The sequence below is a fragment of the Pinus tabuliformis genome, chromosome X (assembly GCF_031772625.1).
Source record: "Pinus tabuliformis cultivar Carrire ecotype Pingquan chromosome X, CPIR1, whole genome shotgun sequence".
In the NCBI taxonomy this organism is placed as follows: domain Eukaryota; kingdom Viridiplantae; phylum Streptophyta; class Pinopsida; order Pinales; family Pinaceae; genus Pinus; species Pinus tabuliformis.
In genome coordinates this window covers 857,677,723-857,749,811 of record NC_142308.1, presented here as the reverse complement: position 1 = coordinate 857,749,811, position 72,089 = coordinate 857,677,723, and the positions used below count along the sequence as shown (strand labels likewise).

General features: G+C 40.1%; 2 pseudogenes; both read right to left on the bottom strand.

Annotated features, from left to right (window-relative positions):
- Nucleotides 1–24,726: 24,726 nt before the first annotated feature.
- LOC149142417 (SUPPRESSOR OF ABI3-5-like) lies at nt 24,727–26,383 on the bottom strand (annotated as a pseudogene).
- Nucleotides 26,384–26,649: 266 nt separating this feature from the next.
- LOC149142416 (uncharacterized) lies at nt 26,650–69,921 on the bottom strand (annotated as a pseudogene).
- Between the last annotated feature and the right edge of the window lie 2,168 nt (nt 69,922–72,089).

The window sequence follows — 72,089 nt, the reverse complement described above, 5'->3', positions numbered from 1 at the left end:
GGCCATATGGGGCGCACCAACATCTCCCCAAGAGGAGAAGGGACTAGGATTTCCACCAAGGGGAATTCCTTGGTTGGTGTGGTCCATTTTCTCAACCTAAAGATCAACGCAGGAAGAAGGTGTGATAGTTCCGTTTAAAATAAATTTTAACGACGCTTTAGACACAACTTGCTTTTTCAATTTTAAAGAGTCGAGAAAAAGCTAAAGATGACTCTAGTCTCCTTCGATGTTTTAACGAGCCCGAAGTGACAAATGCTCGGATGGACTTTTTCCGTTATAGAGTCTGAAAAAGGCCAAAAGGAACTGCTCTGGAGTTCTAGGTAGAGGGTGTGCCAAACTTTTCGCAAAACCGCAGAATACTTTTTAAGGTACAGGCGGTCAATCTTCCTGAATGCTGTGTTCAGTGCATTGAGATCAGTAGGGCGGCCGACATGGCTTCCTAAGGATAAAGGTTTTATGCCTATAGGGGTCTCCCAATATACTCGATGGTACGTGGGAGCACAATCCGTACTGGCGCTATCGTCCCTCAGGAGGAATCACCCACCATCAGCGAGATCGATAGTCACCAGGCTTTACAACGCCAGAACACGTCTCTAGCCTAGACCTCTATGTTGTGCGTTAAGTTACAAAGCATTGTTAAGTTCATTCAATTTATTTTAGGTTGATCTTTTTAGAAGTTTGCCTTTTTGGATCACCACGAGATGTATGATACAATTCCTAAATGCAGTCTAAAGATGATAAGCAAGCTTTTATATCTTTTCAACAATGAAAATCCTAACTACAAAGGGAAAAGAAAGACACCATCTTTTCTCAAAGAGCAATCAGCACACTCAGAATGGAAGAAAGGTGTGGCCGATCCATTAATCAACACACTGAAAGATGGGGTGGAGATACAAGCCATAATCCATGTGATGAACTGATGAGGGAAGCCCAAATGAATGAGGAGCATTTTGATGTATAACCAACTAACCCTATCGAAGGCTTTGGCCAGATCAATTTTTAAGATGATGGCTTTTTGCTGCTTTGTCCAAATGGAGTGGAAGGCCTCCTGTGCAACCCCAATGGCTTCATGTATCTGACGGTTCTCCAAGAAAGCGAATTGTTGAGGGGCAATGTGGCGAGACAGAATGGGGCGCATGCGATTTGCAATGATTAATTAAGTATTAATGATATACCTTAATAACATTATTATAATTCAAATTGCCTTTGTTATAACTAACTAAATGGGTTAATATAACCCATTTTAAGACAATTACTTAAGTTTATAATTTATAATAATAAAAATATTACCACTATTATATAATGATAATAATTTTAATAATATTTAATATTATTATATCCACATTTTAAAGTTAAAAAGTTAAAAAAAGTTTTTATAACTTATAATTATTAAATGACATTAAAAATTATTAATGTTTTGACCAATCTAATTGTTTCTGTTCAATTATGACCTGGGTCCAATTGAGTCCAATATAGCCATTTTCTCCAGTCAAACCTAACCGTTGGAAGATCTGCCTTGATCTGACTTTTTCAACTTGCCCTGATGATGAACCACACTCGTTGATTCGAAACACGTCGACAAAGATTTTATGATGTGAATTTTTCTGAAAATATTTCTAAACTCAGATGTTTTTATTTTTTATTTTTAACTTTAAAAATGGTTTTTTTCCTTAAATTATATATTTTTTTATTTTTTTTATTTTTTATTATTTACATTTTCCATTTTTACAAGTTAATTATGATATATATTTTTTACATTTTTGTGGTTTTAGTTTGTTTTTTAATTTTATTTTTATATATTTTATGAAATTTAATTTATTTTTTGTGATGAACCGTCCATTTTCCACCCTTGGCCGGTTGGGCCTCAGGGTGGTCGAGGAATTTTTTTTTTAAGTTTTTAATTTTTTTTAATGTTGTATTTTATTTTTATAATTTTTTTTTTTTTTTTTTATTTTTATTTTAGTATTTTTTTTTTTTTTTTTTTTTATCTTTTTTATTTTACATGGTATGGTTAGTTTTTTTTACATTTTATGGTTTTTTTTTAATGTCATTACTATATATTTTTTATGTTTTATTACTTGTTATTATTTTTTATTTTTATTTTTCAATATTTGAATTTTTGTTTTCTTTTGTATTTTTGTGTTTTTTTTATTGTTTTTTCAATACTTGAATGAATCTTTATATATATATATATATATATATATATATATATAAGGCCTGTGTTGATGCTTTTCTAACAACCCGATCCCATTATGTGCAATTTGATAGTTGATTTTAAATTTTTCGTTATAATGAATCGAGTCTGCCCCACAATGTGTTAATCTTTCTAACAACCCGATCCCATTATGTGCAATTTGATAGTTGATTTTAAATTTTTTGTTATAATGAATCGAGTCTGCCCCACAATGTGTTAATTTCATTATATATATATATATATATATATAGGGTCCGTGTCGATGCTTGTCTAATAACCCGATCCCATTATGTGCAATTTGATAGTTGATTTTAAATTTTTCATTATAATGAATCAAGTCTGCCCCACAATGTGTTAATTTCATGGTTGGCCTTTAAGTTTTTATTACAATGGGTTGAGCTCACCTACAATGCGTGTCAATTTGATAGTTGATTTTTATTTTTTTTTCCATGTATCAAGTTGTCTTAGGCTAAGATTTCAAAATCGCTATACATTTATCATTTTAAAACAAAATTACTCTTGGTATAACAACTCTTTCATTCAATCCCGGATGCGGGTGATTAATGGCGTTGGTACAACGTGGCTCATCCGAGCGGGCAAGTGGCGTGGCCACATGGCCACCCACGTTGCAACCAAGATGCCCACCGCCATAATTTATGGCGTTTTAATGTTGTCTGAAAGCCGAAAAACATTAATGATGGGTGAGGGTCGAGGCTACCTAATTCTGATCCTTAAGATGGAGAATGTGGATCGCCTTCCCCCTGTTCTGCCTCCTCTGGCCTGTAACTGCCTCCCCGCTGCTGCAGAGCCGAGCTCTCGAATGACCATGGGGAGAAGGTGCCAGATCCTCTGTTGCATTGAGATGATCGAAGGTGCCCACTTCTCGCACAACCTGCTTTGCTGCTACAGAGTTGCTGCTTCAGCCCTGAATTCCACCTCTGGTAATCGAATTCCTCACTCTCCTGCCTCCACAAGCCATTCCATCCCTTCTCCTACTCCTCCAAGCACCCGGCATACCGATATTCACCAAGCAAATATGCCCCGTTTGAGGCACAGAATGAGAAGTCGAAGGGGTAGCAGCAGAGGCAGAGCAACTCGCCCTCCCTCGCTGTCCCCATCTGACTCGACTCCTGCAGATTCCTCCTCGCCCTCGACTGCTGCTCACTGCACGGGTTGGTATCCCAACACCCGCAGTGGCAAAGGGCATGCCCAGAAGACTGGCTTTAGGCGTGATGCGGAAGCCCAGCACCCCCCTGATGACTCTGTGCCAATGATGAATCCCTGTCATTCAACCCAGTTCCAGTTTAGATGCACTTTGGAGCGCCCTTGTATTATCACCACCATTTCTGTCGCCTTCAGAGAGGAGCCACAGAGCACTGTCGTCCCGGCTTGCATCATTCAGGACAGGACTGGCACTAGCAGACAGAACACTCATGGTAGCAGCTCGAGGACTCGCAGATCTCCTGGTGACACTCTGAACCAGACACTTTGAACCGGACATCCAACACTCCAGACGGTAATGTGAAGATGGAAGCCACGACGAGCACTCCAGGTGGCAAGACGTAGACGGAAGCCATGACAAGCGGACAACAGCAAGACGTCGAAGATATGTATGCCTACGGGTGTCTCATCGTGGAGGAACCTCTGCCACCTGCTGACACCTAGCAGGCCACAGTTTTTTATTCAGGTTTTTAGACACCCGGTCACCATCTTAGGGGTCTTTTTTGTAGTTTTTGTTGTAATTGTTGTTATTTGGGGTCAATTTTGTTTTTGTTCTGCTCAAAAAACTCTTATACATGGGAATTACAGGCTGGTTCCCCTGCGTGGGCAGCTCACACCATGATTTTTGGACTGGTTTCCCCTTGAGGGCAGTCTCTTTTTCAGTTACTGTTTGTTAATACTTGGTAAACTCTGAGACAGGTTCTGCAGAGGCCGGTGCCTCCATGTATCATTATTTTTTGTCTCTTTAATAGATTTAGTCTTATTTAGAAAAAAAAAAATAATAACTCTTTCATTCAGGTGTTCATTTTTTAAGTTTTTTTAGTCATAAAAAATTTTCATAATGTCATGCTTGAAATATTTTGAAAATTTAAGATTGTTTTCTAGTCATGATCTTTGGTTTTAATTCCATGATTGAAAAATTGTCAAGATTTTAATGTTTTTCTAAGTCGTGATATTTTATCTTTAATATTATGGTTGAAAACAATTATAAATATTTTTTCTTAGCACCTGGAATTTTAAGGTTTTTCAAAGAAGTGATATTTTAAATTTAATGTCATGCTTAAAAATTGTTGGAATTTTAAGGCTTTTCAAAGACTTTATATTTTATCGTTAATGTCATGCTTGTAGAAATTTTGAATAATTTAACACATATTCATAGAGATTATCCTAATCATACAATTATAAGCGGAACATGTATAATACATAATCTCCTCTACATTGATCATCAATTTACAGAAGCAGAAACATTCACAGGCACACATAGAAGCATCAATCAAACTCATTAATACAGTATGTATCCCGGGAAAAGCATCTTGCTAAAAACCCCACACTATCTGTATATTATATTGATTGAATCATGTAACATTACAAAGTACAATGCTTATCACAAGCAATCCAGTACCAGCTCCACCTGTTACACACAATACAGCTAAGATCTGATCTCCAAATCTATTCCACTGCTTGCCTGCCTCTCCAGCTCAATACCTGCTCAAGAACTAATGAGAATGGCTTCCCAAACTCGTATTTCACCTCAAAATAATCACTCACACTTTGTTGGACGTGAGCAAAGGCTACAATACTGGGCAAATACATGAGCAAACTCATTGGCATACTCAATCCCTTGATTGTGCAAGATCTGGTGCACAACTATAGTCACAACTGATAGCAATCTGATTCTCTACCACCTGTCCCTGCTGAACTGAACATGCATTGACATGCAACTGAGTTAACTGATGTATTCTACAGTTGTATTATGAGTTAATAACTTTTGAATTAATTAATAACTAATTCACCCAACTCATCTCTAGTCTATTGATCAGTTAGACTAAATACAACCAGTTTAACAAAGCTAAACTGAACACAACTCCATCAACTGCACCTCCAGTCCACTAAACTCAACTCACTTGAGTTCTAACTGAAGTCCTGCATGCAAATATTAGTCATCCCATAGGTAACCACATATTTCCCTCTGGGATCTGCATGTACCACATCCGTAGCTCATCCTAAAGTGCTCCAAGAGAATAAGATCAAGTTTATAGTCCAAATATTATTATGAGACAATAATATTTGACTTTTCTATTTTTGACAGCTAGTCTAAAAATAGACTTTGATCACTCACACTGTGATCACTCACACTTTCATCAAAAATAGAAGTCCATCTATTTTTCCCAACTTGACCAATCATCCATAAACATCAACCTGCAATCCATAGACATGATCCATATGTCTAAAAATAGACATAGTCTAAAAATAGACTTGCGCCAAAAATAGCCTGCGGGCCCACTTACTGAAGGTGACTCTTTTCACTAAGCTCCATCATCTTGTTGCACTCTCAACAAGCATTTCTTGTTGCACACTTTTCAACACTCCCTCTCAACAAGAAAGGCTTCCTCTCAAACCCGATCCTGTAACTCTGGAATGTTCTCCATGCAACACATCTGGCCGGTCCACTTGCTCTGTCATCAAAGTCTCTGACTGTTATTGCCTCTGTCGACTGAAACTCTGCATCTCTGTGCTCTTCAGTATCTGACTGCTCTAGCCTCTGTCACTTTGATCTCTGACTGCATCCGTGCTACTGCTGGTTCTATCTCCCAGCATTGCATCCGTACTGCACCTCCCAACTGACCTCCCTGTTGGGATAGAAACACCCTCTGATGTTGAAGCTCTACCTGCTGCTGACAAGTGCTCCCTCTCTGACATCTACGCTACTGCAACATCTCCATGCATCTCGCGCCATTGCACACCTCTTTGTGTCACTTAGCACTGTGAAAAACACTTGTGCCTCTCGCATTGCTACAGCTTGCTAGCTATGCACTGTCCTGGGATTCCCTGCACTGTCGCTCTCTCTGCCGCTCCATCCACATCTGTCTCTACCCAATCAATCAGTTCCTGCTACTACACATTGGGGCTCCCGTAGCAAGGTCTCATCCAAGAGGTTGGGTACCTCAAGGATCCTGCCCCTCCTCCTTGGGACAATCAATCCACATCACCCCACCTCCTACCTGGAGATATGCCTGCATGCAATCCCTCAGCCCACCTGGCTTGAAGTTTCCCCCTACTTGAGGTCTCTGGATGAGTAGATGTCTCTACTCTATCTCCTCTCAGGTTCCCCTGTTGTGGCTCCTCCACAACCTCCTGAAGCTGCTGCACCAATCGTGGCTCCTCTACAATTGTCTGAGACTTCTTCTGGCTCTGCATGTTGAGAGGTAATATACGCTCCCTCTCAACCACCAAGTCTCCATCAGTTTCCTCGCTGCTCAAGGCTTTGCATGCATCTTGAACCTCAAGAGCATACAGGTTCTTGACCCGTGAACCAATCTGCTTCACCTATCTAGTGATGATGTGTCTAAGGAAAACCTTTCCCTTACTGAAGACTACATCATAGCCTCTGTCTTCCAGCATCGCGATCGACACCAAGTTTCTCTTCAGTCCTGGTACATACTTGACATCGGTCAAGGTAAGGCGAGCTCCATGCTCCCTCTGAAAAATAACCGTGCCTACACCTGAGACACTATACTTCTCATCATTACCCATCCCTACGAGTATCTGGAGATCTTTCTCCTCCAAAGTATTGAACAAACTTTTGTCACCGGTCATGTGGAAAGAAGCTCCACTGTCAAGAAACCAACCACTTCCCACCATGGATGAAACCATGCATGCGAAGAGTGTGAAGTCCAACTCAAATTGTGAAGCAAGTGAGGCTGCCTCACCTTCAAATCCTTCCTCGGATCCCTTCTTGGACTTCTTCTTTGGGCAATTAGTAGCATAATGACCCAACTCATGACAACGAAAGCATCTCACCTTTGCCTTGTCAACCTTCTTCCCATCATTGGAAGAACTGGATTCAGAAAGAGAAACCTTCCCCTTCCCCTTCTTCGCCTTACTCGCTAAGGCACAGTTCTCCTCATCCTGCATGGATGAAGAACTGTCTCTGGTGCACCTTTTAATCTCCTCCTGCATCAAATCCGACCATAGTCGTTCCCAATTTGGCAGTTTCTCCCTTCCATTCACCAAGTCCTGGTAGCTATGCCAACTCTTAGGAAGGTCAAGGAGTGCTAGACTCACCATCCTCATCCGACAGTCACCCCCACACTTCCCAGTTCATCCCGGCATTGGGTGAACTTCGTGAGATACCTGGGCATACTGTCTCCATTCTCACACTGAATGTTTCTGAGTTTTATTTCTTGCTTTGGAATTAAATTCGAATTCCACCAGCACAAAACTCAACCGCTTCTGATCTAGAATTCGTGAGAACAAAGTATTTCTTGTACAGAGATCGACTGTATGGGCATTCACCGGATATCTCACCTTCCAAAAGAAGGATGAATCCAGAGGCTACCTGGCCCGATTACAGACTCTGCCTGAAGAAATAAAATGTAAACACTTCCTGAATAATAGATCTGATGATCAATACAACACTGATATCATGTAGAACTTCTTCTACAAATCAGCTCGCTCCGATACCATGTAGAAATTTTGAATAATTTAACACATATTCACAGAGATTATCCTGATCATACAATTATAAGCGGAACATGTATAATACATAATCTCCTCTACGTTGATCATCAATTTACAGAAGCAGAAACATTCACAGGCACACATAGAAGCATTAATCAAACTCATTAACACAGTATGTATCCCGGGAAAGCATCTCGCTAAAAACCCCACACTATCTGTATATTATATTGATTGAATCATGTAACATTACAAAGTACAATGTGTTGAGATTGCAACAAGATGATGGAGCTTAGTGAAAAGAGTCGCCTTCACTAAGTGGGCCCGCAGGCTATTTTTGGCGCAAGACTATTTTTAGACTATGTCTATTTTTAGACATATGGATCATGTCTATTGATTGCAGGTTGTTGTTTATGGATGATTGATCAAGTTGGGAAAAAATAGATGGACTTCTATTTTTGATGAAAGTGTGAGTGATCAAAGTCTAATTTTAGATTGGCTGTCAAAAATAGAAAAGTCAAATATTATTATCTCACAATAATATTTGGACTATAAACTTAATCTTATTCTCTTGGATCACTTCAGTTTGAGCTACAGAGGTGGCACATGCAGCTGTCAGAAGGAAATACACTTTTCTTATGAGTCAGTTGAGTTTTTGCATGCATGACTTCAGTTATAACTCAATCAGTTGAGTTTAGTGGAGTTGATTGTGGAGTTGATGGAGTTATGTTCAGTTTAGCTTTGTTAAACTGGTTGTATTTAGTCTAACTGGAAAATAGACTAGAGATGAGTTGGGTGAATTAGTTATTAATTAATTCACAAGTTATTAACTCATAATACAACTAATGAATACATCAGTTAACTCAGTTGCATGTCAGTGCATGTTCAGTTCAACAGGGACAGGTGGTAGAGAATCAGATTGCTATCAGTTGTGACTATAGTTGTGCACCAGATCTTGCACAATCAATGGATTGAGTATGCCAATGAGTTTGCTCATGTATTTTCCCACATTATAGCTTGTGCTCATGTCCAACAAAGTGTGAGTGACTATTTTGCAGGTGAAAAACGAGTTTGGTGAGCCATTCTCATCAGTTCTTGAGCAGGTATTGAGCAGTGGAGGCAGGCAAGCAGTGGAAGAGATTTGGAGATCAGATCTGAGCTGTATTGTGTGTAACAGAGGTGGAGATACTTGTGAGAAGTATTATGTTGTGTAATGTTACATGACTCAATCATTAATATATAGATAGTTGGGGTTTTTAGCGAGATGCTTTCCCCGGGATACATACTGTGTTAATGTGTGAATGCTCTTGATGTTTTATTGTTATTGATGCTGCTATATTGATGATCAACGTAGAGGAGCTTATGTATTGTGTATGTTTTCCGCAATAGTACATGATCAGGATAATCTCCATTGAATATGTGTTAAATTATTCAAAATTTCTACATGGTATCAGAGCTGTTGATCATCAGATCTACTATTCAGGAAGTGTTTACATTCTATTTCTCTAGGCAGAGCCTGTAATCGGGCCAGGTAGCCTCTGGATTCATCCTTTCTTTTGGAAGGTGAAATATCCAGTAAAAGCCCATACAGTCAATCTCTGTACGAGAAATATTTGTTCTCACGAATTCTAGATCGGAAGCAGTTGAGTTGGTTGCTGGTGGAATTCGAATTTGCAGCAGTGTTTTCTTGGTGACAACGCAGCAATGTCTTTCAACGGATTGCGATTGGAGTATGCTCTTGAGGGCAACTCAAACTATATTGCATGGAAGGACAGGATGGAGGCAGTATTGGATGATAACGGGCTGAAGGAGTTCATAGATACGGATATCCCAAAGCCTACTGATGCTGCTGAGGCAGAAGTTCGGCAAAAAAAGACCGCAAAATGTCGAAGGATTCTGTTGGAGGGCGTGAAGGATCACATTGTGTCCAGCCTCCATGGAAAGGCTACTCCATATTTGATGTGGAAATCATTAACAGAATTATTCCAAAGCAAGAGCGATCAGAGGAAGCTGGCGCTCAAAGATAAACTCAGAAACATCAAATGCGAGAAGGGTGACAATATTCCCAAGTATCTCACGAAGTTCACTCAGTGTCGAGATGAGCTGGGAAGTGTGGGGGTTACTGTCGATGATGGGGACTTGGTGAGCTTGGCTCTCCTTGGTCTTCCGAAGAGTTGGCATTCCTATCAGGACTCTGTCAATGGTCGGGAGAAGTTGCCAGGATGGGAAAGACTATGGTCAGATCTTGTGCAGGAGGAGATCAGGCGGAGTACCAGGGACAGATCTTCGTCAAAGGGAGCTGATGAAGAGAATTGTGCTTTGGCTGCCAAAGCAAAGAAAGGGAAGAGCAAGAAAGCTTCTCAGTCTGGTGCGAAAGGCAAGAAGCAGGATATGTCCAAGGTGAAGTGTTTTCACTGTCACCAGCACGGACACTATGCCACAAATTGTCTGCAAAAGAAGAAGAACAAGCAAGTTGCTGGATCTGTAGGGGGAGAGGCCTTAGCTTCTCAGTTTGAGCTTGACTTTTCATTGATCACATGCTTGGTTTCAAGTGTGATGGGATCAGTGTGGTTCTTGGACAGTGGTGCGTCTTTTCACATGACGGGAGATAGAGATTTGTTCTCTGATCTGGAGGAAAAAGATCTTGGAGTGCACATCGAGATGGGCGATGATGGTAGATACAGTGCGACCGGTATCGGTACCATTTCCTTTGAGAGGGAGTCTGGTAAACCCTTTGTATTGAAGGAAGTCATGCATGTTCCAGGATTGAAGAAGAATCTCATCTCAGTGGCGATGTTAGAAGACAAGGGGTATGATGTTGTTTTCAGCGAGGGAAAGGCCTTCCTGCGCAGCAAGACAACTGGTGAGACCCGGAAGATAGGGGTTCGAGTGAGGAACCTTTATCAGTTGCATGTAGATGGATCTGCAGCAATGGCAGGCAAGGCAGAAGGATTGGCGAGCCGGGATGATGGCGAGTTGTGGCACAGGAGATTAGGTCACCTTCACCATGGAGTCTTGAAGATACTGCCGCAGATCACTACAGGGCTTCCTAAAGGCACACTTGCGCAGTCAGATCAGTGCAAGGGGTGTACTTTGGGGAAGTTTGTGAAAGCCACCTTTCACGAGAAGGATATTCGCGCCACGACGATCCTTGAGAGAATTCACACAGATGTGTGTGGACCTTTCTCAGTTGCTTCGACAGCAAAACACAGGTATTATGTGATTTTTATTGATGATTTCTCTCGTAAGTGCTGGATCTTCTTCATGCAGAAGAAGAGCGAGACATATTCAAAGTTCTTTGAATTCAAAGCACTGGTCGAGAAGGAGTCGGGGAAGAAGGTGAAGGCTCTTATGAGTGATAATGGTGGTGAATACATCTCGGACGAGTTCAAGGATTTCTGCAAGTCAGAAGGGATTCGTAGAGAGCTCATAGCTCCCCATAACCCACAGCAGAACGGGGTAGCTGAGCGGAAGAACAGAACGATTGTGGGTGATGCACGGGCAATGTTGCATGATCAGGGCCTACCCCTTCACTTGTGGGCAGAAGCATGCAATACAGCAGTTTATGTGCAGAACCGTTGTCCTCATAGGATACTTGGCATGAGTACACCTGAGGAGACTTATTCTGGTAAGAAGCCTGATCTTTCTCATTTGAGGATTTTTGGTGCTAACGTTTACATGCATGTGACGAAGGATGCCAGGAAGAAGTTGGAGCCGACCACAGAGGTTGGGATATTTGTGGGGTACACTGATACGCCCCACAACTATCGTGTGTATTTGCCAGACAGTGGTAAAACTGTTGTGCGACGGGATATAAAATTTCAGGAGGAGAAAGCCATGAAGTGTTCGCTTGAGAGGGAGCTACACTTGCATGCATATGAGGAGCTATTAGTTCCTAAGGATGAGCTTTAGGACATGGATCAGCCACAGGACGAGGTTCATGGAGTGGAAGAGACCACTCATGCAGCGCCAACCATCAGAGGGCGAAAGCGCTTGACAGAAGCTGAGCGACTGGCTCAAGATGTAGAGAAAGTTGTAGGACCACCTACAGCCCAACGTAGGCAGAGACAGTCACCTGATCGGTACACTGGATACATGGCTCTTATGAGCAAGTGTGTTGTGACTGAGCCATCCTCTTTCGAGGAAGCTGTGGAGGATCCCGCATGGGTAGACGCCATGGTGGAAGAGTATGATTCTATTGTCAGAAACAGTGCATGGGAGATTGTTCCTAGACCAGAAGGGAAATCAGTGGTGGGTTCGAGATGGATCTACAAAGTTAAGCAGGCAGCTGACGGGAGTGTGGAGAAGTACAAGGCAAGATTTGTTGCCCAAGGCTTTTCACAGATTGAGGGGATCGATTATGAGGAGACCTTTGCACCTGTCACAAGGTATTCTTCCATACGGATGATTCTTGCTCTCTCAGCGCAGATGGGATGGCACATTCATCAGATGAATGTGAAGACTGCGTTCCTCAACGGAGTCATTGAGGAGGAGGTGTACATTGAGCAACCCGAAGGCTTTGAAGTCTTCAGCAGCGAGTCGCATGTGTGCAGGCTCAAGAGAGCGCTGTATGGGTTGAAGCAAGCACCACGTGCTTGGTACACACGGATAGACAGCTATTTCACAGGACTTGGATTCTCCAAGAGCGAGGCGGATCCGAACCTATACCAGATTGTGGTGGAGGGTAAGTTGCTTATCATTGTGATGAGCCGTTGATACTGTCATGCAAGAAGGATCTTGCTACAGAGTTTGAGATGAAGGATTTGGGCCTCCTTCACTATTTCTTGCGATTGGAAATATGGCAGCGCAGTGGTGGACTGTTTGTTTCTCAGGGCAAGTATGCTCGGGAGATACTGGAGAAGTTCAACATGCATGGCTGCAAGCCTGTTGATACTCCTCTTCCTGGAGGTTGGAGGAAGGAGGATGCCACTTCGGGAGAAGAAGTGGATGCCACTGTTTATCAACAGTTGGTGGGGTCGTTGATGTATTTGGTCAATACACGGCCTGATATATGCTATGCAGTTAACCAACTTTCACAAGCTATGGTTAAGCCTACCAAGCTCTTCTGGAAGGCGGCAAGCATGTATTGCACTACTTGAGAGGCACATCGGGATATGGTTTGTGGTACAGACAGGAGGATGAGGTGAAGCTATGTGGCTTCACGGATGCAGATTGGGCAGGGAGCCCAACAGACAGAAAGAGCACATTAGGAGGGGTCTTCAGTATTGGATCGACAGTAGTTTCTTGGTACAGTAGGAAGCAGAGATCCGTGGCACTCAGTTCAGCGAAGGCCGAGTATATGGCAGCAAGTTTGGCTGCATGCGAGGCTATATGGATGAGGAAGATCCTAGTTGGTTTGTTCGGTTCTCATTTGGATCCTACTATGATTTACTGTGATAACCAAAGTTGCATTAAACTCTCGGTTAATCCTGTATTTCATGATAGATCTAAACATATTGACATCACGTACCATCATATCAGAGATTGTGTGCAGCGGAGGATCATGTTACTTTCGTACATTCCAACGGAGGATCAGGACGCTGATATTCTGACGAAGGCTCTCACCAGGAGCAAATTCGAGTACCACCGAGGCAGGATAGGGGTCGCTGATAATCCATATCTTGTCGAGAGGGAGTGTTGAGATTGCAACAAGATGATGGAGCTTAGTGAAAAGAGTTGCCTTCACTAAGTGGGCCCGCAGGCTATTTTTGGCGCAAGTCTATTTTTAGACATATGGATCATGTCTATTGATTGCAGGTTGTTGTTTATGGATGATTGATCAAGTTGGGAAAAAATAGATGGACTTCTATTTTTGATGAAAGTGTGAGTGATCACTGTGTGAGTGATCAAAGTCTAATTTTAGACTGGCTGTCAAAAATAGAAGAGTCAAATATTATTATCTCACAATAATATTTGGACTATAAACTTAATCTTATTCTCTTGGAGCACTTCAGTTTGAGCTACAGAGGTGGCACATGCAGCTATCAGAAGGAAATACGCTTTTCTTATGAGTCAGTTGAGTTGTTGCATGCATGACTTCAGTTAGAACTCAATCAGTTGAGTTTGGTGGAGTTGATTGTGGAGTTGATGGAGTTGTGTTCAGTTTAGCTTTGTTAAACTGGTTGTATTTAGTCTAACTGGCAAATAGACTAGAGATGAGTTGGGTGAATTAGTTATTAATTAATTCACAAGTTATTAACTCATAATACAACTAATGAATACATTAGTTAACTCAGTTGCATGTCAGTGCATGTTCAGTTCAACAGGGACAGGTGGTAGAGAATCAGATTGCTATCAGTTGTGACTATAGTTGTGCACCAGATCTTGCACAATCAAGGGATTGAGTATGCCAATGAGTTTGCTCACGTATTTGCCCACATTATAGCTTGTTCTCACGTCCAACAAAGTGTGAGTGACTATTTTGCAGGTGAAAAACAAGTTTGGTGAGCCATTCTCATCAGTTCTTGAGCAGGTATTGAGCAGTGGAGGCAGGCAAGCAGTGGAAGAGATTTGGAGATCAGATCTGAGTTGTATTGTGTGTAACAGAGGTGGAGATACTTGTGAGAAGTATTATGATGTGTAATGTTACATGACTCAATCTTTAATATATAGATAGTTGGGGTTTTTAGCGAGATGCTTTCCCCGGGATACATACTGTGTTAATGTGTGAATGCTCTTGATGTTTTATTGTTATTGATGCTGCTATATTGATGATCAATGTAGAGGAGCTTATGTATTGTGTATGTTTTCCACAATAGTACATGATCAGGATAATCTCCATTGAATATGTGTTAAATTATTCAAAATTTCTACACAATGCTTATTACAAGCAATCCAGTACAAGCTCCACCTGTTACACACAATACAGCTAAGATCTGATCTCCAAATCTATTCCACTGCTTGCCTACCTCTCCAGCTCAAAACCTGCTCAAGAACTGATGAGAATGGCTTCCCAAACTCGTATTTCACCTCAAAATAATCACTCACACTTTTTTGGACGTGAGAAAAGGCTACAATACTGGGAAAATACGTGAGCAAACTCATTGGCATACTCAATCCCTTGATTGTGCAAGATCTGGTGCACAACTATAGTCACAACTGATAGCAATCTAATATTCTACCACCTGTCCCTACTGAACTGAACATGCACTGACATGCAACTGAGTTAACTGATGTATTCTATAGTTTTATTATGAGTTAATAACTTGTGAATTAATTAATAAGTAATTCACCCAACTCATCTCTAGTCTATTGATCAGTTAGACTAAATACAACCAGTTTAACAAAGCTAAACTGAACACAACTCCATCAACTGCACCTCCAGTCCACTAAACTCAACTCACTTGAGTTCTAACTGAAGTCCTGCATGCAAATATTAGTCATCCCATAGGTAACCACGTATTTCCCTCTGGGATCTGCATGTACCACATCTGTAGCTCATCCTGAAGTGCTCCAAGAGAATAAGATCAAGTTTATAGTCCAAATATTATTATGAGACAATAATATTTGACTTTTCTATTTTTGACAGCCAGTCTAAAAATAGACTTTGATCACTCACACTTTCATCAAAAATAGAAGTCCATCTATTTTTCCCAACTTGACCAATCATCCATAAACAGCAACCTGCAATCCATAGACATGATCCATATGTCTAAAAATAGACTTGCGCCAAAAATAGCCTGCGGGCCCACTTAGTGAAGGCGACTCTTTTCACTAAGCTCCATCATCTTGTTGCACTCTCAACAAGCATTTCTTGTTGCACACTTTTCAACAATGCTTGAAAATCATTGGAAATTTTATTTTTTTAGAGTCACCATATTTTATTTTTAACGTCATTATTAAAAAATGTTGAAAATTTACCTTGAAAAAAAAAAGACGTTATTCTGGCATCAACACTTTTCGATTTTAAGGTGTTTTTTGCACTAAACAAAATGGATTTTATTGTTTTTTACTGTTATTTTTCAAAAATATTGAAAATTTTCTCTGAAAAAGATGGTGATGCAGAATCAACACTTTTTTATTTTTGGGTTGTTTTTTCATGCTTTTTTGGGATTTTTGGGCTCGAGTACCTGTTTTGAGGTAATAATTCCCGTTTGACCGATAACTATGTTGGTGTTCACTTGGAGATTCAGGGCTTAGTTCTGACGTCCTACAAAAATTCCCCATTATTAACATTTTTAGTTTATTTCAATAAAGACAAACTATAATGCCTCACTTTAACAGACTCAACATTGTCACAAAAAAAACCTATTAACCTTGAAGAAGGTTCTTCATTTGAATCCTTTATTTATGGGATGTCTTAGAAAGTGGAGTGCAACTCTAGTCACTACCACCCTTACCAAACTTTGTTCTTAAAGTATTTCCAAATAATGCTACAAAACTTCCAAAACTGAACCCTATAAAAGTATCTTCAAGAACTTGAAGATGATTCAGAATGATTAGATGTTGATCATTTCGAAAATTTAGTTGTTCCAATACTTCCTAAAACTTGGTAGCTCCATCATCCACATTTACAACATTGGGTAGTGATAGAGATGGTGCACTTATTTCAGCAACACTTGCACTACCTATGCTACTGTTAGTTACGCTAGGGTTCATAGATGTAGTAATATGGTTAGGGGGATTTTGCTTCCACTCCTTGCTAGGTCCAATTGTTATATAGGAAAGATAAAAATTGTCAACGAAAAAATGGCACACCCAAGCAATGTGCTTGTTATTATTTAAAACTCCCTTTGTAAATACTAAATCAATTAATGTACAAGTACCTTACACCCTAATAAAAAATGTCAACAAGTTTTATATCTAAGTTAACACTAATGGGAAAAATTAATGCCCCCTCTAACAAATCATAAATGCTCGCTATAGGACATAATGCAAAGGATTGAAAGAGAATGTGCAGTAGATTTTTGATCCAAGAGGATTCTCTAGTTGCTCCAAGATCAAAGGTTTTAGTTGTTCTCGAAAAGAATGCTAAGCGGTAGAATTCGTCATTCTGAATCTGACCATATTTTTGATTTCTCATTTGGTCTCCGGATGAAGGAGAAATTTTCCATCAAAGTTTAGGTGTCGAAGGGACCTTGCTGGCCATGTGGCGATTCCACAACTCGACGCGTGGAAACAGTTCATCTCCGGTGCATATCTCCAAGTTAAATAATGAGATTATGGGTTTTGCTTCATCATAGAAGTCATGGGTGCATTAATGTTCATGGCACATCTGAATTTGGTATCAAACATTATATTAAAAACCATGTATGAAGGTGGATGCATATATGTTTATGGTTAGGAACTATGGAACAAATCTTAAGCACAATTGTATCAACCTAAGGTCTAAACCATGGAATAAATCAGATATATATATAGTTTTCAAACTATATGGTTTACAATGTATGGTGGCGCATTAATTGTTGGCGGAGTCATTACATATGCAAAGTTTAAACTATGTTATTAAACAATGGTTAGCGGAGTGTTGTTAGGCTAATGCCACATGTTAGCACCACGAGGGTTGCCATCAAACAATCGGAGCATTGTTGTAGGACCAATTAGCAAACATTTGTGGTTAGTTCACAAGTGGCGCACATGTGACAAATAAGGTTGGACCGCTTGCGGTTGGTTTTCCATGAGGTGGCGTAAACAACATATATGATAATGATATGGAAAGTTAACACTTAATCACCAGGGAGAAGGTATCCAACACCAATCACATGCCATAAGGAAGCCACTTGTTCATCCACGGAGATTGCATATGGTATAGACCACCAGGTTAATAAATGGTCAAATAATTTGGTTAAAAAAAATTCCAAAGTTTGTATGAAGTTGTTACGCCACCGAAGTTTTTGGGATATGTTAAACATTGTAATAAAGTCAAATGCGCCATGTATTAACCATATGTTCCAAAATTAGGTTTAAAGGATATGCACTAAACCTAGTGCGCTTGGTGTATTAATATTATTGCACCATGTATTATGTCAGTTCACCAACCAAACAAAATACCAACTTCAATCCATCTTTAGCCCGGGAGGTTCGACCTTGGAACATGCCCAAGGCTTATAAAAGGGTTAGACACTACACTAGTGCCAGAGGAGATGAAATGAAGCTTCAGGATCAAAGTTTTATTCTATGCCTATAGATTCTCTTTTTAGTGTATCTTGGCCATCCTTGAGCCAAATTAAGAACAAAGACAGGCGTTGGAAAGTTGAGACAGAAGGCTTTCTTTCTACATTAACCAGTAATGCATGTGTGCATAGATCAGTTAGTGAAATATCATGTAAATAAATTCTTTGGGTCATTTCCTAATAAAACGGATGCCCACTTGGAAGCAGACCCGTAGACATAGCCCAAGAGGGACGAACTCCGTCAATAGTTTGTTGTGTTTTCTCTTTTCTTTCTACTCTTATATTATTTTATGATGTCAAATTTATGTTTATGGCATATTAATGATTGGTTTCCCTCTTTCATTCACACTTATGCAACCTTAGATAATGTTCATAAAGTTGCACAAATAATCAATCCTGTAAAATTTCATATCATATTTTGGTATCAGAGTGAGTTGATCATGTTTAAGCATGATATTTTCCAATGTGAATGTTGACTAGATCCAAGTCACGATGCGGAGAAGGGAAACTTGAAGAGGCCAATCCAGAGATTGGAAAGATGAAAGTCAGTTGATAGATGGCAGGTTCAAATGAAGGAGAAGCTCTTGAGACAAAGCGAGAGGAGAAATTTCAGCAGATGTTCCTTAATATGCAAAGAAGGATTACAAAAATTTATAAAGACAAGAATACTAGAGATGCAACATCGTCTTCAAAAAGTAAGAAGGAGAAAAAGGTTAAGGAGAAAGTTGATAGTGACGAATCTCCTCCTTCTCCATCTTCATATTCTAAAGGCACGAAAAAGGACAAGAAGAAAATTGATGGCAATGAACTTCCTTCACCTCCATCTTCATCTTCTTCTTCTTCTGATAATTAAAGTTTAGATTCTGAATCAAAGAAGAAATGTAAGAAATATCCTTTTTTGAAGCTTGATGTTAAATTTGAATTACCCATATATGATGGTGAATTGAATCCTGAAAAGTTAGATAACTAGATTAAACAACTTGAAGTTTATTGTAGAATTCAGAATATCGTTGATGATTCTGTGAAAATTCAGTTAGCTACACTTAGAATGGGGGGAACAACTTTGATTTGGTGGGAAATTAAAACTTAGTTAGATTTAAAGCATAAAGGTAAAGTTATCTCTTCATGGTCTTAGTTTATTAGAGCTCTTAGAAAGTAGTTCTATGCTTTAGGATATATGCAATAGGTTGTAATAGATTGGTAGCATTTGAGGCAGGGTAAATGACAGAGTGTGCAAGAGTTTACACAGGAATTCAGGAAAAAGGCATTAGCACTTGATGTTCCATTAAACACACGGGAAACTTTGTTAAAGTATATCAAAAGTTTGCATTCTTATTTGAAACATACATTGTTGATGTTTAATCCAACTGACTTTGATGAAGTATGTGCGCAAGCCATTCATATTGAATCAAGCGACAGACTGTTTCAGTGGAAACCATTCAAGAAGTCAGAACACCAAGACTCCAAAGAAGGAAAAGGAAAGGGTAAGTTGAAAGGAAAGAAATCACCGACAGCAAAGAAAGAAGGGCAAAGACCTACACGTACTCATTGTCAAAGGGTCAAACATGATGAGTCCAAGTGTTGGAAGCTTCATCCATAACTTAAGCCAAAGAAGTTCCTTAAGGAGAAGGGTGAAATGAAAGTGAATTTTGCAGTCCAACAAGATTTGGGATCTAACTCTGGTAACAAACATAAGATTACCGCAATGAGTCTAACATGTATACTTTCTGAAGCTAGTTCTACTTCTACTTAATCTGCATCATCTTCAAAAACTAATGATGTGATTGATGAAAAGAAGAGGGTTGAAATTTTTCACATAACGATTATTTCCAAGCACACTAAGATAAATAGATTATTTGACAGTAGATCACAAGAAAACTTAATAACTAAGGAACTAGTAATGAAATTGGAATTGGAAACTAAAAATCATCCAAAACCATAACCTTTAGGATGGTTGAAGGAAAACACTCAAATGCATGTCACAAAACAGTGTTGTTTAAGGTTTGCAATTACAGCTAATTTTGTTGATGAAGTTGAGTTAGATGTGATTCCTCTAGATATATGTGGAGTTGTGTTGGGTGGTCTGTATCTTTATTACATACATGCTATTTTTCATAGAAGGGAGAACAAGTATCATCTTTTTAAATAAGGAATTGAATACATTGTTAGGGCACATAGAAGTAAGACAGAATTGGATTTAGTCAATGCCGGTCATTTGAAAAGGTTAATAAATTCAAGTAAAAGGAATTTTCTCATGATTGTTAAAAAAAAACTAAAGACAAGTATGATGATTTTCAAGTGTGTGATTCTTAGTTTAAGGAAAAATTGGTTGAAATGGTAGATTATTATGAAGAATTGTTTAAAGAACCAAAAAGTCTCCTTCCAAAATGAGAAATACAACATGGGAATCAATTACTATCTGTTGCATCTCTTCTGAGTATTGGCATGAATCATATATAAGTCGTTAAACTGGCTTTAAGAAATGGTTATCATCGGATGTATATTGCAGAGAATGATGTTTGGAAAACTACATTTGAGACTAGACAGGGGCTTGATGAATGGTTGGTTATGTCATTTGATTTATGCGATGCTAGAACATCTTTAATGAGAATGATGAATGATGTGTTTCATTATTTTCTTGATAAGTTTGTCATAGTCGATCTAGATGATATTCTTACTTTTAGTTAAAGTTGGAAAGTTAGAAGTTTCATGGATATAGATCAGTATTGGAGGACGTTTGTTTTTCATTTCTCTTTTATTGCGTCACCACTTCATGATTTAATAAGTTCTAAAGTTTTTTTTCTAGTGGGGAGGAAAACAACAAAAAACAATTGATACTTTAAAGCATAAAATTGTGACAGCTCTAATTTTAGCATTACCAGACCTTCAACAACCATTTGAAATAGAAATTGATGCTAGTGGATATGCAATGGGTTATTGAAAAAGGAAAGCCTATTTGTTTTCATTCAGAAACATTTTCTAAAGAAGTTGATAACTATCCAATATATGACAAAGAATTGTCTGCATTAGTAGAAAGTGTTAAGAAATGGAAACATTATTTAATGGGTAAAGAAACAGTGATTCATACAGATCATCAACCACTTCAATACCTTCAATATCAAACTAAGTTGCAACAATCTTGACATTATATATGGATGGGTTTTTTTGCAGCAGTTCCACTTAGTAATCAAATATGAGAAGGGTACCACCAACAAAGTAGCTGATATGATGTCAAGATTTTATTTGAATGTTTTAGTTATTCTGCAAAATAGTTCTTTAGCGTATGTAAGTTATAGTGAACAATATACTACAGCTATTATATTCAAAGATAATTGTGAATCGCTAACTCATGATGCACATGTGGAAGAAGTAAATTACCATGTTCATAACAGTTTATTTAACCATCTTGGCAAGTTGTGCATACCGTAGGGAGAAAGAATGAATGTGATCAGGGGAACACTTTCTTCTTATGTTTTAGGGCATGTTGGTATAGGCAAGATACTAACACAGCTAGAGGTTTTCTTATTTGTCGCAAATGAATGAAACAGTTCACAGGTTCAAAATGCGCCATGATAAGCATCGGAAGGGTCATCACTTTGAGGTTGGTGATCAAGTATGGCTTTACATCAACAAGGTAAGGATGAAAGGTGAAGGTAAGAGGAAGGTTTGCATTTCAATGCATAGATATTTCAAGTATCGTCAAGTGAGACCCAAAGGCATGAATCCATACAAAGTAAGGTGGATGGAGATCGAAAGGGTGAGGTAGTTGTACCCTCACCTCATGTTTTCTTAAAACAAAACTGTTGGTCGTCCAAAAGCTTCTAGTGGAGAGGAATGATCTAACAGGATTCTCTAGTTTCTCAAAGATCAAAGGTTTCATTTTTTTCCCGAAAAGAACGCCAAGCAATAGAGCCTGTTATTCTGAATCCGACAGTATTTTCGGTATCTCATTTTGTCACCAGATGAAGGAGAAATTTTCTGTCAAATTTTAGGTGTCGAAGGGGCCTTTCTATCCATGTGGTGATTCCGCAGCTCGACACATGAAAACGGTTCATCTCCGGTGCATATCTCCAGGTTGAATATTGAGATTATGAGTTTGGTTCATAATAGAAGTCATGGGTGCATTAATTTTCATGGCACATTTGAATTTGGTATCAAACCTTATTTAAAAACCATATATGAAGGTGGACGCATTTATGTTTATGGTTAGGAACTATGGAACAAACCTTAAGTGCAAATGTATCAACCTAAGGTATAAACCATAGAATAAATCGCATATATATATATATATATATATATATATATATATATATATATATATATAGTTTTCAAGCTATATCATTTACAATGTATGGTGGCTCATTAATTGTTGGCGGAGTCATATTACATATGCAAAGTTTAAACTATGTTAGTAAACAATGGTTAGCGGAGTGTTGTTAGGTTGATGCCACATGTTAGTGCAATGAGGGTTTCCATCGAACTGTCAGAGGATCATTGCAGGACCAGTCAACAAACAGTTGTGGTTAGTTCACAGGTGGTGGACATGTGACAGAAAAGGTTGGACCATCGGGGGTTGGTTTGCCACAAGGCGAAGTTAACAGCATATATGAAAATGATATGGCACATCAACACTTAACCGTTGGGGAGAAAGTATCGAGGACCGATCACATGCCACGGGGAAGCCACTCGTTCATCCATGGAGATTGAATATGATATAGATCGCCAAATTAATTAATGGTCGAAGACTTTGGTTAAACAAAATTCCAAAGTTCGTATGAATTTTTTACACCACTTAAGTTTTTGGGATATGTTAAACATTGTAATAAAGCCAAATGCACCAAATGTTCCATGTATTAACCATATGTGCCAAAGTTAGGTTTAAAGGATATGCACTAAACCTAGTGCGCTTGGTGTATTAATATTATTGCACCATGTATTATGTCAGTTCACCAAACCAAAAAAAATACCAACTTCAAGCCATATTTAGCCCAGGAAGTTTGACCTTGGAACCTGCCCAAGGCTTATAAAAGGGTTAGCCATTACACTAGTTCTAGAGGAGATGAAATGAAGCTTCGGGGTCATAGTTTTATTCTATGCCTGTAGATGCTCTTTTGAGTATATCTTGGCCATCCTTGAGCCAAATTGAGAATGGAGATAGGCACTGGAAAGCTGAGACAGAAGGATTTCTTTCTATAGTAACTAGTAGTTCCTGCATGCACAAATAATTTGGTGAAATCTCATGTAAAGAAACTCTTTGGATCATTTCCTAATAAAACGAATGCCCACTTGGAAGCGGACCCGGAGACATAGTCTAGGAGGGACGACCTTCATCAACAATATGTTGTGCTTGCTTATTTTATTTCTATTGTTATGTTATTTTTTGCTCTCATGTTTATGTTTATGGCATATTAATGATCAGTTTCCCTCTTTCATTCACACTTATGCAGCCTTAGTTAATGTTTATAAAGTTGCGCAAATAATCAATCCTGTAAGGTTTCAGATCAATTTTTCTTGTAAGAATCATTGAATTGTGTTAACTATAGAAAATTATGCATAGATAGATGATAAGACTATCAATCCAATAAATACAAAAAAATTCTTGTATAACTCAAGTTGAAAAATTCAAAGTGAGATTGCTCTAGTTTCTTTGTTTTAAGGTATATGGAAAAAATTTAGATCGAGACCAATTGATAAATCCATCGCAGCCAAATGCATTAGAAACATGAGAGAAGTATATATCTTTTCCATTTAGAAATTAAAGTAAATAATTTCTGAAATATTTCAGAGGTTGAATGGATTATCATAGCATGTGGCAAAAGTACATGGGAAGATCAAGAAAAAAACACTCAGACGATGTGTGTTTCATGCCATGATTTTTAGATTCCAAGTTCTTGTAGAGGAGATTCAATGATCATTGTGGAACAAAAGAGGATATATAGTATCGATTAGTTAAATTACCACAATTCATTGACTGGACTCATTATTATCGTGTTGAATCCAAATAAGATGACATCTTTAGATTCATAAACAAGAGGTATTTATGCATCCTTTCATAATAATAAGTACTTTAATTACAAAAATGGATCCCCAAGTCATCATACTAATGTGTCTCAAATATAGAATGGAAAGGAGAGTTCCCAAGCATCTAGCCAATCCTGTAACTTCTAACTTAATCCCAAAAACTCACAAAGTAATGCCTTGAATGAATTCATTTGACCTGCCCAACCAACACCATAGCATAACCATGTGACAGAACAATGTATATTTTAGATTTATATATTATTGTGGCATGCCTTACTTACAATTCAACCATGTGACCAAAGTCACCAAACAAGCATGAGATGAAACAAGAAGGGAATAAAAAATTAAAGAAATGGAAATCGGTATAGCCCAATTGCATAGTCCATAAATAAAAGTATCACCTAGAGACATGTTAGCATCAAGGGTTTCACTCACAACAAAAAGAGTGAGAATGTAGGCCCCTACAGTCACACCATGCATATAACTCCTCCAAGATTGTCAAGAAAAAATAATTAGAAAAACTACCATCTTACTCAGAGTGAGACCTAGAAGCAACCAAAATAGACCTGCCTCAAGCTTGGTCACTTTATTTATCCCTAGGTCCGAATTGGAAGTATAATTGGGTGAGAACTTCCTTTTGAGGATAAAATAATTTGGAAAGTAACAATATGAGTTGCCACAAGCAAAAAAAATATGATATAGTCATCGGCCAATTTACAACTAAGCCATTTCATGAAATCTAGTCAAAGATTTCTTCTATATACCACTCCATAATTGTCTCCAGAATGAGTCTCAAACTGAGGATCAACCTTTCATTATATCTGACTACCAAGACCAACCCTATATTTTGTAACGTGTGTTTGCACAGGATCTACAATCTTAGTGCCATCCATGCAAAGTCCCTAAACAAATCCATATCATTATAGGATCAAGATTTAGGAGACAACCAACCAGGGTTAAAAAATAGATTAATGCATGTTGTGCACTCAAAAATCAGTATCACATACCAAGGCTTCTTTCCATCCCATGTTTCTCAACATGTGATTCCCCACATTACTTCCATCAATAACTTTATCAGTGGTAATGACCTCATAACTTTTAGCTTCACCTCCTGGCAGCATTGACGCAGACATCAATATGCTAATACCTAGAGGAAAGGACACGTCAGAGCCTTTTAATCTATTTTTGAGATGTGAAAATAATGGAATTTCTCAGTGTGGAAAATTGCAGAAGCCATATCTTATAGTCACATTTCTATGCAACAACCAAAACTAACTCGCAATGACTGATATAATGATAAAACTATAAATTGCATTTATAGTGCATTAAAAGTGAAACTATGGTAATATAACATTTTAGTAAATATGCAAGCACATTTATATATGCTAAAGCAAAACTAACTCTCAATGGATGATACAATGACAGAAATGTATATTGCATTTCTAATGAGATAGATGCACAAATACAATAAGATAGCATGAACAAAGTCTTTTAGTCCTTGTATAATAAATCAAGAAAAACTAATTTCTAAAATAAAAACTAACGCTAAGAAACACTGATAAAATATCAAAATGCAAGCAATTAAATCTTACTTTTCTCTGCAGGCTCTAAGTCTAATAGATTGTCTGTAGCAGATGATGGTCCATAAGGACTATTACTTTTCGCTTCTTTATTTCTATAACATGATTGAGGAGTCACAAAAAACCTTTGTTTTGTTCCAGCCATTGGTCTATAAGAGCCTAATGTAGATGCATCTATCTTGAATGGAGTTGAAACTGTATTAGCCTCAGGAACCACACTTGTTCCAACCATTGAAGATCAGAATCCTACTGCTCTAGTAGATCCTAAAAATTTTACATTTGTTCTCACCACTCCTCTTGTTGATTCTCTAATCACATACCTTACTATACCATCGACACTATTATTAACAGGCACATGATTTGATTTTACTACACTATCAGATGGAGTATAATTACCAGCAAATGGATTTCTAATTCCATGTCCTAGAGATGACAATCCCTACATTAGGGGACTTTTGAGGTCTAAAATGGGCCTCCTAAGAAAAATGTACAACCAAAAAAAACTTTATAAGAGCCAATATGATTCAAGATGATGATGTCAACCATGGGGGATGATTCACCATTTTTGGAGTAAAAAAGTAAAAAAAAATAAATAATAAAATAATAAAACTACTTTTTCAACTCGTATTTTCAACTTATCTCCCTAAGGTTTTACTCAAAATTTTAGCCGGAGTACTCGTTTGATGCAAAATTTAATTCCTCATCCAAATAGTACCCATGTTGCATACTTTCAATGGACCCTACTACACGAAAAATGAGAATACATGAAAAAACATGATTGCAATCACGTTTTTCATGTACTTCTCAGTTTTTGTGTAGAAGGGACCAAAAAAAATATGCAATATGGGTACTCCTTGGATGAGGAATCAAATTATGCATCCAACGAGTATTTTTTCTTGAAATTTGAGTAAACCGATTCAGAGATAAGTTGAAAATACGAGTTGAAAAAATAGTTTTTCTTTTTTCCCTCTAAAATTTGATGATGTCATCTAATCTTATTTTATTATTTCCACTATTATTTGATTATTTCCTTAGGATGCCCATTTTAGACCTCAAAAATCCCCTAATGATTAGATTCTTTGACATTTACCGTGTTAGACTTAAATTTTGGATCACTTACACCTTTACCAGACATATTTGCATTATTAATATTATTGTTCTCTTCTCATATGAAGAGGTAGGCGATGTTGTTGGAGAGAAATCATCATCTAGGACATATTTGCAATATTAGTATTATTATGCTTCTTATCTGATGAGGTAGGTAAGTTTTTGGAGAGGATTCATCATCTATGAAAATCTGAGCATCCTACCCTTCATGATTACATGCTTCCACATTGTCAAGACAATGTTGATTTTATCTTACTAGCCAATATATTGCCTTTAGAGGACAGCTTAATTTCTTTTAATTTTTCCTTATCATTTTTTCAGTTTCCTATGTAGCAACTACAACAGCCTGAGCATCATCTGGTAAAGAGGGGTTTTTGTCTGAACCTTCATTATTAGTAGTGGTTGTTGTATCCGGAGCTTAAATGACGACATTTTGATGATTAATTGCCCCCTTGGTAGACTTACTTGATGCCTTATTCGTGTCACTAGCTTGATCCACATAAGGCACATATTGTTGTGTCTCTTGGTCATAGGAATACCGTAACATTTTTATCATCATAATAGAGCCTTACATGGTTGTCCAAACAATTAAGATATGGAATAGAGGACTAGTGTTTGGCATCACAAGTCTCATCCACAATAAGCATGTGGCATACTACACAACTAGTGATCAATGATAATATATAGCATTATAAGGGCATGAAATCATGAAAAAAACCTAGCAAAAGAAGGGTAATATGAGACAAAATAAATGCATATCAGTATGACCATCATAGTAAAACCTATATGCTTCATCCTAGACAAACCTAGACTTGGAAACTGCGCCTCCTTCAGAAGGTTCAATGGATGGGTTTCTTGTATCATAACCTTTAACATTTGTTCTTAGGGTCTCACTGTAACCCCTTTAGTTATGTAATAAGACCAAGGGGCCTCATCAAAGTCATAGTTAGTTATTTGAGTCAATAAATTCAGTAAGCAGTTATCTACATTAGTAATAATTGTAAGTGGTTGACCTGCATTATAAAAAGGTACCACAATTAGTTGTAAACGAGACATAGTAATAAATAAAGTGGTTAACTTGTGTTAAGTGAGGGACCTGTTGACGTTGCTAGAAATCTGTCAACCAAGGGGATCTCCCTGATATGAAGTCCCAATTAGACCTCACAACATTTGGTGTAGGATTTGCATCCAGTATAAAGGCCTGATTTCAAAATCCTCAAAGATCTACCTTGGCTCTTACTATCAGCACGGGAGAGTGATGCAATGGTGTCTTCGAACAACAAGGTGAGTGTACCTAGTGAGTGTGCAACGCAACTGTGTCTAGGTTCTCTTACTTTAGGGGGGGGGGAGTGAGCCTCTAAGTGAGAGGTAATAGTACCACCCAAGAAGAGACACACATGAACTAGAAGGACATGTCTAACATCCAAAAAAATAGTCCACAGCAGATGTGACAATCATTACAATCAATGATCAAAGGAAGATCCGCCTAACATCCAACGGAATAGTCCACAGCGGATGTGACAATCATTATAACCGATGAGCGAGGAAAGGTCTGTCAAGTATCCCAAGAAATAGTCCATAAGGATGAGATAGTAATAACAACCATTACAACACATTACCAACAAGATAAGCACTAAAATAACCAAAATAGTTCAATTATCTTAGTACATGTGAAAGCAAACATGAAACACAAACGGCCACAGAATAGTATTACAAACATTCATAAGTCATGCATGAATAACGTGATTACCTTAAAAGGCATGTGTTATTAAGAAAAATTTCCAAGACACATATCTACATTGTACATCACTAGCCCGAGTAGTGGGACATTGGAGCCACTCCTTGCTCCTCAAAGAACTAGTTGATTTCTCTAATGCCTTGAGAGAGGAGCAAAGGTGAAAATTCCTTTGCTCATACAATGAGGGGGTATATATAACCAAGGGTGATGCTTCCCCTTGTGACCCTTTGACTAGCCTCATGATTGTTCAACTTCTTATGACTTTTTCAACTTACATGACTCTCCATATTCTTATGTGTCTGATGGACTTTCACTATACAATACATTTGATTTACAATATACGTGGCCCACAATATGATGTGGAATATGACTGCTCGTGACATGACATGACATGACGTTGTTAACATGGACTGAATTGATGGTGTGGCAATGTCAAGTCACTATTGTTGCTGAGTGATAGATGTGTTCTTGGGTATGCTTTCTCTTCTCCTCCGCATAACTTGATGATGCGGGGCCTTCAATGATTTTCAGCCTTGGGAGGTGGTTGCAAACTTCTATCCATTTTCTTGCCCTTTACAGGTTCACTCATTCGTTTAGCTACAAGTGAGTCTCTATGCATGCTTCCCTCCTTCTCCTTCTTCATCATCTCACCATGACTTGATAGTGTACATGTCCCTGCAATTCACTCATGATGGGATGACATCAATCCAAAAATCCCTAGTCAATATGATGCATTACCATCCATGAACTGAGCCTGGGACAAGTGACAGGCTGGGAGAGAGGTCCTAGTAATTGTGCATTGTGTAGTTCCAAGTGACAGAGAGAGGGCTTGATCACTGAGACTGTGCAGAGTGCAACTTAAGCTTGACTAAGGAACTTTTGATCACAGTCCCCACTGGGGAGAAAAATTACATAGTGGCCATTGGGAGTGAGGATTGTGTAGTTCAGGCAGACATCGGCTGATGCAGGACGAGACCATGGGAGACAGATCTATAGATCTAGGCCTGGAGGACAAATCTGCAAAGTTCTTGACGATAGTGAGCTCCAGCTAGGAGGACACTGGGAGACACCTCTCCGTAGTTTTGGAGCCCAAGGGAGGTTTTTTTCTTTATGCATTGTGAGGTTCCAACAGGAAAGAAGAAAATCTTGAGGACTAACGGTGCAAAGTTCGAAGTTCAAGTCAAACTAAGAGGAATTGTTGTGCAATTCTAGGGGTCAAGGAAAGTTGCTGAGCTCTGGAACTGCGCAGTACAACTTCCCTGGAAAATAGTGACTACGCACTCCGCAGTTCCAGGAAGCAAGGTCACAATCTAAGGGTTGAAACTATGGAGTGCGCAGTTATTTCAAGGTCCGGTGCAGCTGAGTTTCCCAGTCGGGAAGATTTTCGAAAAAATGGCCAAGTGCGAGAGGAAGATAGAGTTGTGATGAACTTGAAATTTGATCGCGTACATAGCTTATTTTGACGACATGACAACATAGACCACCAGGGGAAAAAACAAAGCATTACCCTCTATGTGACCGTCTAATGACAAGAAGCAACAAGTATAACACTTGAGATAGGATTTAGGACGATCGTGATGACACTTGTGCAACAACGCTGAAGACTTTGTGTATGAGTGTGATAGGTGTTTACATGACTAGGAAAACTCATATACACAAATTCCAACCTTAAAAACCACCAGAAAATTATCCCAACACTACATATCAGTCACACATGCCAAAATATGACAGTTAACCCAACATATAAAAGGGAATGAAACACTTAGCGAAAACACATGAAATGAATTTCAGTGTTTGCAACCATACATGTCATTGAAGACATAATGATATGACAATGATAAGTCGTCATTCATACTACACTAGGAGGTGTTTTTTAACTTTATGAGATGCGCTTTGTTTTTTGTACCTACCCTAGAAAGGGTTATGAATCAAATGGAGTTTTCATGCGGTCCTAATCTATGATCTTCTATCATACCTCAGGGTTCCTTGGTCTTCTTATCTAGTGATTATCTTTTCTCCTCAATTCCTTGAGTATCATTTAGCAGGTCCTCCTTCTTAATCTCCTTCTTAATCATCTCGTGATAACCTGGTAGAATTATTGTACTTGTAATCCACTAATGACAAGGCGAATCAGTCTAATAAACCCATAGTCTAAGATGTTGCATGATAATCCATTGACTGAGCCGAAAATGGTATAATGTCAAGGGGAGAAGGCTTAGTGATTGGGCTAGATTAAGGGATAAGACTTCACATTGCCCATTGAAGGAAAGATTTGCGCAGTGCCTGCTGAGGTTCATAATTTCATAATTCAAGCAGGCAGTGGCTACTACATGGTGAGGACCTGGAGGATAAATCTGCGCAGCTTTCAAAGGAAATGGGGATTGGGTAGCAGAGAGGCCTAGGGGAAAATCTGCGTAATTATTGAGTTCATTGATCTGTAGTGGAGGGAAGGTCACTAGAGGTAGCCTCTACGTAGTTTTGGATGCCAAGGGATGTTGGGCTTTCTACGTATTAGTTCCAACAGGAAAGGAAAAAGCTTGAGGGTTGTAGATGCGAAGTGTAGTTTAGGAAGGTTGGATAAGGCTAGTTTTCTAGGAATCCTCTTGAATTTGGCTAAGTGTTGGATCAGTGGAACCATTGTGAACAGTGATAGAACTTGACTGTGACCACACACTTTGACACTTAGTGATACAACATAGATCATCTAGAACATATGAAAACATACTTCACTTAATGCAACAACATTTGTGGCAACTTACAATAAGTGCGACTCCGACAATATACTTTGTGAGGATAATGACGACACTTGTGTAATATTGCGTGAAAATTTAGAAATGAGTGTGAAACATGTCTATGTGATGAGAACAACTCATTTTCACAAGGATTTCCCCTTCAAGCAAACCAAAAATTCCCTTTGCCTAACAAGCGATAACTCCCATGCTCGAATATGACACTTGTTATATAAAAATAAGAGCATGAACGCCTCTTGAGATCGGAGAAGGGAGCTTGAAATAATCAGCTTAACAATAAGTGACTAAGGGATGACATATCGCAGGATCCACAGTAGGCTCCAAAACTTGAGTGTAGGTTGAAATTTTTGAGGGTGTTGCAGCCACTACAACACTTGGCAACACACTGGTAGAATCTATCTTCTCTATTTTTCTTAAATCCTTCCGTGTAGCGCCTTGGTTCTTAAGGGAGTATTGATTCATCATGAAGATCACCTTAGCCTTCCCACTTACCCCACAAATAGTCATGGTCCAGTATATAACTTCTCAATCGAACACAACATAATATTCAGCATAATCACAATGTTTCGAGTTGGAAAGGGTAGTGTAGCTCGCGAGCTTAAGATTTTCAGAGTATAAGTTTTCATCTCTGGTGTTGCTTTGCTACCAACTAGCCTAGATAGTACCCTAACATTTCTCCACAGCTAACGATCCTGGACGACACCTCGGTGGAGTTGCTTTCTTCACCTCTCTGCGCAGGAAGACTTTCTCTTCTTTCACCTTTATTTATTTATTTAAAGAGAACTGTGCATTGGCACTTATTTATTTGTGGGCGTAAGAGGGATCCCGACTTATTGAGAGAAAAAGAGTTTGTTCCTTCAGAGAAGCATATAGGGACCTCTGATTTTGGTTTTCTCATTTAGATTTTTCCCCTTCTTTGTTTCTACTAGTTGGGTAAGATGGAGAACACCAAAGAAGAAAAATCGAGTATAGGCATGAGGTTTCCGGACTAGACATGGGTTCATGGTTGGACCAAAATTCTCCTTACACATAGATCATATTTTCCGTTGGAACTTCATCGGCCAAAATATGTATTAAACACAAAGAAGACGTGTTATCACCTAGATTGAACCTCAGGCTAAAGGAAGGCAATGCCAGGGTAACCACAAACCACGCTTAGCTAAGTAGCTAGCCTACTAGGCGAGGAGAGGGCTCTCTCCGTAAGGATGTTAGCCAAGATGACTGGATCGGGAAAAGGATATTAGGATAGGTATAGTAGCACAAGGTTTGATTTGATTTTGAAGGGGTTTTGCTGGATCAGGGGGAGCCGGACAGTTAGGGCTAGGAAATTAGGTCAAAATTGTAGGGTGTTCAATCGGGGAAGGTAGGTATAAGGCTTAGCACTCTAGGGTTTGATGGGTGAGGTGTTTTAAGACTGGTGAGAAGTTAGGAAGAGCATGTGATTACCATGGATCCTTCCTAAACTGTAGAAAACATATAATGGTGAATATTTCCCCAAAGCAGAGCAGTGATGTTACGAATTCTTCCTATCAACTTGAAAACATTCACTTAGAATAAATGAAATGATTAATGAAGTACAAAAAACATTCTAACATATGATCACAAGAAAAGAAAGTAAACTAAACTTCATACCACATGGATCCCAAAGAAATAGCTGCAATTTTTATTAATCTCCTGCTAAACTGCTACAAAATGATGTACAATCAAGGCATAAGCATCCAGCTGAGTCCAACCCTTTACAATGAGAAAGAAGAAGAAGATATAGACATTGTTTCAACCTCCTCCTATCCTCAGGGGTTGAATCCCTAATATGAGGAGCTAATCTAACCAACACTGAACAAGAAACTGGAATCTAGGCATCCTAACAACTTGCCTCTAAAAGTGAGGAAATTGATTCATTTGTGCTCAAAATGACTTTTAATCTAATGAATCTACCCTCTACTACTAATTATCCATCATATTTACAAGCCAAGTCATCATTTACATAAAACATCCTCCATGAGAAAAAGTTCACGCACACTGTCAAAACACAATAAAATGGTCATCCTGTGCAAAATTTGTCCTACGCGCAGTGCCATTGGTCCAACGCATAGCACCACTTTCAGGTCCCTTTTGGAGGCCTTCCCGACATCCAAATTGATCTCATGATATCTCATTGGAAATATATTCAAGTCTACTTTCCAAAACACCTGGAATTTCTTCATTTGAAGCTCATTTGACCCCTCAAACGTTGATTCTCCCAACACTGCTTATGTGTGTCCAAAAAGTGGCAAAAAGGTCATTTTTGGGGTGTTTTTTGACTTTTTGGTGCACCAGTTCTGCCCCAAAAACTTATCAAATGCATAGTTTTCATGTACTCGTCACTCTGAATCCAAAAATGCAAGCCATTTGTCCATTGGGTTTCCCTAGGAAAAGCAAAGTGCCAATGGTGCTGCGTGTTGAGCCAAATTTTCTGTGTTTAAAATTTTCAAAATTTGCAAATGACAAAAAATCCTCCAAACTTGACCAAAATTAGTGAGCAGCACCATCATCAAGTATCCTAATGAGCCAAGGAAGCTTCAACAAGCAACCTAAGCCTATCCTCCTCTTTTTTTCCTTTTAGAGCCCGTCTTAACCTTGCTTTCATCTGTTTGACCCTTATATTGCAAATTTTGTTCCAGGTTCTGTAGTGGTAGGCCATGTGCCTAATGATCTGGTTGTCCCTATTGGCCTTTTGCATCAACTTTTATAAGTGAAAATTGACTCTTTCAAGCCAAATCTCTCTATCACCCTCAGTTTCCTTCTCAATTGGAGTCAAAGTGACCGGTGCCTCTTCCTCTTGTATTGATGGCTTACCCTTGTCACTTCGTCCTTTTATCTTGAGAAGTTCCAACTCCATGAGGACCTGCTTATCACGCAGCTCCTTGTTCTCTTGTTCCAGATATGTGATGACATACTTGGCTCTCTCCAAATTTTCCATGAATGCTTGGACTTGAGCCTTGTTTTCTTGTATGATGATGTCCTTTATTATTGCTTCATCCTGAGCCTCCAAGTCAATTGTCTCCATGCCATGATGAATATAATGCTGCTCTAACTCATCATGCTTTGTCAAATAAAAGTCTCTTTCTTCCTCATCATCAAGAACTTCCACTTGCATCTTTTCTTTCCCTTTATGCAGCTGCTGCACCTGTACCTACTGTGTCAATGAAGCACAATCATCTTGATCAGGGAATAATGATAAAGACTACTCATCTGCTGAGGGTATGGCTTTTTCTATACAAAGTGGGCCATCTTCTCAATATTCCTGAACAAGAAATAAGGGACGTTTAACATCCTCACCCTAGTAAAATGCATGAGAAGCTTGATGTGATAGGTGTACAGTGTGGGAAAATCTGCCCTCACAAGTGAAATATTTCATGATGATTTTCATCATGGGGGCATACTTGTCTTCAAGGAACCTGAAAGGAAAAAGCCTTTTTGCTTCATTCCCGTACCTGAGTTTTATGTAAGGCTCATAATAGTGTTCATCTAGGTCCTATGCCTTGTGCCACTTCTCCCCTACATTTGGAATCCTGGTTGGATCCGCAATAATGGAGGGTGAAATTGTAAATGTTACCCCAGCAAGAGTCACTTTGTTGTCACAAAGATTGGCCACAAAAATCCTGGTGAGCTCAAGATGGTATTGAACTCTCTCCACCTACTCACAAAACTCATAGCACCCTAGATGCCTGAAACAAGTGACAACCAAATGAGATGCCTGCAACTCTCTGAGGTTTGATGGCTCTTCCCTGATAATTCTGCCTCCCTTGTGTGGTTTTCTCTGATGCCTAGGTCTATCTGTTGAACTGTCACTGCCAGTGTTTTCCTCCTCCTCATAGTCTCTATCTTCTCTATCCATGTTTGCAAATTTTGAGGTTGTGCACTCCTAGAAAGGGATGAAGGGAGTGAGCAAGAGTGATTAGGAATAAGGGAATGGGAGATGACCTTGTGAGGTATTTGGTGGGCTAGGAAATGAATGGGAGGGTATGAATCATGAAAATGAGGGGAGGGGTTCAGGGCTTTAGTGATAGGTGATGGGAGAAATGATGGGGGTTAGGGTTTCTTGGGTATAATTAAGGAAGAATCTAGGGTTTCACTTTTGCCATTGTAAATTACCTTTAAAAACTTAAATTGCAAACCAATGATGAAGTACATTGAGGAAACTTACTTGCTTGATGGAAGAGAGGGTGATTTTTGATGTTTTTAGGTAGCTAGAGGCTTTTTGGCCCTTACTGGCTCAATGAATAACACCTGCTACAAGCATGCAATGCCCTTCTAAATGCGCAGCACACTTGTTTTTTACACTGCCAAAAATGGCCTACATGCAGCGCTCAGTTTCTATGCGCAACACTCTGGATTGAACGCGCAGTGCCACTTCAAGATGACTTTTGATTGCCTTATCGATCTCCAAATTAGGCGTGGGATAGCTTGTTGGAAAGCTTGTCCTCTCTTGTTTCCAAAATTTTTTGAATTTTTCAATTTTGAGCTCATGCACCCTGTGAAAAGTGCAATCTCCCAAGACTGGTCAAAATGTGCAGAATGAGGCTGTCAAAATGAAGAGTGTTGTTACAATCAACGTTTGGAGGTCTTCCTCAACTCCAAATTGTGTGCATGATAGCTCATTGGAAATATATGTTTGTATAGTTATTATTTGACTCATCAAAAAAGTATTTTGGACATTCCATCTAGGAGAAAAATGTATTTTCCCAAGGTCACTCCAGAACTGCAGCAACTCTCCTATGGAAAATTATTGTTTGGACATTTCTCCCAAACCATGAGATTTGTGTAAAAACTGAAGGAGGTTTTTCTTATTGGGTCTATGATGGACAAAAACCTCTCTCACTTTTGTCAAATTCATATTTTCTTGCTCAAAAACATCATTTTAATAAAACCTATCCCAATGTGTGGAATAGGGGATTTGTAGAAATGAAGGGAAATGAAGGGGATGAGGGGCTTCTAAATTCTTGAGAAAATTTTGGAAAGTAGGGAGGGATGTTAGGAAGTAGGGAAAGTGTAATTTGAAGGATTTAGTGAGGAGAAGGGGTCCAAAGGGAAAAAGATAGGCCTAACCTAGAAAAGTGTCAAATTGTAGCAATAGGGTAGGGTTTGTGGGAAAATGATGAATTTGAGGGATATCAGTGATGGGAAGTGTTTAAGAAGGTATATTGGTGAGCACCAATATTGCAGCAATAATGCTGCAACTCCTGGGCTTCCTACTTTACTTTTATCAACTCGGTAGTTCGTAACAAACTTGGAAACGACGGTGTTGTATGCACAAGTACTAGTTCTTACTGCAGGCTGTCACTTAGTCAGCTGATGCAAGATCAATAGGAGCTCAAGCAAACTTCTATGGATTCCAGAAGAAGCTCTATATGTGATGAAAGAAAGGAAAGCTTACTCTACAGAGGCTACTCTACTTGCAGAAAGGAAAAGAAGACTGAAATGTAAAGTAAACCTAGCAAACCCTACTTAACCAACTAATCCTACTTTTGCAGAAAGAGAGATGAAAAACCATGAAAATGAATGCCATTACATACTCAGGAATTAAACAACATCTACTCAAGCTATTTCTAGAAGTAAATGAGCAAAAAACATCTTTTTGGATTTTTATGTATTTTTATGTGAAATTGTCATGCATGTAATTTATTTGATTGTGAATGTGGCAGTGATTAGGTGGCAATGGAGGGCAGTTTTGGGACTTGAGAAGATGTAGGATGGTGTGGATGGGTCCTAGGAGGTCTCGGGTGGCCTGATCCAGGTGGATATTGGTGGCCACTTGCCAATTCCACCTGGACCCCCACCATTGTTCTTCTCAGCATTTTCAGTTTCCTTAATTGTAGTACAACTTACTATTTTTAGCAGTTTTTCGGGTCCTGAACTTCCGGAGCCGTTTTGAGGCCCTAAACGACGTTTTTTGGGGAATCCGGGGGCAACATGGGTCCAAGGAGTGGACCGATGTTGCCTGTTCCAACAATGATATTTCTCGGATAGATCTTTCTAACGAGCTATTGTATGCGTCAAACGGAGATCGTATGCCAAAGTTACGACCATGGGAAGTTGATGTACCAACTTACCCCAAACGGGGCCCATAGTTTGGCGTTTCATCTTCTAGGGTTAGGTTTTGGAATGTTAAGGGTTTTTCCACTATTTCTCAATAATAAATAGGCCTTCGAGCCTCATTGTAAGACAGTTCAGAGGCATGTAGCCATCACATCTCTTCTCAGAGATAAGCTACCATCGCCCTAGCTGGTTTATTTCCATTTCTGGTTGTAAGCATATTTCAGTATTTTCCATTAATGAAATGAAGTATTATTTCCGCTGCATCTTTGTGTATATGGTTATCTCTGTAATTTGTTGTGTTCCTGTTTAAATCCAGATCAGTGGTATCAGAGCGGTCTGCTTTTTCTCTGTTTTTCTTTGCATGTCCCCAACAAGGTCGGGATATAAGGAGTTAGGGCTTGAACTGGTTGAACCTTTGCAAGACCAGCCTCGCAAATCCCGACGGCCTCCCATGGCGGATGAGAAGAAAGACGAGGGGGCAGGAGATCCCATCAAAATCTTGCTCGAAGAAGCCCTCGAGCGACAACGGAACGCGATGATGGACAGCTTTGCCCAGATCCTTCAACGGCTACCCAGAAGCAACGCATCGGCTTCCAGCAGCTACTCTGGAAATGCCACACCCTTTAAGGTACAAGTTAATTTTGAAATCCCCATATTCGAGGGTCAGATAGACGCAGATGCCGTAGATAAATGGTTAAATCTGCTAGAGGGTTATTTTTCTGTTCATGAATTTTCGAGTCGGGAAAAGATTGTTTTTGCTCTTCTCAAAGCAGCCCCCCACGTCAAGGACTGGTGGGAAACCTACTGCGAGCAGAAGGATGAAAGTACTGGCTCACTATTTTCAGCCGCACCCACCTGGGATTCGTTCCGGGATGCCATCAAGGAGCAGTACTACCCTGTTGGAAGCTATGAGGATGAATACATAAAGTGGACCACGCTGCGGCAGGGAAGGGACCAAGATGTGCCGGAGTTCACCAATATTTTCCATACCCTTCGCACAAAGTTGGGTATCAAAGATTCGGAGCAACATTTGATACTCAAATACCGTGGCTGCCTGCACAAGTACATCCAGGAAGAAATACAATTCCTAAACATCTCCTCGCTCGGTGCCGCATACCGATATGCCGTCAAGGTCGAGCAGAAGTTTAAACAAAAGAAGCGAGACTTTGGATCTGCGAATCTAAAGCAGGGGAAAGGTGCCCCTAAACCACATAACAAAGGACAAAGCCAAGGCGGGACAGCCCAAGACAACCAGCCAAAGCTGCAAGCAAAGAACAGCGCCGCGAAGCCGAGAAAGGACACTGGAAAATGGTGCGAGTTCCATAAGAGCTCCACTCACAACACAAGTGAGTGTCGGGCCAAGCAGTCACTGGTGGCTGAGCTAAAGGTTTCAGAATCAGATGCATGTTCCGACTCTGAGTCAGAACCCGAGAAGGGGAATGAAAAAGGGAAGCAGATCATTGATGCGGATCCCAGCGCCACTGTTGCTACCGCAAAGATCCAGAAAAATGAACCCGAAGATCCAGAGGAGGAGGAGCGTCTCTTCCACTCCCAGATGTGGGTAAAGGGCTCCCCGATACAGTTCATTGTTGATAGCGGGAGTCAAAAGAACCTCATTTCGGCAGAGGTCGTGAAGCGGTTGGGCTTACCGACCACAGCACATCCACAACCATACACCATTGGGTGGCTTCACCAAGGACGAGATCTTCGCGTGAGCCAGCAGTGTCGTCTTCCATACAACATCAAGCCCTTCACGGATGAGGTATTGTGTGACATTGCTCCCCTTGAAGTTTGTGATGTATTACTAGGACAACCATACTTGTGGAAGCGACATGCTGTGTATGAATCAAGGCCCCGTGCTGTTATTATTACATTGGGAAATAAGTTGTACAGGATACTAGAGGTAGCACCACCTACCGCCATCTCTTTGATTACTGCAAAACAATGCAGTAAGATCATTTCCAAAACCAGGAAATTTGTTTTCCTGATGATACGCCCTCAAGGAAAGAAGAAGACAGTGGCCGCAGCCGCCAGACAGGGTCCCTCTGCACGACAACTACAGATGGACAAGGTTGTGGAGGAGTACGAGGACATCTTCACCTCCCGGCAGGGGTTCCTCTGCACTGTCAAGTCAAGCACTCCATCGATCTGACCCCAGGTGCGCCGCTACCCAATGGACCAATTTATCGGCGCTCCATTCTGGAGAACGATGAAATCAAGAGGAAGATTCAGGAGCTCCTGCAGAAAGGTCACATCCGTCCAAGTTCATCGCCCTGTGGGAGCCCGATCGTGTTGGTACAGAAGAAGGATGGGACGTGGAGACTCTATATTGACTATCGGGCGCTGAACAAGATCACTGTCCGTAATAGGTACCCGATCCCGTAGATTGATGACCTCCTAGACCAACTAAAGGGGGCGAAATATTTCAACAAGATCGATCTGAAGTCAGGATATCACCAGGTACCCATCGAACCCTCTGATGTGTGGAAGACTGCCTTCAAATCCAAGGAGGGCCTCTTTGAATGGTTGGTTATGCCTTTCGGATTGACGAATGCTCCTGCAACCTTCATGAGGCTAATGGATGACATCTTGCGGCCATTCACCAACTCCTTTGTAGTAGTATACTTGGATGACATCCTGATCTTCAGCCAGAGTTGGGAAGAGCACCTCCACCACATCCGACAGGTTCTCCAAACACTGCGACAACACAAGCTATGTGCCAATTTGGAGAAATGCACTTTTGGCATGACCCAGGTTCAGTATCTGGGATACATCATTGATGAACAGGGGGTGCATGTCGATCCAGCCAAGATCCAAGTCATTCGGGATTGGCCCTCTCCAACCACTCTAACAGAGCTCCGCAGCTTTCTAGGTCTTGCCAACTTCTACCGCAGGTTTGTGTTGGGGTTTTCTCATATTTCTTGGCCCTTGAGTCAAGTCACCAAGGGAGGGGCGAAAGCAAAATTCTTTTGGTCTGAATCTCAACAGAAGGCATTCATGGAGTTGAAGGATCGCCTCTGCACGGCACCAGTGCTCGCGTTACCAGATTTACAACAACCATTTGAGGTCGAGACAGATGCCTCTGACTATGCTATTGGGGCAGTCCTTACTCAACATGGACATCCAGTGGCATATCACAGTGAAACACTTTCAGACACAGTCCGGAAGTACCCCACTTATGATAAAGAGATGTATTCCATTGTACAGGCCTGCCGACAATGGAAGCATTACATTTTGGGGAAGGAAACGGTCATCCACACAGACCACCGACCCCTGCAGTTCATACAGACCCAAGGGAAATTGCAGAATGATCGCCATCAGAAGTGGTCTACATACATGCAACAGTTCCACTTGAATATCAAGTATAAGAAGGGCAGCACCAATAATGTTGCAGATTGCCTCAGTCGACCACCGATCATGGCGTTAACCACCGTGCTCAACTCTTGTGGGCACGAGACTTCTGATTGGCCACTTCTCTACAAAAGCGACCCAGAATTCGGCCACACATACCAGACACTCTTGGAGGGTCGGCATGTTCAGAATTTTCACCTTCAGGATGCCCTATTATGCCACCTCGGTCACCTTTGTGTTCCTTCAAGCGAGCGTGCCAATATGATTTGGGAAGCCCACTACAGTCGGGCTGCTGGGCATTTCGGGGTCGAGAAAACAGTGGCAATTCTGCAAAATTATTTCTATTGGCCGAATCTTCGACAGGATGTTGGGAAGTACATCAGATCATGTACTGCCTGTGCCATTGCCAAACCGACCATTAAGAAGCACGGCCTCTATACCCCGTTGCCTACCCCTAGTCGACCTTGGGAATCCATCTCCATGGATTACATGTCAGGCCTTCCTTCCACTAAGCATGGAAATGACTGTGTTTTTGTGGTCGTCAACAGGTTCTCGAAGATGGCCATTATGGTGGCCTGCAAGAAGAATATCATAGCAGAAGCCACTGCTAAACTCTTCTTTGAACGAGTGTGGGTGCACTTTGGGATCCCACAGTCTATCATCTCAGATCGGGACAGTCGGTTTCTCAGCACATTTTGGTCCAGTCTCTGGTCAATGCTGGACACCAAACTCACGAAGTCCACAGCCTTCCATCCTCAAACTGATGGCCAGACAGAGGTTGTCAATAGGATGATTGTGCACATTCTGTGCATGTATAACTCAAAGCATCCACGCACATGGGACGAGAGCCTCCCCTATGTTCAGCACAGCTACAACCGAGCTCTTCACAGCTCCACTGGCCATAGCCCTTTTCAGGTGGGTTTGGGATTCCAGCCACTATGCCCCATTGATGTGGCCATGCCACTTGCAGCTACTCACATAAATTCAGCTCATGTCCAGTCCGAAACAGATAAGGCCACCAGCTTCGTTGAGCGCATCCAACACATTCGCCAGCAGGTCCATGACATTCTTGAGAATTCAAATGCAAAGTACAAGCAGCGACATGATCAACATCGGGTGCCACACAAGTTTCAGGTGGGCGACAAAGTCTGGTTGCATTTGCAAAAGGAACGCCTTACTGGAGCCTATCGGAAATTGAGACCACTCCGATATGGTCCTTACACCATTACTAAGGCTATGGGAGACAATGCATTTGAGCTCAGCATTCCCCCATTCCTTGGCCTACACCCAGTGTTCAATGTGGACCGCCTTCGGCCATACTTTCCACCATTACTAGACACATCCGACATTGCAGAACAGCTCAAACCCACAGAATTAAATCCAGATTGCATGGAACAAGCTGCAGCTGATCGGATCATGGACACACAGATCAAGAACACTCGCCAACAGAATATCCAACTGTATCGAGTTGTCAAAGTAGGCCAACTCCTTCAGCAGGGCAAGTGGCTCACCAGGGAACAAGTTCAGCAAAAGTTTCCTCATCTCATGGAGGAGCTCAACGCAATGGGGACCATTGCTTCCTAAGGGGGGAGGAATGATCCAGGTGGATATTGGTGGCCACCTGCCAAGTCCACCTGGACCCCCACCATTGTTCTTCTCAGCATTTTCAGTTTCCTTAATTGTAGCACAACTTACTATTTTTAGCAGTTTTTCGGGTCCTGAACTTCCGGAGCCATTTTGAGGTCCTAAACGACGTTTTTTGGGGAATCCGGGGGCAACATGGGTCCATGGAATGGACCATGTTTCCCATTCCAACAATGATAGTGCTCGGATAGATCTTTCTAACGAGCTATTGTATGCGTCAAACGGAGATCGTATGCCAAAGTTACGACCCCGGGAAGTTGATGTACCAACTTACCCCAAACGGGGCCCATAGTTTGGCGTTTCATCTTCTAGGGTTAGGTTTTGGAATGTTAAGTGATTTTCCACTGTTTCTCAATAATAAATAGGCCTTCGAGCCTCATTGTAAGACAGTTCAAAGGCATGTAGCCATCACATCTCTTCTCAGAGATAAGCTACCATCGCCCTAGCTGGTTTATTTCCATTTCTGGTTGTAAGCATATTTCAGTATTTTCCATTAATGAAATGAAGTATTATTTCCGCTGCATCTTTGCGTATATGGTTATCTCTGTAATTTGTTGTGTTCCTGTTTAAATCCAGATCATGGCCTTCTGGAGGCTTTTCCCGCAATCGGACTTCAAAAAGAAGCCTACAGGAAAATCTACAAGAGGCTGCAGGGGATCTACAGGAGGTCTACAGGAGGATGCCGAGAGAATTTTTGGAGGTTTTGAAGGTGTGAAAGTGGGTGGAAAGGGTATCTGAAGGTTGGGATGATGTGTTAAGTCACCTAGGGGTCACCAAGGATTGCTAGGAGAGGAAAAGATGGTCGGGAGAGAGGAAGAAATCCTATGGAAAAACGCAGAAAACTAAGGCATATTTGAGGTGAACTTTGGTCGACCTGTAGGGCATAGATCAGGGAGAGAATGTGATGGATGGTAGGCTGACTTGCTGTGAGAAGATATTTTCTACAAAAGGACTTGAAAATCAAACAAGGAGATCAAGCAAGCAAGGAAACTAAGTACATCAAAAAAACATAATTTTGCATTGAGCTACTCAAAATTATGAGCTATGGAAAGAAATGCTGAAAAATGCTATAATGAGAGAAAGCATGGAAGGAAACTTATTGCAAGACAGAAATGAGCATGGTGAAAGAGATCTAAAGCAAAGCATTAACCTTCTAACAAACTGCAACACTAGAAATCCTATGGAGAAGGCAAATCTGTGTTTTTGTGGCAGCAAGAGGGTCTTGGCCTCAGTTCATGGTCCCAAAGGGAGGAAAGGAGGCCAAGGCTCTGTTGATTGCCTTTTATATCTTCTTTCTATCACTGTTCAACCTGCTATGGAAAACTCAAATGGAAACAACCTTCTAAATCACCAAAAGCAACCTATTCTTAACCAAGAAAGAAATTCACCAAACAGCGACTAATTCATAAACCAAAACAAAGCATAGAAATACAAACAAGAGGAGCTTGGCTGCTTGGATTGGGCCCTAACCCAAGAGCTTTAGCCCTCTGAGGTAACTCAGTGCTAGCTCAAAAAGGATCTCATCTTTATTATCAAAATAATAATAGGATTACATGAAACTGTCAACAAAAGTAAGCTCGAATTTGAGCAGAGCAAAGCTGCAACAAAAATTCAAAAATTTGACTAACTTCCTAATGAGTGTTGGGTTGCGTTATATTCTTTCCATGTAGTTAATAGGGGGTTTGAAGGGCACCCGTAACCCCACTTTATGGGGTTCAGGGCAGCGCCCTGGAAAATTTTGGTTTTGGACCATATGTTAGGTTGGGCGGACCCACCTATGGTTTTGTGCATGATTTTCGCACATGTTTTTTGGACGCGATGGTTTTCGGTCCATGGTATTGGATGCTTCGGCATGTATAAATATGTATTGTAACATTGAAAGGAACACAATGAAAAATCAAGCTGGTAGTCCCGATTTTGGGATCCAGGAAAAAATCTCTGTGCATATGTGTTTTATGGGTTATGCTCTCGCATTGTTTATTTTCTTTGTTTAAGAATTCGTATGCAGGTAATTTCTGTACAGGGTTAAAACCTACATTTGGTATCAGAGTTGTTTTGGCTTCAAGGGGACGCCTTCAAGGATAATTTTAGGGGCGAATGTTCGCCCTTTGGCGAAATTAAGGGGTTTTAAATTTTTAGTGGGCGAATATTTTGTATCATAGTACATTTTTACAAATCACCTCAAATAGCCCACCTTATTTTAAGGGAGAGGGTAAAAAAGGTAAATTTAGCCCTTGAAATTAGGACTTACAACCTTCCATTCGCCCATTTTCAAGAATAGGTTTTATTTAAGTGAATCCATTCGCCCATTTTCAAGAATAGGTTTTATTTAAGTGAATCCTATGGGCCAAATACCATATTTATAAAAGAGGTACGGTAAATTAATAAAAATATAAATAAATGAGAGGTATGGTAAATAAATAAAACATTTTTTATATTTACTCCATAAGTCACCTTATATACATGTAAGGGTGTAAACAAATAAAAATATAAGTAAAGTGGACGTATGGTAAATAAATAAAATGTCTTTTTATACTTACTCAAAAGGTATGGTAAATAAATAAAAATATAAATAAACTAGACGTATCGTAAATAAATAAAACCTCTTTTTATATTTAGTCCATAACCCTCGTTCTATTTATGAAGGCTCAAGAAAGAGGTTTTATTTAAGTGAATCCTATGGGCCAAATACCATATTTCTAAGAGAGGTATGGTAAATTAATAAAAATATAAATAAACGAGAGTTATGGTAAACAAATAAAACATTTTTTTATATTTACTCCATAAGTCACCTTATATTTACGAACACTCAAAAAATGGGTTATATTTAGGTGAAACCTAAGGCCAAAATACTATGGGACAAATACCATGGACTAGATTGTTATTAATACCATGCAAAAAACTATTATTAACCCTAATATTAGAATTAATAAAAATAAAAATGGCACATGGTATTGACCCATGGTATTCACCAAAATGGCACATGGTATTGACCCATGGTATTCACCAAAATGGCACATGGTATTGACCCATGGTATTCACCTGGAATGTAGCCTATTTAAATGGGGGAATTAAACCAGCATGTAGCCTATGCTAAGATTCACTAGGACTTTACAAAGTTTTATTATTTAGTGAAAGACTCACCAAGATCTTACAAGATTTTATAATTGAGTAAAATATTCTAATAAAAATAAAAACAGCACATGGTATTGACCCATGGTATTCACCAGAATGGCACATGGTATTGACCCATGGTATTCACCTGGAATGTAGCCTATTTAAATGGGGGAATTAAACCAGCATGTAGCCTATGCTAAGATTCACTAGGACTTTATAAAGTTTTATTATTTAGTGAAAGACTCGCCAAGATTTTATAATTGAGTAAAATATTCGCCATGCCTGGTGAGAGATTCGCCAAAAAATTATATATACATATTATACTATTGATAAAATCGCCTTCCATTTTTCCTATATACCATGGAGATTCGCCCATTTATTATATTTATAAATTTAGGGGGGGTTCTTAAAATTTTCCCTGGACGCCTTTGTTGCTGAGGGGTTTCGCTCGGGCCTGTGGTAGACCCTGTTCAGTGGGAGATCTGCGAGATCGATTCTCGTGGTGAAAGAAGATGGCGAGCAGTGGAAAGATAGAGATTGAGAAGTTCAATGGTCAGAATTTTGAGTTGTGGAAACTCAAGATGGAGGATCTGTTGGTGGATAAAGATCAGTGGATCACAGTAGATCCGGGTACTAAACCATCGGGAGTGACCGATGAAGAATGGAAGAAGTTGGATTGGAAGGCAAAGAGCACAATACGATTGTGTGTCTCGGATTCAGTATTGCTGAATGTATCAGGGAAGCTACGGCAAAGGCTTTGTGGGTCAAGTTAGGGAATTTGTACCAATCTAAGTCTCTGGTGAATAAACTGTTCCTGCGGAAAAAGCTGTATAACCTGAGGATGAAAGATGGAGACTCGGTGACAGAGCATCTAAATGCGTTTAATACTGTGGTAAGTCAGTTATTATCTGTTGATATTAAAATTTCAGATGAAGATAAGTGCATCAGTCTATTGTGTTCTCTACCAGATTCGTGGGATAGTCTGGTTATTGCAATAGGTAGCAATGCAACTGCTTTGCAGTTTGATGAAATAGTCTCAGCCTTGCTGACGGAGGAGATGAGACGGAAAAATATGGACAATCAGAATGGTGATGCCTTATCTGTACGAGGACGGTCCCAGAACAGAAACAAAATTAAGTCATTGAGTGGGAGATCTAAATCTCCAGGAAAGCCTACAAAGGTGGTGTGCTGGAAATGCGGAAAGGAAGGGCACTTTAGAAGGGATTGTAAATCTAAAGCTCCTGATAAAGGAAAGGGATCTGATGATGCTCCTTCTGCAGAGGCGAAAACCACCTCAGATGAAGGTGGGGATGTGTACCTAGCTTCTTCAAGTACACATGTAGATCATGAGGCATGGTTGATTGACTCAGGTGCATCCTTTCACTTCACTCCCCATAGAGAGTGGTTCTGCGAGTATGAGAAATACAATGGTGGTGATGTCTTCTTAGGAGATGATAGGAAGGCTAGAATCATTGGTCGGGAAAAGTAAAGTTGAAGTTGCAAGGTGGAAGGGTTAGAACACTTTCGGGTGTTCTACATATTCCTGCATTGGCCAGAAATCTGATTTCTGTAAGCAAGTTGGATGATGCAGGTGTAAAGACGTTGTTCGAGAAAGATACCTGCAAGATGGTTCGAGGAGCACTGATATTAATGCGGGGAGTTCGGATTGGAACTCTGTACAAGCTGCAAGGTAGCACTGTTGTTGATGGGTGCAATAGTTCTATGGTTCCTGAAAATGGAGTAGAGAATCTAGTAGTCTCTGGAGAGAAGACCATGTTGTGGCATCAAAGGCTTGGACATACTGGAGAGAAGGGCCTTCGAATACTTCATGGTAAAGGTATTGTAGAAGGTATGAATAATAGCTCTCTGGATTTTGATTTCTGTGAAAATTGTGTATATGGGAAGCAGAATCGGGTGAGTTTCCCCTCTAGTGGTAAGAGGACGAAACAGATTTAGAGCTTGTGCACAGTGATGTGTTTGGACCTGTGAAGGTTCCATCACTGGGTAAGTCTGTGTACTATGTATCATTCATAGATGACTTCTCAAGGAATACATGGATATATTTTCTTAAGAAGAAATCTGAAGTCTTTGACAGGTTTAAAGAATTTAAGGCTCTGGTGGAAAATCAGACAGAGAAGAAGATAAAGGTGTTGAGAACAGATAATGGTGGAGAATTTTGCAGCAAGGAATTTGAAGAATTTTGTAAGAAGTGTGGTATAGCATGGTAGAAGACTACTCCATATACACCTCAGCAAAATGGAGTCACAGAAAGAATGAACAAGACGTTGATGGAAAGGGCAAGAAGCATGCTCAGTGGTGTTGGGTTAGGACAGAAATTCTGGGCAGAGGCGGTGGATACTGCATGTTACCTGATCAACAAATCACCTTCATCAGCGTTGGAGGATAAGACTCCATAAGAAGTATGGACTGGTAAGAAACCCTCTCTTTCACATCTAAGGGTATTTGGATGTGATGCATATGTACATGTTCCAAAGGAGAAACGAACCAAGTTGGATAGTAAATCTGAAAAGTGCATCATTATTGGGTATAAGGATGGTTTAAAGGGTTATAAGCTTTGGAACCCAGTCACACGGAAGGTTGTGTACAGCCGAGATGTGTTGTTCAGAGAGGTAAAAGATGTTATTCAACATGAAGTCCAACCAAAGGAACCTGAGAAGATAGAGTTTGAGCCAAAGGAGGAAGAATTAGACTCTGCAGTAGAGGAGGAATCAGAAGATGAAGAGCCACAAACTCTGGCTGTGAGAAGATCAGTTCGAGAAAGAAGGCAGCCAGAAAGGTATAGTCCATCTGCTTTCAGTTCAAATTTTGCTTTGTCTGTTACTGATAATGATCCCAGAACTGTGAAGGAAGCAGTGGATTCAGAGGATGGAAAACTCTGGAAAGAGGCCATGGTCGATGAAATGGCATCTTTGCACAAAAATGAGGCTTGGGATCTGGTGGAGTTGCCGGCTAGAAGGAAACCCATTGGCAGCAAATGGGTGTTCAAGAAGAAGACAAATGAAGAAAGAAAGGTGGAGAAATACAAAGCTCGATTGGTAGCAAAAGGTTATTCCCAGGTGCCAGGAATTGATTTTGGTGATATTTTTTCTCCTGTTGCCAAGGTAACTTCTATTAGATTACTTTTATTTGTTGCTGCTGCTTTTGATTTTGAGGTAGAACAGATGGATGTGAAGACAACATTTCTTCATGGGGATTTGGAAGAGGAAATCTACATGAAGCAACCTGAAGGCTTTGCGGTGAAGGGTAAGAAAGAACTGGTATGCAAGTTAAAGAAGTCTCTGTATGGGTTAAAACAGTCACCAAGGATGTGGTATCAGAAATTTGATACATTTATACGGGGACTTGGCTTCACCAGAAGCAAAGCAGATCATTGTGTGTATTTTAAATTAATTGGTGACCGTATTATTTATCTGGTCTTGTGTGTGGATGATATGTTGCTGGTTGGAAATGACAAAGAAATTATCCAGGATTTGAAGACCCAATTGTCCTCCAAATTCGACATGAAAGATCTTGGTGTTGCAAACTATATTTTGGGCATGGAAATTAAAAGAGATCGGTCAAAGAGGAAGCTCTGGTTAATCCAGAGGAAGTATGTCGAGACAATACTCCAGAGGTTTAATATGCAGGATAGTAAACTGGTGAAGGTTCCTATTCCTGTAGGTGTGAGGTTATCTGTTGAACAGTGTCCCAAGACACAAGAAGAGGAAGAGGACATGTCCCATGTTTCATATGCAAGTGCAGTGGGTAGCCTGATGTATGCAATGGTCTGTACTATACCAGACATTGCACATGCAGTGGGAGTATTGAGCAGGTTTATGTCAAAACCTGGGAAGGAGCACTGGACAGCAGTGAAGCGGGTTTTCAGGTATTTGCGTGGCACTAGTGATTATGGTTTGTGCTACCAAGGAAGAACAGGATTGGAGAGAGTGTTGGATATTCATGGCTTTGTTGATGCAGACTGCGCTGGAGATCTGGATCAGAGAAGATCTACAAGTGGGTATGTGTTTAACCTATTTGGAGGTGCAGTCAGTTGGATGAGTAAGAAACAATCTATAGTGGCACTTTCAACTATAGAGGTAGAATACATGGCAGCCACTCATGGAAGCAAGGAAGTAGTTTGGTTGCAAAGATTTTGTTCAAGTATGGGGTTAGTACAAGGAGCCATAAGAATAGACTGTGACAGCCAAAGTGCAATTTTCTTGGCAAAGAACCCTGCTTATCATTCAAAGACAAAGCACATTGATGTTCAATATCACTTTGTGAGGGATATGATAGAAGACAGAAAGGTGTTGCTGGTAAAGGTGGACACTTTGAAGAATACTGCAGATGCATTGACAAAATCTGTGAGCTCTAAGAAGTTCTCTTGGTGTAGAGAAGCAATGGGAATCTCAGGGCTGAAAAAATGACTAAGCTCTCCTGTGGCCCCCTGTGGAAAGAAAACAACAAGTGGGAGATTGTTGGGTTGTGTTATATTCTTTCCACGTAGTTAATAGGGGGTTTGAAGGGCACCCGTAACCCCACTTTATGGGGTCTGGGGCAGCGCCCTGGAAAATTTTGGTTTTGGACCATATGTTAGGTTGGGCGGACCCACCTATAGTTTTGTGCATGATTTTCGCACATGTTTTTTGGACGCGATGGTTTTCGGTCCATGGTATTGGACGCTATGGTTTTCGGTCCATGGTATTGGATGCTTCGGCATGTATAAATATGTATTGTAACATTGAAAGGAACATAATGAAAAATCAAGCTGGTAGTCCCGGTTTTGGGATCCAGGAAAAAATCTCTGTGCATATGTGTTTTATGGGTTATGCTCTCGCATTGTTTATTTTCTTTGTTTAAGCATTTGTATGCAGGTAATTTCTGTACAGGGTTAAAACCTACAATGAGGCCCTATGCCTTTCTACTTATACAACTGAAGATCCCAACAACTTCCTTAAAATCAGGGAGGCTTGGCCCCCAAAACTCGAAATAAACATAAGTTATCCTCCACTTGCTCAGCTGCCTCCTAGTGCATTGATTTGGCTATCTGTGCTCTGAGCTGCATGAAGGAGAATTCGAAGTGGGGAGTCATCAATGAGGGGGATACCCTCCTATAAATCCTCTCTTTTGTCCACTTCGAATTATTGCTGCCAATTGTCCATTAAATCTTTGACTTTGTCTTCAAATTCAACAAAAATCTGCATTAAACACATATTAGACTCCAGGGCAACATAACCAACCCAACTCACTCCATAAGCATAAATATAATCAAAAAATATGCAATAAGCTAAGAGAATGGTTGATTAAACTATGTTAGGAGGCAAAATGAGCCCATATAATTACCCATTTATGGGGATCATCCTCACCCCCTACTGAAGGTGTTGCTCATCCTCTAAGCAACTTAGTCCATCTCCTCATCTTTGATGGCCCTGATGGCCTCCCTGACATCCCATGCTTCTGATGTGAGCTCCTCTTCTCTGTCATGGAATCCTGCCTTTCTGTCCACCTCTTCCCACTAATGTTGCTCTTCTTCCTCTTTTATGCCTTCTAGCATGCTTAGCAGCAGTGGGGAACTCAATTTGAGGCTAATCCAATTGACCTTCAAATTCTGCATAGAGCGCTTGTATAGTGGCACTCTCCTTAATGCTTCCTTCATCCTTGTTGGGGAGTGATACTCCCTGATCTGCAAATTGTGTGGTAAGGTGTTCCACCTCCTCATACAAGCATGAATACAGTCATCCCCAAATAATCTTTCCATATCCTCAAAATGTGCAATTGCCTGAGCCTGATCATTGATATAGTTAGGGGCAATTTGGGGATTATTGGCAAGCAGCTGGTGTGTGCTGATGAGAGCCATGGGATTTGATGGCTCCGCTCTGATCATTAGGGGCTCATTCTGCTCCTTTATCATAAACTTCCTTATCTCTGTTGCCCTTAACTCTTCACGATTCATCCAGGATTCCATAGCCATTAGCTGTAGGTCCCCTAGCCTAGTATTGGGGTCCCACACATTCATGTCGGTGAGGGCCATGTTATGCAAATAGAAATCTGCTATTTTTGCCTTGCCTTCTTATGAAATTTGGTCACATAGGTCCATAAACTATCTGTAATCTTGGAAAGGCATTGTGCCTCTCTGTGCCAAAGTCTTTATCTAAAACTGCAGCCATTGGTCATTGAGGTCTAATCCATATGATTTTGCTGGTGTTCTACATTGTAGTGCCTCCATGGACCAGTTGGCCATGCATGCTAGTTGTGTCTCCCTCTCTTGCAATTTTCTTCTAAGTAATGCATTTTCTGTTTCCAAGTGTGTTCTTGTGATTGCCTCTCTATGTCTTATAGCACTTAACTCCCTGCCCATTTCTCTAAGCTTGTTCTCCATGTGGCCAATATCCTCTACTCCCTTGGATTTGGCAATTTGCATCCACCTATGGCTCCTTATTCTTTCTTTCTCCAACTCAAAGAAAAGTGGGATTGCAAATTTCTGTGGAATGATTCTTCCCCCCTCAAGAAGATTGTAGTAAGAGCCCAAACTAGGCTGGGGGTTAGGTTCTTGAGCCTCTATTGCTTCCTCCTTCCCTTTTGACTGTCCTTCTAGTCTTTTTTCTAGTTTTTCAGTCTCTTGTAGTCTTGACAGGGTCTCCTGTAGAACAGTTTGTGCCTCCTGTAGAACTGTTTTTGAGTCCTATAGTTGCACTCTTTCCTTCCAGGTGGAAGATTTGAGAGTCCCTCTTTCATATGTGATAGGGGTTTTAGAGGGAGATTCTTCCCCTTTGACAGTGGGTGAATCTTCAATTACAATGGGCACTTTAGAAGAAGGCTAGGGTTTCCCTTGTTTGATCCTTGTGCTCTTCCTAGCCCTAAAATACATTGAGGTCTGCCTCTTCCTCTCTTTTTTTGGTTTAATTGGGATGCTGAGGGCAGTGAGAGTAGCTGCTACCTCTCTTTCTAGGGTCTCAGGAGACACCTATATTTTTTCTACCCCTTTTGCCCCTCCTTCTGTCTTTTTCTTTGTCTCTGTTGGTTTTGTTTCCTCCTGTTCTGTTTTGGTTTCTTCTGTTTTGGTTTCTTCCTTCTCTCCTTCTTGCTACTCCTCCTCCCCACTGTCGGAAGGACTGATATCATATGTGGGGGCCTTTATGTCATCTTCTGTTGTCATGTTTCAGAAAATCTCCCATGCTATGGGGATTGTGAAGGTATGGAGGGCTTCTTCCACTAACATTTTAATTAACCCATGGTGAGTCAGTTGATCTAGACCTCCTGCCTTCAACTTAATTCTAGAGTCTATGAAGGACTACAGGAGAAAATAGGGGACGCTGAGTTTCTGGGGTGTTGGAGTGTCCATGCCATATCTCAGCTCATGGAGAAGTCTAAAATGGTAGCCATAGACTATGTTATACCTCCCTTCATAGGAAATATATTTGATGATTTGGTAACTGACCTCATCCCAAGGGTAGGGTATGCTTGTCCTTCTAATTCCATTTTTGTCTTCTATAGGATGTTCATTGTTTTGGAAGAAGCTTTTCTTGGCAGACTGTCCAATTGGCTTTTCATCTTTGCTCCAAGGTAATCCAAGAGGAAGGGTGGTAACCCTACTGATAAATTTTGGGGTGATTTCCATGGAGAGACCTCTAAGAGTAACAATGGCATGGGTCCTTGAGTGAGGAACTAAAGAAAGGGCAAATTCCTTAGCAACTTCTTCATCAAACCCTCGGAATTTCTCAAAAAAATGCATCCAATTTACTCTGATGAATATGGCTACTACCTGGGGATGTTCATGGAGCCTGGTTGAATTTGTGGGCTCCTTCCTCATGAACCTCCCTGTCATTTTTCTTATACCCCCTTTGCACACCAAATGATGGAGACAAAAATTTTGTAGAAAACAGGAAAACAAAGAAAAGCTGTGTTTTTTTTAGAAAACATGCAGAAAATTTTTATGTAATTCCTCTTCTTCTATGGAATCAATTCCTCCTTAAAATTATATCATTCCTTGCACATATTGATAATCAAGGTGGGTATGCACAGAACCTACCTCGTCAAGCCAGAAATCGAGCAAAAACCCCATGTTTTCTCCTTAAAAACAGCGTATTGCCCCTCCTGTAGAACTGCCTCTAGGTGCTCCTGTAGAACACCAATAGCAAGAGGATGGATGAAAGTGATGGAGAATGATGGTTTTGACACTGTGGTGGTGACAAAGAGCTTGTTGCAGCTAAGAGGACGAGGATAGAATGAAAGAAAAGGTGGTGAAGGATTTTCGAGGAGGAGTACTTATTTCTTCATTTAGATATTTCCGGTGATGGGGTGAGCTGGCAAAAATGTACATTGCCATATTGGGACCGTTGGTCCCCACTCGCCTTGTCATCATGCTTTCCTCCCGAAATCACCTCCCATCATTGCATCGGAGTTTGCAAACCCTCCACTACCTATCCTTGGGATTTTTCTGTGAGTTTGACTACATGCATGTGTGGTGGCAACTCCGGATGAGCGCAGTCAACTGGATGAGGGTGGCCAGTTAACTGGCCACCTTTTCTCGTTCAACCCTAACCATCTCATTTGCTTATGCATATTTTTCAATTACACCAATGCAACAGAGGAGCGAGTTAGTCACTTACCTGTGAGTCAAATGTATGTGTTGTGAGGCATTTTGGCTCCTTTTGCTGTTGCATGCTTGTATTTCCTTTGTTGTATGCCTGTATTTCTTTGCTACATGCTTTCTTCTTTCTGATGTGTGGCTGATTGTTTTGTGTAGGTATCCCCTGGCTGGATCTAGCTTCAGATGTCTCCTTCAATCCCATGGTTGCACTTATTTTTTTGTTGCGGCTTGATTTTAATGGGATCAGCTGCTACAGGAATTCCTACAGGAGCTCCTGTAGCTGCTTCTCCCTTTAAAATTTTAGCTGATTTTTGTGCTGGGAGTAGTGAGGATGATGCCAGAGATGCTGATGGAGATGGAGAGGTACTTGGTAAGCTGCAGGTGAGATTTGAGGTGCTGCTCCCTTTATTTTTTGTTTTTTTTTTTTTCTAAAAACTGGTTTCTGTGTTTTTTCTACAGGCAGGAAAAAATGATGATGATGAGGTGGTGCAGGTGTGGGATGGATGGAAAGGAGGGTGGATAGCTGTAGGAGGGTCTACATGCTCTTCATGAAACTTCCCAGCCCCTCAAACTACTTACTAGAACCATTTCTGGCTCTCTGTGATTTCTATAGGAGCCTCCTGTAGAAAACACAAGGCCTCTTGTAGAACACAGTTTCCGCAAAAAAGAACACAGTGGGGTGGAAGAAAGGTCAGAAATGACGGAGAAGATTGTGGAGGAGATGAAATAGACTTTGTGGCATCTTCTCTTGCTCCCTGTGGTCCTCCTGCAACCTGCCAATGCACATTAAAATTCAATTTTCTTTTTCTTCTTTTCTCTGTTTTTTTTTTTTGAAAGACAACTAAGGCGCCTCTAGGAGATTTTCACCCTGATTGCCTGCCCTGGGCACCTCCAAGGGAGGTTTTCACCCAGGGATCTTATTCTCTTTTCTTTTCTCTATTTTTTTTTTGCATCACTAGGCTGCCTCAAAAGAGATTTTCAACCCAATGATGGGACTCAAACGCCTCATGGAGGTTTTCACTTGAGTCATTATTTTTTCTTTTTTCTATTTCTTCAGTGTGTGGAGGCTGAGACATGCCCCACTACCATCACTGTTTTATTCAGATCTTCAATGAACTATCACTTGGAGAGGGGCTTCTTGTAAATTTTCAACCTATATCCATTGACAAGCATGGGGATGGCTTCCTCATCAATGGTTCTAATCAGAACTGAACCATTGTCATTGTATTTTTCCACAGTGTAGGGTCCCATCCATCTTGTCCTCAGCTTGCCCTTGAAGTCTTTATACCTTGAATCATAGAGCAGTGCCCAATGTCCCTTTTGGAATTACTTCTCCTTGATATTTTTATCATGCCATATCTTCCTCTGAAGCTGAACTACCTCTATGTGGAGGAGGGCCTGCAATCTTTGTTCATCCAATCCATTGAGCTGGAGTAGTCTTTCCTTCTGTGTATGGCTAAGGTCTAGGTCCAAATGAGCTGCCATCCTTAGTGTAGTATATTCAAATTCTATTGACAACAAAGCCTTCTTCCCATAGACCAGTTCATAGGGTGTAAACCCAGTGGTAGTCTTCCATGTTGTGTTGTAGGCCCAAGTGGCCTCAACTAATCGGTCTGCCCAATATTTTTTGTTGTTGCTCACTACCTTGGTCAGAATTCCTTCCAAAGCTCTATTAGTGACTTCCACTTGCCCATTGGCTTGTGGATGGTAAGGGATGGAAGTCGTGTGCTTGATTTTATGATGTGTGAGTAGGTCTTCAATCAAATTGGAAGTGAAATGACTGCCTTGATCTGTGACCAATTCTCTTGGGTACCCAAACTTGTAGAATATGTTTTCTCTTAAAAACTCAGCTACTTTTTCCTCTGTTGTTGCTTTGATTGCTTTTGTTTCTGCCCACTTTGTCAGGTAATCGATGAACACAATGATGTATTGCTTCTATTTTGAAGAAGGGTTGATAGGACCCACAAAATCCATGCCCCACTTCTCAAATGGATCAAAGGTCACTTGAGGTTGCATGGGAATTTCATCCTTTGGAGTAGGTTTCCCCATCCTTTGACACCGATCACATTGGCTAGTGTATCTCCTCACATCTTGATGAAGATTGGGCCAATAGTAGCCTGCTTGCAATATTTTGAAGGCAGTCCTCTTTGCTGCAAAATGGCCTCCACAAGGCCTGTCAAGACAGGTCAGGAGAATGTCAAAGATCTCCTCCTCCCTGACACATCTTCTCAAGATCTGATCTGGGCCAAGTTTGAAAATATTTCCCCCAATCCAGGTGAAAGGGGCACTTTTCCTCACAAACTTGCTCTTCTCTTTTGAGGACAGGTGTGGTGGAAACTGTGCTGAAACCAAGTAGTTTGTTATATCAGCAAACCATGGAGAGAGTACTGAGATGGCAAACAGGTATTCATCTATCATTTGATCATCCACCATTCCTTCTTCACCTGCGGGCAAATTTACTCTAGACAAAAAGTCAGCAACAACATTTTCTTTACCAGGCTTATCAACAATGGTCAAATCAAACTGCTGCAGAAAAAGCAACCATCTAATCATGCGAGAATTTACATCTGGTTTGTTCATTAAATATCTGATTGCAGCATGATCAGTGTGCAAAAAGGTTTGATAGCCTATGATATAATGTCTGAATTTGTTTAAGGAATGCACCACAGCTAAGAGTTCCTTCTCGGTTACTGTATAGTTTAACTCTGCCTTTGACAAATTTTTGCTTATAAAGTATATGGCATAAGGTAAATTTTCATCAATTTGTCCTAAGGCTGCTCCTATTGCTTTATTCGAGGCATCCGTGTGAATGTGGAAAGGTAGGGCCCAATTTGGGCCTCTCATAATTGGGGCAATCACAAGTTTGCTTTTCAAGGTATCTAGGGCTTCTTGACAGTTTTCAGCCCATATAAATTCGACATCTTTTCCTAAAAGGCCAAACAACAGAGCGGCTAATTTGCTGAAATCTTTAATGAATCTTCTGTAATATCCAGATAAGCCTAGGAAACTTCTAACATCTCTCACCTTTTGAGGAGGTGGGACCCTTTAGACGATGGCAACTTTGTTGGGGTCCACCTGCAGTCCTTGTTGAGATATTGCATGACCTAGAACGGTCCCTTCAGTCATCAAAAATTCACATTTTTCCAAACTGAGGGACAGGTTCATTTCAATACACTTGTACAATAATTTTCCTAGGTTAGATAAAGCTTCCTGAAAGTTAGAACCATAAGGAGTGAAATCATCCATATATATTTCCATTGCATCATGAACTAGTTCAGAAAATATACTCAATACTGCTCTCTGGAAAGTGGTTGGAGCATTGCACAAACCAAAAGGAAGGACCTGATATGCAAAGGTACCCCAAGGACAAGTGAAAGTGGTCTTATCCTAGTCTTCCAGGCTGATTTGAATCTGGTTATACCTGCTAAACCCATCTAGGAAGGAGAAAATTTTTTTCCCCGCCAGACCATCTAACACTTGATCTATGAAAGGCAAAGGAAAATGGTCCTTTTTAGTGGATTTGTTCAATTCCCAATAATCGACACAGATTCTCCACTTACCATGTTTTTTTTGGCACTAGCACCAAAGGAGAGACCCATTCACTGTCAAAGATGGGGTAGATGAATCCTGCATCAAGTAATTTTTGCAATTCTTCCTTAACAATGTCTTTAAGGGATGGATTCATCCTTCTTTGAGGCTGCTTGACTGGTTTGCAATCTTATTTAATGTATATATGATGAGTACATACCAAAGGGTGCACTCCCTTCATCTCCTTATAACTCCAAGCGAAGGCATCTAAATACTTTCTCAATAAGCTGCATAGCTCCTTCTCCTAGGAAGTGGATAAGGATGGATTGATTTTCAAGGTTCTGTTGGGGCAAACTCTATATTCTTAACACAGAAAGAGGTCAGGTCGACCACACAGAGATCCGTTAAGGAATTGTTTTGGGTTTCTTTCACTATGTCCTCTAATGGCAAGGTACTGGGGGGTGGATTCTGAATTAAATTCTCAATGATATCATCCTCATCTTGCGGTTCCCCCCCATGGTAGTTTCTAATGTACAAAGTGGTGCAGAATGGACTTCATCCTCATCCTCCTCCTCTAGCCAGAGAGGTATATCATTTTCTAGCAAGGGTTGGGCAGGAGGGTATAGGACTAACTGTTTGGACATATGTCTATTCTTGATGGTCATGTTCCCAGCCCGACAGCTGATATAGGCATCGGCAGTAGCCAACCAGGGTCTTCCCAGGATGAGAGGATACCCTTTGAGCTTTCCCTTCGGCTGGAGAACCAAGAAATCAATAGGGTACTCCCAAGAATCAATGGAGACCATCACATCTTCCACAATCCCCTTAGGGGTCACAGTGGAGCGGTCTGCTAGCTGCAGTATTGTCATGGTCTTCCTCAAGGATCCCTGGAGGTTAAGTTTGAGCATGGTGTCCTTTGTCATCACATTAATGGCAGCTCCCAGATCAATCAAGGTGTGTGGGGTCATGGTGCCATTGATGTGGACATCAACTACTGGGCTTCCAAGGTCCAGATATTTTAGGCAGATTACCTGCCCCAACATCAAGTCGGACAGTTGTCCTATGACATTGATGGTTGGGGCATCTCTCTTGCGCCTACCTAGATGCCTAAAGCACTTCTCTTTGATCAACCGATTGTATATAGGCACATATTTTAGGGCTTGGAGAAGTGGTATCTTTACACATAACTGTTTCAATTCTCCTAGAAGTTCAACTTATTCTAGGGTGGGCTGTGTTGTCCTAGATAGTCTCTCCGGAAAGGGCGGAATTTCTTTAGGTTCACTTTCCTCTTTATCTTCCTCAACCTCCCTAGGGGGAGGCTAGCTATCTGGGAGAACCTTCCCAGATTGTAGGTTAATCTCCTGAATCTCCACAGCATAAGTTGGGCATGATGGTTCCCCATTATATACTTGTTGAGCCTATCTATTGTTCGGGTTCGAGTTTGGCTAGGTAGGCATTGGGGGTTGCCTTGGTGGAGCAAGAGGCAATGATTGTGGTTGAGCAGGTGGTGGAGGCAAAAGAGCAGGAAGAGAGATGTACTGGGGCCTCCACCCCTGATGAGATACATTCCACTGAGGTTGTGGCGGAGCATAGGATTGGAATGAATGAGAAACTGGTTGGGCATGGTATTGAGATGGAAAGGACCAAGGAGGAGGCGTGGACCAGGAAGGATGAGCAGGAGGGCCTCAAGAAGGTATGAAAGTAACTTGGTTGGGGTTGAAGTATGCCTAAGATGTCCCTTGCATCCCCTGCTGGTATGGTCTGGGTCCATGCGGTCTCCTTTGGTTCATGAAATAGAGTGGTTCACTGGCTCCTTCGGCCCCTTGGTATACAACTTTAAGTCCAGGCAAGGAAGGGCACTTGTCTGTAGAATGATCTTCTTCACAGACTGAACAAACTGTTGGGACTCAGAAATGTCATATTTTCATCCACCTTTCCCTTCACTATTCCTTACATTTCATCATCCCATCAACCTTTCATCATATCATCTTCATAAATACATTTGGGTTTCACCTTATTATTTTATACTTTATTCATTTTTGTATCATAAGTGAATTTATGATTAAATATTAGAAAATATACATGTTTTCATATATATCTCAAGAATATGCGAGCTTTGTAATGTGTAGGAGATATGTGAAGGACTAATTCCAAGAGACTTCTCGAATATATCCTCCACCATTTTAAGGAGATAATTATTCAAGCCTATTCCTAAGAAGAAGATCATGGAGGATTTGGTTGGCATATCTTATCCAAGATATGTGAGAGATGTGTGGAGGATTTGAATGGATCATATCTTGTAATAATGAGAAAGTAGTTGAGAGTGGTTGAGAGAATAGTGGATCTGTCATTATGAGATGGTTATCTTCTTCATGTATATAAGAGAGTGCTCTCTCTTAATTTCAGTAGTTTTTGAGTTTTGAGAGATAGTCTTGTAATTTGGAGAATGGAATTCTTAGCTTTGATTCATATTCTTTTATTGTTACACTTTCATGATTTGTCATTTGATTCTTGTAATGTAATTTGAGATAGCTTTATTGTTGTGAGCTCACATATGTTTTTTGTCATTCAACTCTTCACATGTTGTATTGCTTTTCCCTTATGAAATCTCTTGCTTTCCTAGTTAGTGTTTCAATGCTTTTCTAGATTAATTTGATTTCAGTAATTTAGATTAGATTAGTTCCACTTCGATCCTGCATATATAGTGCATGTGCTTCATAAGCCTATGAACCTCGGGTTGACAAATTAAATAGTTGGGCAAATACTACAACAGAATTAAATGACAATATTTTCACCCAACACAAACCTGTATAGAGTTCAATGGGCATTCGTTCCTAGGATGCTTCCTGTTGCACCTAGGACAAAAAATGGCCAAAGCCCTCTCTGCTTCCTCTTATTTCCTTTTGATATGCAAGGTATCCATTTGCATGGCAAGATTCTGCAACATCTCACTCTTGAAGTCTTCCAGCATGTTTCCAAGTTCACCTTTGATGCATGAATTGGATGAGGAGACACTGGCTATGGGTTGACTTCCCCTACCTCTCTTTCTGGCTGCTCTAGAATGGTTTCTAAAGACAGTCTTTATGTCCTCATAAGGTAGTTGGTAGATGTCTCCCCCAGCCAGTAAATGGAGGGTGTCTAGAAGGTCTTCTGGGATTCCCCTGAGCAGGACCAACTTCAGAGGTTCAGGGTCAAGTGTGCACCTGGCCCTTTTGTAACTGAGCTGGAACCTCTCTTCATAATCTTCCAAGGATTCATCACTTCCCATGGTCATTTGAAAGATTTCTTCCTTGGTATCTTTTGACCTACAGTAGTCTCAGTATTTGTTATTAAAGGCGTGTTGCATCTGAGCCCAAGTTGTGATGCTATCACCAGGTAACCCCATGAACCAGCGCAATGTTGCATCCCTAAGAGTAGAAGGGAATAGTTTCAACTTTTTCTTATCTTCTGCATAGACATAGATTTGACAGATGACAGCAAACTCAAACAAAAAGGTGTCAGGATCTTCTGTGGTCAAACCATGGAAGTGAGGTAGGGTGAGGGACTTATATTCTTCATTTTGGTGTCCCCATCGGTCTCCTGAATGGGAAAGGTACCCTCTATTCTTTCTCCGTTCCCCCTAGCATTTCTATTCTCAACCATTGTCTCAAGAGGGTTGTTTTCTTCTTCTTCTTCCCCTATAGGTTCTTCAAATATCTCTGGTTCTTCACCTAAAGGTTCTTTTTGATCACTGCCACCAAAGAAGAGAGAAAGTTGGCTATGTGATGTAGTGGGGGTGTTGGGCAATAATTTTCCTGAATTATCTCTGTTCCTACGAGGCATGAAAGGAAATATTTTTGGGTCTTTTTTTTCACTGCTTGTACCTGCAAAATTGAAATTGATTGAAAAAACAAATTGCAACTAACTGAAATGAACTTGCTGAAATGAAATTGCAGAACTGTAAAGGAAAGAAAATGAAATGTAGAACTGAAAGCAAGGAAATGACTAATCTACTTTTCCTGAAATGGAAATTGCAAAATTGAAAATGAAAGCAAGGAAATGCAGAAACTGAAAGAAACAACTATTATATTTTTGCTGAAATGAAATTTGCAGAATTTAAAATGAAAGCAGGGAAATGCAGAAACTGAAAGAAACAACTACTCTACTTTTGCTGAAATAAACTACTTAGCAGAATGTTGCGATAGAAAAGAGAAGAAAGCAGTAATCATAGAATACTCTTATGCTTCCCCGACAACGGTGCCAAAAAGTGGTGAGCACCAGTATTGCAGCAATAATGCTGCAACTCCTGGGCTTCCTACTTTACTTTTATCAACCCGGTAGTTCGTAACAAACTTGGAAGCGACAGTGATGTATGCACAAGTACTAGTTCTTACTGCAGGCTATCACTTGGTCAGCTGGTGCAAAATCACTAGGAGCTCAAGCCAACTTCTATGGATTCCAGAAGAAGCTCTATTTGTGATGAAAGAATGGAAAGCTTACTCTACATAGGCTACTCTACTTGCAGAAAGGAAAAGAAGACTGAAATGTAAAGTAAACCTAGCAAACCCTACATAACCAACTAATCCTACTTTTGCAGAAAGAGAGATGAAAAACCATGAAAATGAATGCCATTACCTACTTAGGAAGTAAACAAAAACTACTCAATCTATTTCTAGAAGTAAATGAGCAAAAAACATCTTTTTGGATTTTTATGTATTTTAATGTGAAATTGTCATGCATGTAATTTATTTGATTGTGAGTGTGGCAGCGATTAGGTGGCGATGGAGGGTGGTTTTGAGACTTGAGAAGATGTAGGATGGTGTGGATGGGTCCTAGGATGTCTCAGGTGGCCTTCTGGAGGCTTTTCCCGCAATCGGACTTCAAAAAGAAGCCTACAGGAAAATCTATAAGAGGCTACAAGGGATCTACAGGAGGTCTACAAGAGGATGCCGAGAGCAGTTTTAGAGGTTTTGAAGGTGTGAAAGTGGGCAGAAAGGGTATTTGAAGGCTGGGACGATGTGTTAAGGCACCTAGGGGTCACCAAGGATTGCTAGGAGAGGAAAAGATGGTTGGGAGAGAGGAAGAAATCCTATGGAAAAACGCAGAAAACTAAGGCAGATTTGAGGTGAACTTTGGGCGACTTGTAGGGCATAGATCAGGGAGAGAATATGATGGTTGGTAGGCTGACTTGCTATGAGAAGAGATTTTCTGCAAAAGGACCTGAAAAGCAAACAAGGAGATCAAGCAAGCAAGGAAACTAAGTACATAAAAAAAACAGAATTTTGCATTGAGCTAATCTAGATTATGAGCTATGGAAAGAAATGTTGAAAAATGCTATAACGAGAGAAAGCATGGAAGGAAACTTATTGCAATATATAAATGAGCATGGTGAAAGAGATATAAAGCAAAGTATTAACCTTCTAACAAACTGCAACACTAGAAATCCTATGGAGAAGGCAAATCTGTGTTTTTGTGGCAGCAAGAGGGTCTTGGCCTCAGTTCATGGTCCCAAAGGGAGGAAAGGAGGCCAAGGCTCTATTGATTGCCTTTTATATCTTCTTTCTATCACTGTTCAACCTACTATGGAAAACTCAAATGGAAACAACCTTCTAAATCACCAAAAGCAACTTATTCTTAACCAAGAAAGAAATTCATCTAACAGCAACTAATTCATAAACTGAAACAAAGCATAGAAATAAAAACAAGAGGAGCTTGGCTACTTAGATTGGGCCCTAACCCAAGAGCTTAAGCCCTCTGAGGTAACTCAGTGCTAGCTCAAAAATGATCTCATCTTTATTATCAAAATAATAATAGGATTACATGAAATTGTCAACAAAAGTAAGCTCGAAGTTGAGCAGAGCAAAGCTGCAACAAAAATTCGAAAATTTGACTAAGTTCCTAATGAGGCCCTAGGCCTTTCTACTTATAAAATTGAAGCTCCCAACAGCTTCTTTAAAATCAGGGAGGCTTGGCTCCCAAAACTCGAGATAAACATAAGTTATCCTCCACTTGCTCGGCTGCCTCCTAGTGCATTGATTTGATTGTCTGTGCTCCGAGCTGCATGAAGGAGAATTTGAAGTGGGGAGTCATAAATGAGGGGGATACCCTCCTATAAATCCTCCCCTTTGTCCACCTTGAATTATTGTTGCCAATTGTCCATTAAATCTTTGACTTTGTCTTCAAAATTCAATAAAAATCTGCATTAAATGCATATTAGACTCCAGGGCAACATAACCAACCCAACTCACTCCATAAGCATAAATATAATAAAAAAACATGCAATAAGATAAGGGAATGGTTGATTAAACTATGTTAGGAGGCAAAATGAGCCCATATAATTACCCATTTATGGGGCTCATCATATATTAAGGACAGGGGAAGGTGTATGAGCATCAGGATACAAGTTTTGTTGACAATTTGACCATCCAAGAAAAATTATCTTCAAAACCCTAGGAGAGGGAAATGAGCCTTACCTAAGCACAACTGAAGCACAAACAAGGTGTAAAATGACCCACTGGAACCTGAAATAATGATGACAACTCTTTGAATGATGGTACACTCATCCGAATGGTGACATGAACCAATACTTGGAAAACTTTGGAGGGAGTGAAAACAATCCTAGACCTAATACCCAGTGACCAAATTTTTACTTGAAGGCTCACTGAAATGACAAAAATTTGACATTGGCACCCCAAGACCATTTTATAAGAGCATATTTGATCACTGGTGGAAGGCTACAAAGACTAACACTAACATTGGCTCCATTGAGGATTGTAGCTCCTTGGAGGTGCCAAGAACACCATAGACCAAGTAGCCTTATCCATTGGCATGAAGTAAAAAAAACTCAATCTGAAATACATGACTGAATATTGATGACTCAAAGACACAAATTGACTTTTACTCAACTAAAAACTGACTCGATACTAAAACACAACTGACAAACTGGAAAAGATGCTCAAAATGGAGCTTATTCAATAAAACCTACTCTAATTGTTCCATTCATCACCTGATCAAGTGAAATGAAACAATCAATGCAACCAAGTAAGCATTCTACTGTTGTTTGAATTCTCCACAATTGTTTGTTTATGAGCAAGAAGAGAGAACTACTGAAATGCAACTCCCATGAAAACTTGTAAACAGATCCAAATTTTCCCAGATTGAATAATATGGATTCTCTATCTGACTCCAAAAATACTGCATAAGGATCTTGAAATTCATGTGCACTGGGACTTAGCTCATCCAATGGATTACTTTGCTTCTCCTCATACCATGAATGAAAGCTTTCATCTAAGTTTTGTGACAAGACTCTTGCCGAAAATGACAAAGAAACCGACTGTCGGATCAAGTTTGTATCAATACTTTTTTCAAGCTCATAGATAGCTAATGGAGAAGGATTTTGACTGCAGATATCATCCAACACATCAGTTATTGGATCGTGAAAATCTTGAAAAGACTGTTGCAACCCATTTTCTATTGGTTCCAATGAGATTGCATGATTTTCTACAGGTTGCTCATCCTTTATTGAAGATATACTATGCAAATTTCCCTTCAAAAACTGAAATGATTCAAAACATAATGGTATTGAATCATCTTGCATCATTTGATCATATGTTCCAGCTTCCAATTCTTCATCTGCAACTTGAAATTCAATGGCATTCGGGGGTTGCAAATCTAGATATGAGAAGTCTTGAACAAGGATTTCATTGCCCTCTAGATGGTCAAGATTAAAACTCATCAACGGTTGATTTCTGATTGCATGAAAGTTGTCTCTAATGAACTGAAACGAAGTAAAACAAAAAGGCAAAGATCCTTCACTTACTTCAAAATTTTCTTCACTTTCCTCCTCACTTCCACAGTTGATATGCATCGGTTAATCACTGTATTTGAGCTGCTGAAAGTGAACTTCCTCCTTCCACAAACCAGCTACTGATTTTTCTGCAAGATTAGCTTATGTTTGGAGAACATAATCATCATCATACTGATCAAACTTAGGCAAATCATCAGTATAAAACACATCATCAAGCATACATGTCAGATCAACAGATTTCTCTTCTCCAAGATGATATGTAAAACAATCATTATCATATCTATGACAAGTGGGATAAGAAAGAAAATGTTTTGGATCAGCCACTTTTTTTTCTTCAATCAGCGAGTTGTGGTCTTGAACATCATACTCATTCCTTGTGGTGATATTTTGCATCATCTCTTCCACTGCACTTACCAAAATGTCAATCTTTACCTCTAAAGATGTCGATTCCTTTAGATCTATGTTCTTCATCTCTTCTTCCTTCAACTTTTCCCTTCTGATCAGTAGATTAGCCTCTACATCTACTGCACTATTTTGCATCTCTTCAAGTGTTGCAAGGTTCCTTTCCCTCAACTAAAACTCCATTTCCGGATCAAAGGCTTCCGGGTAGTGTAAGAGAGAGGATCTAGGAGGAGGCCTTATATTAACAGGCATCAAAAAATAGAATTGGTTAAACCTGGCAGAAAATTGTTGTATTGTCTCCCTTGGCAGTCTTTTTAGTTGGTTATACTCTTCTAGAATCAAGAAATGGTTTTGTTTGACCACCCACTTGTCGAGGAAAACTTTGAAAAACTACTGGAAATATGAGATGCTCACATCAAGCAAGGTTTTGAACCAACTCTTGACTTTTCCTTGCAAAGAAAGAGCAAAAAGCCTAATACTGACATCCTCTTCATCAACTTCAAAAAGGTCAAGAAAAGACTCCAAATTCAATACATGTCTCTCAGCAGTGATGTTGTCACATTCACCATCAAATCTTGGTAGATATAGGTAATGATTTTTAGGGAAAACATGGGATATAGGAGGTAAAATCAGAGGCTTGTATCTATCTGGAATTTTACAAGGTATAGGAATATGTACAGAAGCTATAGAATTATTCTTGATCTCTTGAGGCCCGTCAGTTTGAAGACGGTCATCATAATATTCGGAAGAAGGGTCTTTATCAAGATCAAAGGCATGCGAATATTTTGTATTCGCAATATTCAAAGGGAAGGAATCACATGTAGGTCTAGGATATTTTCTCAAATACATTATACTTTGTAAATCCTTCTCGACATTCACGGGAAAAGAGAAGAAATAATTTATAACAAAGAACATAATGTCTTGGATGAAATTCCAACTTGAATGCCTGATCTTTCCATATTGTCATTTCATGTTTCTGCCGATCAGGTTCATCCTCCAGTGGAGTCCTTGGATCTGATCTTGAAACTGATTTAGAGTCACCAGGTGAATGATTTCAGCCTTCCTTTGTCTGATCGTTGTCCACCATCAATAATCAAATATAGATATGAACTTTGATGATATTTCCCAGGGAATACGAAACCTTTCGCTCGTCCCCAGTATGGTCGCCACTATGTTATCACCTGGATTAAACCTCAGCCTGAAGGAAGGTAATGCTAGGGTAACCACAAACCGTGTTTAGCCAAGTAGCTAGCCCTACTAGGCCGGGAAAGGGCTCTCTCCATAAGGATCTCAGCCAAGATGACTAGATCAGGAAAAGGATATTAGGCTAGGTACAGTAGCACAACGTTTGATTTGATTTTGAAGGGGTTTTGTTGGATCAGGAGGAGCCGGACAGTTAGGGCTAGGAAATTAGGTCAAAATTGTAGGATGTTCAATGGGGAAAGATAGGTATAAGGCTTACAACTCTAGGGTTTGATGGATGAGGTGTTTTAAGACTGGTGAAAAGTTAAGAAGAGCATGTGATTACCATGGATCCTTCCTAAACTGTAGAAAACATATAATGGTGAATATTTCCCCAAAGCATAGCAGTGATGTTATGAATTATGCCTATCAACTTGAAAACATTCACTTAGAAGCAATGAAATGATTAATGAAGTACACAAAACATTCTAACATATGATCACAAGAGAAGAAACTGAACTAAACTTCATACCACATGGATCCCAAAGAAATAGCTGCAATTTTTATTAATCTCCTGCTAAACTGCTACAAAATGATGTACAATCAAGGCATAAGCATCCAGCTAAGTCCAACCCTTTACAATGAGAAAGAAGAAGAAGATATAGACATTGTTTCAACCTCCTCCCATCCTCAGGGGTCGAATCCCTAAGATGAGGAGCTAATCTAACCAACACTGAACAAGAAACTGGAATCTAGGCATCCTAACAACTTGCCTCTAAAAGTGAGGAAACTGATTCATTTATGCTCAAAATGACTTTTAATCTAATGAATCTACCCTCTACTACTAATTATCCATCATATTTACAAGCCAAGTCATCATTTACATTAGTAAAACATCCTCCATGAGAAAAAATCCACGAACACAGTCAAAACACTGTAAAATGCTCATCCTGTACAAAATTTGTCCTACGCACAGCGCCACTGGTCCAACATGCAACGCCACTTTCAGGTCCCATTTGGAGGCCTTCCCGGCATCCAAATTGAGCTCATGATAGCTTATTGGAAAGATATTCAAGTCTTCGTTCCAAAACACCTGGAATTTCTTCATTTGAAGCTCATTTGACCCCTCAAAAGTTGATTCTCCCAACACTGCTTATGTGTGTCCAAAAAGTGGCAGAAAGGTCATTTTTGGGGTGTATTTTGACTTTTTGGTGGACCAGTTCTGCCCCAAAAATTTAGAAAATGCATAGGGTGCATGTACTCATCATTCTAAATCCAAAAATGCAAGCCATTTGTCCATTGCGTGCCCCTAGGAAAAGCGCAGCACCAGTGTCGTTGTGCGTTGAGCAAAATTTTCTGTGTTTAAAATTTTCAAAATTTGCAAATGACAAAAACTCCTCCAAACTTGACCAAAATTGGTGAGCAGTGCCATCTTCAAGTATCCTAATGAGCCAAGTAAGCTTCGGCAAGCAACCTAGGCCTATCCTCCTCTTTTTTTCCTTTTAGATCCCGTCTTAGCTTTGCTTTCATCTGTTTGACCCTTATATTGCAAATTTTGTTCTGGGCCCTGTAGTGGTAGACCATGTGCCTGATGATCTAGTTATCCCTATTGGCCTTTTGCAACAACTTTTATAAGTGAAATTGACTCTTTCAATCCAAATCTCTCTATCACCCTAAATTTCCTTCTCAATTGGAGTCAAAGTGACTGGTGCCTCTTCCTCTTGCATTGATGGCTTACCCTTGTCACTTTTTCCTTTTATCTTGAGAAGTTCCAACTCCATGAGGACTTGCTTATCACTCAGCTGCTTGTTCTCTTGTTCCAGATATGTGATGACATACTTGGCTCTCTCCAAATTTTCCATGAATGCTTGGACTTGAGCCTCATTTTCCTGTATGATGATGTCCTTTATTGTTGCTTCATCTTAAGCCTCCAAGTCAATTTTATCCATGCCATGATGAATATAATGCTACTTTGACTCATCATGCTCTGTCAAATCAAAGTATCTTTCTTCCTCATCATCAAGATCTTCCACCTGCATCTTTTCTTTCCCTTTATGCAGTTGTTGCACCTGTACCTGTTTTGTCGATGAAGAAGGCAAATCCCCTTCCACACCCTATGGAGCAAGCATTTTCCTATGAGTGGATGAAGAAGGCAAGGTCCCTTCCACACCAAGTGGAGCAAACACTTGCCTATCAGCTGCAAACAATATTCTTGTGCCCCTCTGATATGTTTTGTAGGTCCCAGGCACCTCAGTAGCTCTAGTCTCTTTGGCCTTCTCATCTGTCTTCACCTGAGAAATGCTAGAAGGTCCTCCTATTTCTTGAGACACTGGTGGAGGAATTTGAGGACCCCTGAAGATGTCATGAGCAATAAATGTCTCCCAAGAGATATTGAGGAGGCTAAGATGATGAATCACAATCATCTTGATCAGGGAATAATGATAAAGACTACTCATCTGCTGAGGGTATGGATTTTTCTGTATAATGTGGGCCATCTTATCAATATTCCTGAACAAGAAATAAGGGAGGTTTAACATCCTCACCCTGGTAAAATGCATGAGAAACCTGATGTGATAGGTGTACAGTCTGGAAAATCTGCCCTCACAAGTGAAATATTTCATGATGATTTTCATCATGGGGGCATACTTGTCTTCAAGGAACCTGAAAGGAAAAATCATTTTTGCTTGATTTCTGTACCTGGGTTTGATGTAAGGCTTATAATAGTGTTCATCTGGGTCCTATGCCTTGTACCGCTTCTCCCCTACATTTGGAATCCTGGTTGCATCTGTAATAATGGAGGGTGAAATTGCAAATGTCACCCCCAGCAAGATTCACTTTGTTGTCACAAAGATTGGCCACAAAAATCCTAGTGAGCTCAGGATGGTATTGAACACTCTCCACCTTCTCACAGAACTCATAGCACCCTAGATGCCTGAAACAAGTGAAAGCCAAATGATAGGCCTGCAACTCTCTGAGGTTTGATGGCTCTTACCTGATAATTCTGCCTCCCTTGTGCGGTTTTCTCTAATGTCGAGGTCTATCTGTTGAATTGTCACTGCCATTGTTTTCCTCCTCCTCATAGTCTCTATCTTTTCTGTCCATGTTTGCAAATTTTGAGGTTGTGCACTCCTAGAAAGGGATGAAGGGAGTGAGCAAGATTGATTAGGAATAAGGGAATGGGAGATGACCTTGTGAGGTATTTGGTGGGCTAGGAAATGAGTGGGAGTGTATGAATCATGAAAATGAGGGAGAGGGGCTTGGGTCCTTTTTTTGAAGTACAGCTTGTGGGATGAAGGACAAAGGAATATAAAATGTTATGGAGTGATATAGGGGAGGGGTTCAGGGATTTAGTGATTGTTGAAAAGTGTGCAACAAGAAATCTAAATTTAGAAATTGCTAAAAATAATGCTTTTAAAAATAGCAGTTTGGCCAATGAGCATTTTGGCCACCTTGGGTGAGAGGTGAAACTGCTAAAAATAACATATTCTAAAAATAGCATTTCTGGGTCCCTTCCCATTTATAGCAATCCCTGGTCTATCTATAGGAAGTAAATCTGAATTTGGTCTTACCAGCAGTTAGGAATATTAATTAATTAATTCTCCATGAGTTAATTAGTTAACGAAAAGCAAACTTGAAATCTTTGTGAGAACATGCAATTATTTCTCCACTAATTGGGGAATGTGTCCTTGATTTTCTCCACTGATTGAGGAATTAAGGATGAGTTCTATATTGAGAGGATCAGTTGACTTAGTTTAACTTAGTCAAGTCCAGTTAGATTAATTTAAAAAGTCGTTAAATTAATGAGATATAGTTTGTTGATGCTTGCATGCATGTGACAACTATTATTTTCAGATAACTAAATATTCTCTCGTGAATAACTGATGCATGGCAGTTCAGACAAAGACCCAGTTGAGATCAGATGAAGGACAATGTAATATCAGATGCTAGGATATTTCTAGTAAGTATTCCTTGCATGAGGAAGGAATCTATTTTCTTCTATGACTACGTAGTTGGATCTGAGGTGACAACAGGTATGATTAGGCCAATTTACAGCCTATATATTGAGGCCTAGGTAGTCCATGATTTTCATCTTCTGATTACAGAGAGAGAAGGATAGCAATTGAGCTGATTCTTTTTGTATGTTGTTGAGGATCTCCACTTGATTGATAATACAGTGTTGGGGTTTTATGTTGGTGCTTTCCCCAGTGATATATTCTGTGTTAATATGTTTGATTGATTCCTTCTTATCAGTTATATGTGTTCATGCTTGATGTTACTCATGGTTGATTAGCTTCCGCAAAGTTTATGGTAGATGTAGATCTAGTATTATCCTTTAGTACATTGCATATATCAGTTTGATCTGCAGGTGAAATTTCTACATGATATCTGTGAGCTAGTTGATTTGTAGAGAAAATTCTACATGGTATTGGAGCTAGCTGATCTGTAGAAAAATTTCTACATGGTATCATAGCTAGCTGATTTGTAGAAAAAATCTACAAAATTTCTACATGGTATCAGAGCTAGCTGATTTGTAGAAAAATTCTACAAAATCTCTACATGGTATCAGAGGTAGTTGATTTGTAGAAAAATTCTACAAAATTTCTACATGGTATCAAAGCACATGTGATCAAGGAGAGAACAGTATACTGAGAGGAGATTTCAAAGTTTTGAGTTTTGGGCCAAGAGTTTGCAGAGAAGATCTGAAAATTTTTGTACAAAAGTTTTAGAAATAAATAGCATATTTGGATTCCTTGCGGAAAAATACTCAAAATTAAAAAAAAAAAAATCGGCTGAATCGAAGTTCGGATGAGGGAGATATCGCTGATTTAAAATCAACTCTTTTTCTAGAAAATTTCGTGACAACGGGAAAGTGGAAAGAGATTGGTGTGCTAGCCAAGAACCTGTATGCACTTGAGGTACAAGATGCATGCAAAGCCTTGAGGAGCAAAGCAAAGGTTAGATACTTGGTGGTTGAGAGGGAGAGTAAATTACCTCTCAACATGTAGAGCCAGAAGAAGTCTCAGACGATTGTGGAGGAGCCACGATTGGTGCAGCAGCTTCAGGAGGTTGTGGAGCAGCCACAACAGGGGAAGCTGAGAGGAGATTGAGTAGAGACATCTACTCATGCAGAGACCTCCAGTAGGGGGAAAATTCGAGCTAGGTGGGCAAAGGGATCACATGCAGCTAGACCTCCAGGTAGGAGGTGGGGCGATATAGAGTGATCGTCCCA